The sequence below is a fragment of the Halichoerus grypus genome, chromosome 6 (genome assembly GCF_964656455.1).
Source record: "Halichoerus grypus chromosome 6, mHalGry1.hap1.1, whole genome shotgun sequence".
NCBI lineage: Eukaryota > Metazoa > Chordata > Mammalia > Carnivora > Phocidae > Halichoerus > Halichoerus grypus.
The window spans coordinates 160,737,656-160,809,744 of record NC_135717.1 but is presented as its reverse complement, the minus strand read 5'-3'; the positions used below and the strand labels follow the sequence as shown (position 1 = coordinate 160,809,744).

The 72,089-nt window shown below is 39.6% G+C and overlaps 1 protein-coding gene across 1 annotated transcript; it reads left to right on the top strand.

Annotated features, from left to right (window-relative positions):
- Positions 1 to 21,430: 21,430 nt before the first annotated feature.
- C6H12orf42 (chromosome 6 C12orf42 homolog) lies at positions 21,431 to 40,739 on the top strand. Its single transcript, XM_078074188.1, has 3 exons — positions 21,431 to 21,683; positions 36,381 to 36,752; positions 40,211 to 40,739. The coding sequence occupies exons 1-3, from the start codon at positions 21,431 to 21,433 to the stop codon at positions 40,657 to 40,659; spliced, it is 1,074 nt and encodes a 357-aa protein (XP_077930314.1). The 3' UTR covers positions 40,660 to 40,739.
- Positions 40,740 to 72,089: the final 31,350 nt, after the last annotated feature.

Here is a 72,089-nt window from a genome sequence, read left to right as displayed (position 1 = left end):
CTTTGTCATTGTTCAGTAGTATTGCATTGTAAGGTATACCACAGTTTGTTTATTCATTCACCTGTTGAGAGGCATTGGATTGTTTCCAGTTTGGAGCTATGACAAAGTTAGTGCAAACGTTTGTGTACAAACCTTCATACGGACATATGTTTTCGTTTCTCTTGGATAAATACCTAGGAGGGGGGTGTTTGGATCATCTGGTAGTTGAACTTTTTTCTTCCCTGTTGGTCTGGGTAAAGTCATATCAGCAGTGTTGGGAGTTTCAGTTGCTTCACAATCTCCCCAACAGTTCACTGGTTTTGATTTCCATTCAAACAGGTGTGTAATGGCTTTAATTAGCATGTTAATGACTAATGTTGAGAATCTTGTCACATGCTCATTTGTTATCCACATATCTTCTTGAATGAATTCGCTCTTCACATTTTTTGCCAAGGTTCCCCTGCCCTGTGCCACAGCTTAGGGACTCTTTGAAGGTGTTGAACTGGACAATCTGTGATCACCTCAGTTTCTGCCACCCCTCCAGAGTCCCTGTGCTTTCTGATTTACATGTCAATTTTTTTCTAGCAGCTTTTTAAGAAGTCTTTCTGGCTTTCCAAGAAACACTGTTAAAGGCATTTTATAATGTGACCATAGTTTATTTAAATTCTGATTGAATTATTTGAGTGCAGATGATCCTTTGAATATCACTTGAAGTTCTGAAATAAATGTCCTTGCTAGAGTAGCACACAGCTGAAGTATAAATTCAAATATGTATTTGAATTTACTCAATAAAATATGTATCTCAATATGTCATCCTGCCTTAGAGACCCAAAATGCAAATAATATTTATGTCTTAAATTGTTCTTATTGTGGAAGTTAAGAAAAGAGAAGTCTTCTAACTGTAATCTGTTTGTAGTTTAAAAATCAGTAAAATGATGAAACATGGACATATTTATGTTTAATATGAATGGATATTCCAGATTGCTTTTATAAAAATGTGCTTTTCTATGAATCTTTACCACAAAAGAGAGATGAGCTCATGCCCCGAGGCTAGGTGGCTGTGTCTTAACGGGATTGGATTCAGCTAATGATTTGGTAGAAGGGCTGAAATCAGTCAAAATGTCTCCTGTCGTCCTCCTCTTCTCCTGCTCCCACTCCTGTTGCACTGTTTCCCATTCCAACTCTTTCTGCAAATGTACACATCACCAGCCTTTGTGAACTGAGAATCAGCCAGAGAATCCACAGAGCACCTCTGTTATTAGATGTGCTTCAGGGACCCAAGAACTATAGGCCACAAGGTAAATCTGTGGCCTCAAAACTGAAAGGGGTAAAAGTGTTGGGAAAAAAATAGAAACACTTTAGGAAGTTCTTACCTTGAGAAAGGGCTTTATAAAGAAATACAATCTGGAAGGAAAGGATTATAAAGATTGAATGCGACAGAGCAATTCCAAGTGATCAGGAAACACTTCTTCGGTCCTCATTAGAAGGGCTTGCTGTACAGAAGCCAGATGGCTACTCTGAACCAGGATGACATCAGTTTCAAGTGCATAAGTATAGCAGTAAAACACAGAATCTGAAATGTTGAGTCTCAGGTGTTGGTGAGAGAGTTGTTATAGATTTTCAAAGGGAACCTAGAAATGTGGGTCTATCTCTTTGTCCTATTAGAGAGTTTTGGTTGTCCTCTGCAGAGAGGAGATAGGGCCAGCTAGAAGAGAGGGTAAAGTCTCTAAGAAAGGATGCACAAAAGAAGAGACAGAAATTTATGGCTGTGCTGCTTAATATACTAGGCACTGGCCACATCTAGCAATTTAAATGTAACTTAATTAAAATAAAATAAAATGTAAAATTGAGTTCTTCAGTTATGTTAGCCACATTTCCTATGTTTATTATCCACATCTGACTAGTGACTGCTATATTGGACTGCACAGATATAGAACATTTCCATCTGTGGGCAAAGTTCTTGTACAATGCTTCTTTAGGGGAGGCTTACATTTTAGACAGGTGGATGGTTAGACAGAGATGGAGGGAAAACCAGTAGGCAGAAAATGATAAAATCAGAAATATGAAGGGAGAAGCAGAGAGGACAATGTCTAAAGAGACAGGGAAAGTCACCGAAGTAAGGAGCACATGAAATAGCAAAATGCTGCAAAAAAAAAAAAAAAAAAAAAAAAGTGAAATGCTGCCTGGTGGACAAGAAGGAAGAGGACATAGAAGCTGGGTTGGGTCTCTGTGGTGCAGTGATGACCACTGGAGAGCAGTTTCAGTAGTGTAGGCAGAAATCAAATAGGATTAAGGACTAAATTCGGAGTGAGCAAATAGAGGCATTTGGAGCGGGCCCCCTTCCCCAAAATTTGGTTGTACAGGAAAAGAGAAAGAGAAGATAGCTAAATATCAGATATCAGAGCTAAAAGATCTGAGTTGTTTACAGGTGCAGAAGAAGAGATGGAAATTTCCAACAGAAACAGGGACAGTCAACACAATGAGTTGTTGGGAGAAGGGGCAGGGGATGAAAGGAGGAGGCCAGGTAGAGGTTTACCTGTGTCCTGAGGAAGGAAAGAGAATGAAGAGTGGATGGGAGGGGACAGACAGGCAGCGCATGAAGGGGTTCCTGGTAGAAGGCTTTGTCTTCTCAGTGGTGTTAGGGTCAGGCTGGGAATGAGGTTCTGGACGTGAGGAGCACAGAGGAGGTTTGTATGGCCACCATGGCAAGTCCGCAGAGATGCAGTCATGGGTGTGAAGGAACTCACGCAGCATCCCCTTCCAAATTAAATGTTGGCTTTCTAATGGAGAACTTCTAGAGGCTGTATCTTAACCCAACACCATGACTCCATGTAAGGAAAAGAATTTCAGGGTAACCTAGGAAGCCAAGTAAAGACATACATTGGGCAAGGCAAGGAGACTTGATAGCACGCATCAGCTCACCTCACGTGGGTAGGGGCCCACTCCACCCTCTGTAGAGTTAACCCTGATTGTCACCTCCTGTGTACCCAACCAGTTCACTTGAAGAAGGACAGTTTTTTCCAGGGGGATATTCAGAGGATCATTTTTATACATCAGCTGTTTAACCATTGATGAGGGAGGTTGGGTAGCATGAGCATGAAGAGGGAAGAGGAGAGCACGGGCTTGGACTGGTGGCAGGGTGCCATGGTGTGCGGGGCTTACTACAGGAGACCCAGCTAGACGGACACAGTCCAAGTGAGAAGCCATATCTTATATTAAAATTCCCTGTCCCTCCAGGTCATCTGTCTGCTCCTCCTCATGGTCCCAGACCCTTGTCCCCAGCCCTACACCAGGGACTCATAAGCTGCCGGATAGGAGCAAACTTTTCAGCTGTGCACGGAGGGAAAGGTAACACTGGGACAGACTAGTCCTGCAGGCAGTTCCTTCTCAGTGACATGGGACTTGACACTTTTTGCTTTGGCTTCTCCTTGGATACATTTCTGGGCCATAGGCCAATCAGAACAGGAACTCTGCTTTCATGTCTCCAACTCATTTAACTAACTTTCCATTACAGTGTTTTTGAATATGCAGCCGAAGTACTTCCTTTAAGAGCAGGTTCATTGGTGAAGCATCCCCAACCTTCCCTCAAGGGGCTGAACTTTGAACCAGATTTGATGCTCACTGACAGGATAAAAGTAGGATGCCAGAGACTTGAGAATCCTTCATTTGACCAAGTTATTGCTAATTCTCTTCAGGATGGAAGCAGAAGGGAGCTTGTTTCTAATGCTCTGTGTGAGCCATGAAGAGAGCCACTTCAAGCTGTTTTTTTTTTTTTTTTTTCCCCCAGTGAGGCATTTTTAGTGTCTTATGAGTTGATATGTATGGGGAAAAAAAGGCTTGCTTCAAAGTAAGAGAGTAGACCCATGAAAAACTCCTCTCATGTTCCAAGTTAGCGTTTGTTAATGGTTCCTTCGAATCGGAAACCCTGGGATTAAGCAGATTTGATGTTTTGAGGATAAATTCATTGATCGTGAACTCAAAAATAGCCAAGCTTTGTAATCCGCTGTGTGTTCCATACCATCTGAGGCGGTTTGCGCAACTTATTTTTAATCCACAAAATGCCACAAAAGAAGTATTATTTTATTCCTCTCCTACCACATTTTATCAACAGATAAGGAAACAGACTTGGAGGAATCAAGAGAGAGGTAGTAATGGCGAAGTGTGGAGGGAAGTGTGGGATAAATGACTTTCAAATTATGCTGTGGCCCCTACATTTTCTGGCTGAAAGTATATGGAAAACACTTTGTCAGCTGCTCTTGACCCAAAATAGAGCCTGTTTTCCCTACAATTCAAATTGTAGAGCAGAAATACATAAAGACTATAATTTTAAAGTTTTAAAAAAATTTTAAATATTTATTTATTTATTTATTTTATTAAGACTATAATTATAGGCCAGTGATAGTCGGGGGGGGGCAATGCTATTAAATAGATATAATGTCCAGTAGAAACTTACAGTGTCCACTGGCAGAGATCCTCCAAATGTGATCTAGAAAATGCTCATGGTTCCTAGACTTGTCTTGCGCCATATATTCAAGATTATTTAAAGTATTGAAAGTATTTACTCAACAATTGCTTATTGAAAATTTATCCATTGTAGCCCCAAGCATCTAGCTGCTATTAAGAATACAGCAGTGAGCAAAAAGAAGCAATCCATGTCTTCAGTGAGTTTATAGTCTAGAAGGTGATGCAGGTGTTATTCTAACTGATCATGAATATAAAGAGAAAAATGACAGTCATTCATTGTTTCGGGCACTGATTCACATTTAGCTTGTGAGATTCCTCTCAACTGTCTCATTAAATCAGCACCCCTCTGGAGATTTATTCCGGCAAAGCATTTCTTTTTTACCCACAAATAAGAGGGAGGATCTTTAGGAACTTCTGACATGGTACGGTGGTCTGCAAACTGAAGATATTTGAGAACCACTGACCTATAACCAGACTCTGAGAATTGCATTAGAGAACATGTCAATTGCCCGTCTCTTTTTCTCAGGGTTTGTATGTTTGCATGCAGAGAATGTGAAAGCCAAGGTCAGAAAGCAGTCAGACTTAAAAAAAAAAATCTAAAAAACTTATCAGGAGTAAATCAGTGTTGCCTTGCCCTAGAAAATGCAAAAATGGGTGCAAACTTAGGTATTTTTGTCTTGCAACATATATACTAAATTCATGTTTATTTTCTGGCTGCATGAAGATCTTTTTCTCGTGAGAGAAATTATCTGCCTATTAAGGCTTTTACTCTTGGGATAGTGAACTTGAAATCTTAACTGGGTTCCTAAATCTTCATGCTAAGAGCATCTAGTGCATTTTCTGCTTGAGTAAGGAGGTGAGTGTTTAGTTAGGCCAAAAAGTGCATCCTGCTTGAGACAGCACTAATGGTATTCAACATAAATTTATATCTACCTCTTATGCATCAAGGGCAAATAACATCCTGGTGCTCGGCTTTGACGTCCCAATTTTTATGTGGACTGAATTAGTCATTTTGAGAAAAAAAAAAGAAGATTAAAGCCATTTTATTAAAAGAAAGATATTTGATGGTGAAATCTGGGCATCTCCCATTGGGTTGTAGCCTTTCATGGAAAACAATAACAACAACACAAAATTACAGTTTGCTCCTAAATGCTATGGACTCCAGACTGTCACCTATTTGAAAGGAAGCAAAAGCAAAAGGGACAGAGCTTGAAGCTGGAAAAGAAAACACACACACACACACACACACACACACACACACAACTTTTGTTAATGTATAGGCATTCAACTCCCACTGTTCATTAACACACATATTGCTAACGCTTGGCAATGAAGCGGACATTTTTCTTGAGTGGGGTCGAAAAACTAATTATTCGCCATATGGTGGTTGGCTCAGCAACAATTGCTGAAGCCGTGGAAGCAAAGGGAAGTTGGCCGAGCGATTTCTTTGGGCAGTTTGCACAGCTCTGACTCTCTTGACATATGCCATTCATGTGGCCTCTGGAGAACAGATGGGCCAGGGCTGGGAACAGGGGGAAATCATGGCTGGGATCTCGTGGCAGCCCCTGTCTCTTTATCCTTCAGAATGACTTGGAGTCACATGGCATGTGAAAATAACAAGTAGGGGATTGTACTCAGAGGACTTCCCTGCCTTCTTTTTATAAAGCCACCGCGTAATTTTGACTGCCTTTTCGTATTTTGTTTATTAAAGGGATCAGGGTTTTAGATGAAAGAGATTCCTTGGTTGTGGGTAGGGTCTGGCCTATGCCAATGATTGCTCATTGTCAGCAGGAAAAATGCTGGCAGTTTGATAAGGGATAAGAAAATAGAGGGTTTTTTAAATTAAAATTTAAATTACTCTTTATTTGTTCTCTTCCCGTTTGTAAATCTCACATAGGCAAGTTAAGATAAGAGCTGGTTTAGATTCAGGATACTCAAACCTCCTGAAAAGAGTTAGTGTGGGTTCTTTTTTTTTTTTTTTTCTCCTCTCCTGAGGATCCAATGCAGGAAAGCTAAGAGTAATGTGGACATTGTGCAGGCACAACTTGGGTGCTTTCTGGATTTTACATTGTCCTAAAGAAACAAAATAGGAGAAGAAGATATTGCCAATTAGAGATTAACTGGGCATTTATATGCATAAAAACAGCTTAAGCTAAAATTGTTCACTCAGCAACTTAAATTTTAATTAAGAAGCCCTTGCAGTTAGGGCACCAAAGTTACAGCCCTGGGAAGGTATTTATGCTGTGTTCTTACTTTTCAGTTATAGCCCTGGTACTCCTACTAAATATGAAGCATTGTTCTTGGTCTTAATTCTGGAGATTGACTTCCCAAGCTGACTCCTCACAGGGAGACATCCTGAATGCCAACTGCAGTCGTTTACATTTTGTGAGCTTCTAAAAGCAAAATCACTTGGTGATTTGAAATTGAAGAATTATAGGTCTTTTTTTTTTTTTTTTGACTTTTTACATTTCGAATATCTTTTTTTTTTAATTTTTTTTCATTTTTGAAAGTTTGGTGCTAATACAAGATGGTATTGAAAGAGGACACTGGGAGTTTTTCAGCTCATCTGGGAAGTTGATGTTCTGAGTTTTTATAGCCAGAGCACAGTTTCCCTGCTAGAGCCGAAAAATGAAAAATGAGTTTTGTTCTTCTTTATGTTTCTTTCTTGATTCTGAAATTTATTTTTAACTTAAAAAAAAAAGATGTATTTGTTTTGGGAGGTGGGGAGAGAGAGAGAGAGACAAAGAGAGAGAGAGAAGGGGAGGGGCAGAGGCAGAGGGAGAGGGAGAGAGAGAGAATCCCAAGCAGACTCCCTGCTGAGTGTGGACCCCGACCCAGGCCTGGATCTCATGACTCTGAGATCACAACCTGAGCCAAAATCAGGAGTTGGTTGCTTAACCGAATGAGCCACTCAGGCACCCCTGAAATTTATTTTTAACTTTGGGTAAGTTTTAGGCAGAAGGCCATCACTTTGTTCTCAAATTTGTGTAGTTTTCCTTGCATGCATTTTATATTTTCATTTCTTGCCATCTGAAATTCCTCTCTTTGTGTATCATGTCTTCAGATTACATATTATGCAGTTTGGAGTGGCTTCCTAAATATTTGTTTGATTCTCAAAGCAGAGAGGCAGACTGGTTAATCCAGGGTCAGCAAACTTCTTTTGTAAAGGTCAAGGTAGTAAATAGTTTAGGATTTGCAGGGTATAGGTGGGCCAGATTTGGTCCCTGGACCATAGATTGCAGATTTATGCAGTGTTGCTGAGCAAGTGTTGTAGTTCACTCAGGTATTAACATCTTTCCAGCCAGATCATTTTTCATTTCAGCCTCTCTTGGTCTTGGTGAATACATCCTTCAGAGTCCCTTAAAAACTAATGTTCTCCAGCCCCTCCCTCACTGCTCAAAGTGTGGTCTGAGGACCAGCCGCATGGGCATCATCACTCAGGAGCATGTTTGAAATGCAGAATCACAGGCTCTTCCCCAGACTTCCTGAAACAGAGTCTGCTTTTTAAGAGGAAGCACTGGGTAGACAGCAGAGCCCACTCAGAGATGTCCAATAACTCTCCAAGGTCACACCTCCCATAAGAAACCAACCCCAGACTTTTCTTAAGCCTGTCTCATTAAATGCCTTACTCTTAGTCATTCTGGTAGACTGCCTATATAGATCTAGAACTCTGGAATTTGAGGCCACAACGAGAATCTTCCCAGCTCGGAGTGAATCCTTTCAAGAATGACTTTTCAGCTGCAAGATGGAAACTCAGACTGGGTCCTTCCTAACAAGTCCTGTTGATGCTTCCCATGCACCTGCTTCCTGTTCTTTCCATCCATTCTCACATTCGACACTCACTTCTTTCACCTTGTGTCACCAAACAGTTCATTCATTCAGAGGATATTTGTCAAGTCCTATATGAGTTTCCTGGGGTTGCCATAAAAAGTAGCACAAAGCCTGTGCTCACAGTTCTGGAGGCTGGAGGCTTGAAATCAAGGTGTCACAGGCCGTGCTCTCAGCAGGCTCTAGGGGAGGGTTTGTAGGCACCTTCCTCACTTCTGGGGCTTGCCAGCAGCCCTTGGTGTTTCTTCACTTGCAGCTGCATGGTTCTAACTTCTGCTTCCGTTATCAGCTGACCTTCTCCCTGTGTGTCTCTGAGCCTTTTCTCCTTGTCTTCGAAGGACACTGGTCATTGTAAATTAAGAGCCTTCCTTACTCCAGTATGAGCTCATCTTAATTTACATCTTAATTTCATCTCTAAAGACTCTTTTCAAATAAGGTCACATTCACAGGTTCCAGCAGTTAGGACTTCAGCATCTGCATTCTGGGGACACAATTCAGCCCATGACAAGTGCCAACCATGGGACAGGCATTCCTGGGGATATGGTGGCAAACCAGCTACACAGAGTCCTGCCTTTAAGGAGCCTCTATGGAACAGAAAGAAAAGCACATAAAATATTTTCAGATAGGGGTGAGTGCTATTTAGAACATCGAACAGGATACCCATATAAAAACTCAAGTGGCTTTTTTGGCTGGTGAAATCATTTAAGGCCTCCTTTGTTCTCCTCAGATTTATTGAGGTATGATTGACAAAAATTATATATATTTAAGGTGTCTAAGATGGTGTTTTGAAATATGCATACATTGTGAAATGATTACCAGAATCAAGCTAATTAAAACATTGATCATTTCACACAGTTACTGTGTGTGTGAGTGTGTGTGTATGGTGAGGACCTTTAAACCCTACTCTTGTAGCAAATTTCAAGGATACAATGCAGTATTATTAGCTGTAGTCACCATGCCATATATGAGACTTTTAATCTAATAAAAGAAAGTTGGTACCCTTGGACCAAGGTCTCCCCACTTTCCCCACCCCCCAGCCCCTGGTAACCACTTTTCTATTCTCTGTTTCTATGACTTCAGCTTTTGAGATTCTACATATAAGTGAGATCATGCAATATTTGCCTTTCCATGTCTGGCTTATTTCACCCAGCACATTGTTCTCTGCAACTCCAGCTTCATCCATGTTGTTATAAATGACGTATTTCCTTCTTTCTTAAGGCAGAATTATATTCCATTATCCATACATACCACATTTTCATTATCCATTCATCTGCTGATGAACACTCTGGGTTGTTTCCATATCTTAGCTATTGTGAACAATGCTGTGATGAATGTGGGAATGCAGGTATCTTTTTGAGACATCTTCATCTTGTCTTCATCTTCTTTGGAAATATACCAGAAGTGGGATTGCTAGATCATATGGTATCTTATTTTTAAGTTTTCGAAGAACCTCTATATTGTTTTCCATAATGAGCAAACCAATTTACATTCCCACCAACAGTGTATAAGGGTTCCCTCATCTCTATGTTCTTGCCAACATTTGTTATCATATGACTTTTTGATAATAGACATCCTAACAAGTGTGAAATGATACCTCATTGTGGTTTTGATTTGCATTTCCCTGGAGATTTAATACTGAGCACCTTTTCTTATACCTGTTGGTTATTCATATGTCTTCTTTGGAAAAGTGTTTATTCAGGTCCTGTGCTCATTTTTTAATCAGCTTGGTTTTGTGTTATTGAGTTGTATGGATTCCCTTATATACTTTGAATATTAACTCCTTATCATATATATGGTTTGCAAATATTTTCTATCATTCCATAGGTTGCGTTTTGATTTTGCAGATTGTTTCCTTTGCTGTGCAGACAATTTTAGTTTGATGTAGTCCCATTTGTTTATTTTTGCTCTTGTTTCCTATGCTTCCTGATCCTTTTAGTTTGCTAGTACTTTGTTGGTGGTTTTGCATCTATGTTGGTCAGGGATATTGACTTGTGATTTCATTTTCTTGTTGTATCCTTGTCTGGTTTTGGTATTGGGGTATGTTGGACTTGTAAAATGAGTTTGGAAGTGTTCCCTCCCCTTCAATTTTTTGGAAAGATTTGAGAAAGATTGGTATTAACTCTTCTTTAAATGTTTGATAGAGTTCACCAGTAAAGCCATCTGGTCCTGAGCTTTTTTGGGGGGGAGATTTTTGATAGTTAAGGACTCTTAAGTGTCAGCAACCTCCCTGTACTGTCCTTAATCTCACACTTTAAATTGACTTTGCACTTTGTTGCTTAAGGAATTTGCCCCAAACACTGATTTCACCACTCTGACTTATTTCCTCTGGAGTAAATTGGTATGGTGAGTGAACCAGAGAGGTTACCACTTACTTTATGACCTTAAAGAAAGTAACTCATGAAGAAAGCTTCAGAACTGTTATCAGTGAAGTGGTATTATTATGAAAATTAAATGAGCTAGTTTGCATACAGTGCCAAGCCTAGAGCCTAGCACCCAGGTCCTTGATAAACAATTGCTCCACAGTGTGCGATTTTTCATTTCCTTCTTTTACCTCTCCTTTATATCTCCTTTTGCACAAATTGTTTTCATTGTTATTCTCTTAATTTCTGTATCTCTATGTCTTTCCTAGAGATCGCCCCTCCCAATTTCTATTAATTAAAGTCCTCTCCATTTTCCAGAGCCCATCGCAAATGCTGAACATCTTTTCCTATACTCCCCACTGTGGAGGGTGGAGAGGTTAGAACCCTTCCTTATTCTAACTCTCCATAGGACTTCGTGCCTCATAGCCTGTACTGCTACACTGTATCTTAACCTGCCTCCCCTTGTGGGCAAGAACTAGCTCTACATTCACCTCATTTATTTAACTCTATATGTCTAAGCTAGTGACACATTTGCTAAGGCCCTGTGTGATTTAGCCCTTCTCACCTCCCCAGCATCCTTTTTCTTCATGGTGAACTCCCATGCTGGGCTCCTCTCACTGTCCTTTTTTCCAATCTTACAATATCTCTCCCATATTTCACAATGTAGTTCCTTCTATAATGTGACAGCTTCCACCCCTTTATGTCAGTGAACTGGGCTCCTCCTATGTTCCCCTTTAGCTCCCTGGACTTATCATCATATTTTCTACATTGTATGAGAATTGCTATATTTCCACAAGACATAAGTGAGAAATAGCCTTGTAGAGTCCCCTTCCACATAACAATCACTCAAACATTTTATGAAGAAATGAGTGGACACTTCCTTGCAGTTGAAGTAGTTAATGCTTTCATCAGGGCTAATCACAAACTACTATATCTTTTATGTTTGTTTTATTAAGAAAGATCTACCAGTTAGCAGATGTGAGTCTTCTATATCATTCTAGGTACTTTATGTTTGGCTGTTGTTCATACTTTTTTATAAGATAAATATATTATTTATTTGATAATGGACTTGAACTTCATGAACTTCATCAGGGATTTTCTGAGGGTTAAAACTATTTGAAGAACTATTGGATATATTAGACTGGTTCTCTTTCTGTAAGAAATGTACAGTTGATGGTAGTGGTTCTGCAGGCCAAATCTAGCTATCAGATATGCATGGTTTTCCTTGTAAAGCAGCAAAAGAGAGGAAGAAAGAAAGAAAGGAAGGAAGGAAGGAAGAAAGAAAGGAAGGAAGGAAGGAAGGAAGAAAGAAAGAAAGAAAGAAAGAAAGAAAGAAAGAAAGAAAGAAAGAAAGAAAAGAAAGAAAGAGAAAGAAAAGAAACAACACTGGAAAGAAAGTGTAACTAGGTGGGTATTAAGTTTTTTTAGTTTTTGTTTTCAGAACAAGTAACTGACATGTTTCTGTTTGTGTTATCTGTGTGGATCTATAGATATTTGAATTAGTAACTCCTTGTCTTTAGGTAGGAACAAGATATTTGAACATGAAGCAATATGTAAGAACAAAAGCAATGTGTTCCATGGTTTACCAGAAACTCTCTTACACATCGAACTTGCTTCTCACATCAAGTTCCTGAGATAGATGACAATAGTTATCTTTGTTTTATGGGTGATATTACTAAGGTTCAGAGAATTTTATTTCAGTTCACCTGTCATGAATGAGCTACTATTCATCTCCAGGTCTTCTGTCTCTATGTTTAGTTCCACCCCTACAGTCATTAAAAGAGATAGTGGCATAGTGTTCAAAACATTTGCTGCCCTGAATTGTGGGTGATTTATGCTTCTCTGCCTCATTGACATAGGTTTGGCTATGTGATTGTTCAGGCCAATGAAGTACAAACAGAAGTGTGTCACTTCTTGGCCTCTTTTCCCCCTGCTATGGTTTTGAGCAGTATCCCACATAGAGACTGCTCCTTCTACATGAGGCCCAGAATGAAGCTGATGTGGAGCAGAGCTGAAGCTAACTTGCTAATGAACATGAATTGTGAATTATTGAGAATAATTCTTTTTTTCTGTTAACCACTGAGACTTGGGGATTGTTTGTTATTGCAGCATAACCTAACCTTAAACTGACTGAGAGATATGACTTGAAATCAGATGCTAGGTGATTTCCCATCAGCAGTAAGGTCTAGAAGAGTGATTCAGAGAATCATAATATCTACATGGGCTGGAGCAATCTGGCATAAACCTAAGGCAATAATGGATGACTTCCTTAGCTTCCCTTCCCTTTTAGGATAGATGAGGTCTTATGAGTCCACAGAGATGTTATGCTGTAGTGCAAATGCAATGGACCAGAGCTTTCTCTAACTCTAACTAACTTGTGCCATTTAACCTTGGGGAACTTAGTGTTTCTGAGCCTCAGTTATCTCATCTGTAATATGAGAATATTAATGTCTACTGACTCTATATCCTAGGACTACTATGAGAGGTTCCTATCCCACTGGTGCAGGGTTCCATGACAGCTTTTATCACACTATGTGGTGGTTATCTAGTTATCTTGCTGCCTCTAGGCTGGAGCATCTAGGGGGTAGAGATTGGGCTTCATTTATTTATTGCTCTCAAACCAATGTTTAACATAATGCCTTGCATGTAGTAGATGGCAACAACGACTTATTAGGTGAATTTTGAAAGGTGTAAAATCCTCTTTGAGGGAGAATGATACATGGAGAAAGGCCTTTCCAGGAGTTGGTGTGTGGTGTCTGGTACAGGGAGCTGATTGCACTCACACCGAAGCACACTGAGGCATGTATGCCTTTGTGTACATCCATAGAATGGGAGTGATGGAGGTTTGGAGGGAAGCAGTCACTAATCCTTCCCCCATCCAACTGCCTTTGTGTACATCCATAGAATGGGAGTGATGGAGGTTTGGAGGAAAGAAGTCACTAATCCTGCCCCCATCCAACTGACAATAGACACAAGGAGCCAGAATAGGATCAAAGCCTCAATTTCCTAAATAAATGGTAAAGCTGGGTGGGAGAATGTGGCAGTTTTCCTGGGGTGCTTACAGCATGGGCAATGGAGGCACCAGATGAGCCTTCCATGCACAAGAGCAGGCATATAAGAAAATAGCAATATGACAGAAGGCATAAATCCTTTTTCCTGCTTTGGGGTACAGTGATCCTGTAGCTGATAATCTGTCCATTCCTGCCCTGAGGAAGGAAGTAAGGTAAGGGGTAAGAGAGAGGACTGGTGAGACTTTAATATTGAGTTCCTCCTAAGCTTAAGTTTAGATGCATAGAAACAAAATAGATGAGGAAGACATAAATAATCCTTGCAAACAGAGGAGTCAGGTAAGGACACAGATGACTGTAATTCAAAATAATACAGGTGGTAAGAAATAAAGCCCTCTGGGGAGTTAGAGCAGGAAAAGATAACGGAAAGTCATATAATTGGGAAGCAGAAGGTGAAGATTTAGGAACAGCAGTGACAGTGGACAAATGGCCTTCATCCTTTCCCACAGAGTCATGGTTGTCTTGGCCAACTATCTGCAATAAATTCAGATCCAAATAGTGCTTCTGTGTTGTGGGCCTGAGCAGCCAACCACATCAGTTTAAAGTTAATAGTTACAGATTATCCAGACTTTGACACCAAGGGGTTTATTGAGACTAATGGGTCTAATCCTATTAGAACTCCCTGTGCACTCCTGGGAACAATTCCTTTACCTCCGATAGAACTACCTCATTTTTGAATTTATAAAATAAGATAATCTGAAAATCATTACTGGTATTTAACACAGATGCATGTCTGTGAAATCAAGAGCCACAGTCTCTATATATAGGTCCATCTGGAATAAGATTGACTCATTAAATTATTTTCAATGGGGTATTAAAAGTAACTGATATTCCTCCCAACTCACCACTATAAATATAATAAAAAATGCTTTGATGCTGGTCTGAATGGGAAGGAAGATATTATAAAATCACATGAGAGTTATTTGTTAATTATAACTGCTTCTATACTTGGAGAAAGGTAAATGAGCAAAGGAAGTCCAATGACATTTTTTTTTTTAAGTAGGCTCCATGCTCAGAGTGGAGCCCAAAGCAGAGCTTGAACTCACAACCTTGGGATCAAGATATGAACTGAGATCAAGAGTCTGATGCTTAACTGACTGAACCACCCAGGTGCCCCAAGGAAGTGCAACAACATTTTTATCTCCCTTAAAGTTTATGGCACTTCAATTTTCTTAAATTTTTGGAGTTGTGAATCTCAGTTTTTTTTTCTTTTTAAAAAGATTTTATTTATTTATTTGACACACAGAGAGAGCACAAGCAGGGGGAGTGGCAGGCAGAGGGAGAAGCAGATACCCAACCGAGCAGGGAGCCCGACGCGAGGCCTGATCCCAGGACCCTGGGATCATGACCTCTCAGTTTGTTTTAAAGTTTGACGTCTTGGCCTGCCAAAATGAGTCATTTCACTTGACAATTTCTCTTTATTGCTTCTGTCAAAAAGATTGTCCGGAAGGAACGGTGATATTATCACACAGCCATATTATAGAGTTATAAACAATTCTTCAAGGGATATTTATTGGCATTGCAAATGTCTAATGATGGAGGGTTAAGTTAAAAATAGAATATAAAATCATCTATATTACTATAGGTGTCATATATATCTTCATGGATATACATATACATTATACATTTTACATATATCACATCAATGCATGTATATTACAATGATCCCTTTTTAGACAGAGAAAGGAGGAAGACTGGATAAAAATAGCATAAAAGTGCTAAGAGTGGTTATGTATTTTTTCCTTGTTCCCATGTCTTTTCTTTATTTGCCAAATTTTGTACAATGAATTTGTATGCTTTTATTAGCAAACGAAAAGCCTTTATGTTTTGTAAAAAGCAATGGCTCATCATTCTGTCTCTTTTGGACTATCTTACTAACCACTGAAATAGCAAGGTGACAAACTAAAAGATGTTCGAAACCCTTACACACAAACATACAGCCCCTGCACTTGAAAAGCATGGAGATAAGAGCACTCTGCGTGTCCCCATTGTGTTAAGTACCACCTCCTGTGCTGCCATAGCCCTGAATGCCTATCTGCCTCACTACACTCATCACATCATTTTATAATCTCCTCTATACTTCTTTCTTTCTTCCTCACTAGGTCTGGATATTCCAAAGTGCATTAACCATGCTTTAGTTATATTTGTATTCTTAGTTTTGGGGGCACAGTACCTGGAACGTACTAGGTGCTCAATAATTGTTTTCAATTCAGAAACATCCAAGAAATACAAAGGAGGTCCAACTATCTCTCTCCTTCTGAGTTACTGAATTTACTAGTGTTGGAGCAGTCTGTGGAATTGATCCACCCCCACCTAGAACAGACTGCCTCCCTCAACATTCATTCCATTTTTTCAACCCTATGACTTGCATGAAAACCACTGCTCAAGAGGCAACCCTTTCCAACATTGCCCACCTATATATATTAGAAAGCTTGTCTTTCTAAAGAATTGAGATGTGTCCTGTTCAAGAAATGTTTTCACTCAGTGGAACCTAACAGTGGGCAAGGGATAGAGTTTTGGGAAGGTGGGGAGATGCATCTTCCTAATGTGAAGGAAGAATTCGTTGAAATTGGGGAGGCATAGCTGGAGGAGGATGACTGAAATAAAAGTGTGCTAGCTTGTGCAATACTATTAATATCACTGACATAGACTGAATTTGGAATATAGGACTATCTGGTATTTTTATCTGCCCGGCATCCAATGTCCTTTTTTTTTAGCAACATTACCCTCCTCCCTGACTCTCAGTCCCTATAACTTGGGTGGGCCTGACCTTACTCCCAATTTCATGAGCACATGACCAAATGAGTCTCACCAGAGCATTGATTCTCCTGGGCATTGTAATATTGGTTTGAGGGTTGGCATCTGACCCAAAGCAGGCCATGAGATGCTGTCCTTGAATTTTGCTGAAACTATTGAGAAAAAGAATCTTTTTTTCCTGATGAGACTGCTAACCTGTTAAGATGTTGGCCTGGAACACAGGTGATCATTTTATCACTGTGAAAGAGGAGACTGCCCACAAATGAAGCCAATGCATGGAAAATAATGCTGAGACTTGGATCTGAATCTTGATGACATCATTTCTACATATCTGAATTCAGTCATTCCTGAATCAAGATCCTCCTCGATTTTTCAGTGCAAAATAATAAACTCAATTTTTGCTTAAGCCCATTTGTGTTGGATTTTGGTTACTTTCAATGAATGGAGTCCCATCTAATACAGAGAAGGTCTGTCTGTTCTCACTCCATCTGTGAAACTGAATTCCTAGTGTTGGAACAGTCTTTGGACTTGATCCACCCTCACCCAGAATAGACTCCTTTCATCAACATTCAGTTCTTTCCACAGTGTGGCTTGCATACTCCTAGAGGTGGAAAACCACTGCTGTTGAGCAGCAACCCTTACCACCATTGCCCACCTGTATTTATTGAAAAGATGTTGTCAACATCTGGTCTTAATTCTGTTCTCTAGAGTAACAGAGACTAGAGGTTTTTTCTCTTCAGATATTTGAGTATCACTGTGAATCATGTCTATTTCTCAATCAAACTGATTTTCTCCAGACTGAATATCATCTCTCCCTATAATATAGAGTTTTTCTCTGAGTGTGATCCACAATGTTTTCAGATAGACTATAAGACTCAGTTTACCCTTCAGAATATTTCTTTAGTATAACCATGTCCCATGTAATATAATGTTTCTCTGAAATTCAGGCTTACCGAGGCATCCTATAGGTTATTTGATAAATCTGACAACCTTTTCCACACATCACTTGAGTTAGAGTCACCTAGGAGCTCCCCAGTTTAGAGGTCCCAATGCTAAAGGTACATAGTTGTTCACTGGAGTCTGAGAACTACTTCTTTAACCATTTCGTACACTCCTACCTGTCCTACTTTGGGCATACTTTTGTTGGTTAGTGTTCCAAATTTTTGAAACTTTTGCAGTCTTAAGCAACATCAAGGCTCTGGGATATTTCAGCACTGAGTGTTTTTTATATGGCAGACACTGGTCTAGGTAATAAACAACACTAAGAGTTCTGCCTTATGGAACATACATTCTGGTGGGACAGCCAGACTGTAAACAAGTAAACAAACAAATATGTCATAACATAATTTCAGGCACTGGTGAGTCCTATGGAGAAAAGTAAATCAGGGTAAGGAGACAGCAATGAGATTAAGAGATACTGTTTTAGAGAAGGTGACCCAGGAAGGCCTCTCAGAGGAGGTGAGATTTGCACAGAGCCTGGAGGAGGCAAGGGGCTGAGCCAATGCCAAAGTCCAGAGAAATAACATTCTAAAGTAGAGGCACCAGGAAAGGCATGGAACCTGGGTGGGAACAAGCTTGGAGTGGTCAAGAAGCTGGAGTGGAGTTAAAAAGATGGAGTGTGGGAAGGTATGTAGGCAGAGAGGTTAAGAGGTGGACAGATTGGGTAAGGTCCTGTGACCATCATAAGACATTTTTATTTTTATTTTGTAAGTGCAATGGGAAGCAATTGGAAAGGTTTGAGTGAGGAAATTAACAGGATCTGATTTTAACTTTTATTTTTTATTTTATTTTTATTTTTTTTGAAGATTTTATTTATTTATTTGACAGAGAGAGACAAAGCGAGAGAGGGAACACAAGCAGGGGGAATGGAAGAAGCAGGTTTCCTGCAGAGCAGGGAGCCTGATGCGGGGCTCGATCCCAGGACCCTGGGATCATGACCTGAGCCGAAGGCAGACACTTAACGACTGAGCCAACCAGGCGCCCCTCGATTTAACTTTTAAAAGGACCCTTCTGGTGGCTCTATCGAGAATAAACTGAAGAGCATGAGAATGAACACTAGACTGTGGTTGTGAGGCCATTAACAAAGTTTTGGTTCCTGCCTTTGACAATCTGTTCTTGTCTTGCTGGTCTTTTTCCAGTTTTTTTTTTAAGAGCACCACAGAATAATTGTGAAAGAATATGGGCTCTGAAGCCAAATGGCCTTGGGTTTGAATCCCAACTCTGTCAATTACTATCTGTGGGACTTTGGCCAAGATTCTTAACTACCCTGGGCCTTGTTTTCTTAATTTGAATAGGATGAGGGTCGTAATTATACCTACCTCATCAAGTTGTTGTGGGGCATTAAATTAGTTAATATAAGTAAAATGTTTTGAATGGTTCCTGGCCCATCATGAGCATCCAGTAAATGTTAGATACTATTACTATTGAGCACAACATCCTCTTTCTTGCCTTAGGACACTATGGTCCATTTTCCTCTTCCATCAGGTTAATGTATGCTCATCCTTCGTGCTTTGAGTTGTCACAGGAAGCCTTTTCTATCACTTTCACCACATCCTCCTGGGCAAAATGAGTCACAAGACCAGCCCAGATTAAGGGATGGGAAAACACACTCTATCTTGAGATGGGGCAAAGTCACACTGCAGAGGAAGGGTGGAGAATTAGGGCCATTTTTGCAATCTACAACCAGAGAAACCAAGAGAACTAATGTCAAAAGCTGCCAAAACGCACCCTTTCAGTCACCTCAGTACCCAAAGGACCCTGTCTCAAGACAGTTTCTGCGTCCTATTGCGACCTTCCACCTTGGTGTTGCAAGACTCCACTCTTGTTGTCCAGAGTGCTGACTCTTCTCTTGGCCATATTTGCTGCCTTCTAAATGGAAACGTTGCCAACAGCAGTCTGGGTGCATGAGTGAGTGGGATGGAGGAGGGGGGGAGAACCTATGCTCCAACAGCCACATGCTCCTTGGGCTGCATACTGAGTCCTCAATGGAGAACACTCGGGTTTGATGCCAGATCTGAACGGCTCAGGGCCATGGGCCTTGAGGTCTATAAACATCAGATGCTTTTAATGCTGCCTTTCTTGCTTTGCCACGGGAGCAGTCGCTCAAAGAGGGAGTCCCTCCCTCTGCCCATGAATGAGGCCTGCCTGCCAACACCAATTCCAGCTGTGAACATGTAATCAGCTCTTCTATGGCCCCAAAAGGGGAGTCCCAGAGGCCTAAATTTAATTTTCATGCATATTTGTCTTCTCCCTCCACTTTATGCAAACACTATTTTGTCGCCAACACAGGCGCCAACTGTTTTGTTTGGATAATTGCTCGAAGTCAACCCCAAACTACAGGGAGCTCCCTTTTTCAGAAAGCACATTTTGGTTAATTTTCGGTTAAGCAAATGATATCTTCCTTCAGCTCTTCCTTCAGGGTTTCGGCGATGATTTCTGTAAACATTTTATTCATTCTGAAGCAGTTTGACACCAGCGTCAGGTTTATTCTCCTCTATCCTGGGTCGGTAGGAATGAGCAAAGAAAACAGGAGCTCGGCAGCCCCACGGATCATCTGCTACTGCTGTTTTTCTTTCAAATAATTCGCTATTCATCTTGCCACAATCAGCTGGTCCTAGAGTGGCTGTAATAACCCAAGTGGAGGTTTGTGGCCATAATAGGGAGGAGGGGAGAGAGAAAAATGAACTCTTGTAAAACAAAGATCTTATTTTTATGGAAATGAATAGAAACTCTGAAGTAAGGATGAGACATATGGAAAAGCATAAAATATGAACAGAACGTTTTAAAATAGAAGGTCCTCAGAAATGCTCCATATGGCCCAGCAGTATTTAAGGTAACAGAAAACAGTTCATGTTGCAGCTGCAAGTGTTCATTCCTGGGGTTCAGGACTCAGTTCACAAAACTGTACTCTTCAATTTGTCTTGAAGAATGCTTTCTTTGTCTAGCTCCTGGGGCTAATTCTCTTAGGGTTAGGGGGAGAGTTAAATGAGTAAGTTATTAAGACCGACAATTTTAATTAATTGTATTTCATTCTTAATGAAGGGATAAATTACTCATAAATGATCTCTCCTCCTACCTTACTTAATAATCAATAGTTATGAAATAGTTATGAAAACTTCATGCAGTTTTAGAGCCTCTTTAGAGCTTAGGGGATCTACATATTAGAGCGTAGTAACAACACAGGACTCATAATGGAAACATCATTCTAAAAAGACGACACAGGACATTCAAATGGCATCTCCTAAAAGCACAGTTCATATACACCATTAATGCTAGTCCATGATTACTATCTATCTGAAGAGTCAACCAACAAAAATCACACATTTTACTGAGGATTTTCTGATTTTTGCCATGGTATTAAAAATGACTTGGGAAAATCAGTGTGAACATCAAATGAGTTTTGTTATTTAGAATTCTCCATAGATAATATGCATCTCAATATCCGTTTTGCCCTGCAGAGAGTGAAGGGAAGATTTAATTCACCAAATATGAAACTAAGTCATGTTGAATGCTTGCATCATAATATGTCATATGCCAGCCTTACCGTAGGAAAGCGTTCCTTTTTAATATCCTGGGCTAGGGTGTGACTCAAATCTTTGGATACTGGCTTTGTTTTTTCATGATGTCCATCTTAAATTTGAATGCAGAAAATGAGATAGAAGGAAACCGGAACATAATAAGAAAATGAAGGAATCTATTTTTGTTTGTTCAATAAGACCTTTTTATTTTTCTGACAGCATCAAAAGTCTCATTCTTACTTTTCTTTCCTTTAAGTTTGTAAATTCTGCCAGAACATTTACCATGCCATTGTAGTGCCATTCGTTTCTCATTTTACGTTGTCTGCACAATCCTGATCAACTAATTTCATTTTTCTGCGGCTAAACGATTTTTTTTTTTTGGCTGAATTGACTGGATGTTTGGCTTTGTGTAGACACAGCCTCACTGTAAGTTGGCCCCCTAATTCAATAATTCACCATGAAGACTGGTTTTCATCCTCAGTGTGTTGAACAGGCATCTAATCAACCATTAATTTCCTTTTTGTTGGATGAACATAGTAACTATTTCTTTCCTTCTGATGAGAAACAGAGGCAGAGAGGATTAGGGGTTGCCCTAAGTCAGAAAAGGAGGTTGAAGAATTCAGCCTCAGGAATCCGTACAGTATTCAGGAGTGATGTGGTAGAGAAAGGCCAGAATTTGGGGGGAAAAAGAGATGGAGAAGAACTAATGGGTAGGTGCACCTATGTGGTGCTAGACATGGCACTCAGCACTTTAAATCAAGCCAGAAGGTTCTTTTACTGAAGAGTTGGACAACCTTGGACAAGTCTCTTAGATTCTCTAAACCTATTTTTTTATCGTCCTAGCGTGAAACAAATCGAGTGGAACTGAGCAATATTTTATTTTTTTATAATGCATAATTGTAATATTTCCAATGACAAATGTGAAATTATGCATATCTTTACTTAGTACCTTGTCATTTTCATTCTTGTCTTTTGAACTTATTAAGAGGTGGTAAGAAATTTTACCATATTTATGAGGATGAAAAGTCTTCATTACTTACCTAAGTAACTTTGTTATAAACACTCCATTTATTTAAGAGAAATAACAGATGAGCCTAATAGCGTTCTTACGAATTTAGACACTTGTGGTAGAGACCAATTCAAACTTAAAAAAAAGTGCAGCTACAGTTAACATAATACAATAATATTGACTAGTTTTGGGGTACCTGGGTGGTTCAGTTGGTTAAGTGTCTACTTTTGTTTCAGGGGTCCCCCAAATCCTGGGGTCCTGGGATCGAGCCTTGTGTCAGGCTCCCTGCTTGGCGGGGAGTCTGCTTCTCCCTCTCCCTTTGACCCTCCCTCTGCTCCGGTTCTCATTCTCTCAAATAAATAAATAAAATCTTTAAAAAAATATATTGACCAGTTTTATTAAAGCTATTTGAGTAGACATCATGGATATATGTCTGAATTACATTGATCTTACTTATCTAAAGTAAATGGGATTTGGGCTGAAGCCTCAGGGATGATCTGAACCAGGGACTATGAGAGCTTCTAGGACCCTCCATCTCATGCCCCTCATTCTTCCTGCATGTCACCTTTATTTCTTCAGAGTAGCTTCTTCAATGAGGACTGAAAATATGGTCTCCAATAACTCACAGTTCATATTTCAGAGCATCTCTTTCTGGAAAGGAATAGAGATGTGGTCTCTTAGGTCCTAAGAACAAAAATATATTGAAAGAATCTGATTGTCCAAGCTTGAGTCAGTTGCACAAAACCGTGTAAGGGAGTGTGGTACCATCTTGAGTGATTTTCCCATTGTAACTGAAAGGAAGAATATAATAATAAGGAAACTCTCCTTTAAACTACTTTGAGTCATAGGATCATTAGCCTGAAGAAAGTGTGTGTGTGTGTGTGTGTGTGCACAGACAGAATAAAACATGATTACTAAAGTTTAATAAAGCATTGACAAAAGAAATTCTTTTTTTAGAATTTGCTTAAATACTTAGAATGGTTACTTTTGTATGTTAATGCATTTATTTAGAAAACCTTTCCTGAACTCTCACAGAGTGCTACATGCTAGGCACTGGGCTGGATTCAGAGAAGTATAAAAATGCAGATTCTTTCCTCAATTAATTTACAACTTTTTTGTTAAAAAAAGGGCATACTCACCTAAGACTTTAAATTTTTTTTAATTTTTTATTTATTTGGATTATTTTAGAGAGGGAGAGGTGGGGAAGGGACAGAGGGAGAGAGAGAATCTTAAGCAGGCTCCATGCCTAGTGTGGAGCCTGACCCAGGGCTTAATCTCACAACCCTGAGGTCATGACCGGAACTGAAATCAAGAGTCAAATGCTTAATCAACAGAGTCACCCAGGCGCCGTCTCACCTAAGACTTTTAATTACAATGTGGTTAGTGTCCAGTGAGAATACAGGAAGAACTAGAACCACTTACCCTGAGGGTTGGGCAAGTGTTATGAACATGAGCAGCAGGGGAAGACTTCATAAAAGGAATGGTACTTACCCTGGGCCTTGAAGACTAATAGGATGTAGACGGTAGACAACATTTCACATGGAGGATGTTCTAAGTGGAGTCAATATACAGGGGTGGAAAGAGGACTCAAAGCCAAGGCAAGTGGCTGTTTCAAAACACCTTCCTGATATATTATATACAAAATTATTTTGCCTAGAAAATGCCCTTTTCAAAGATAGTTCAAAAGTTGGCTTCCTTTTATCCCTTATCTGGTTATGCCTTGTTCTGAAATAATAGAATATGAATTTGTGAGGCTGTATTGTAGTTAGTTGGTGTCTTGTCTATAGTATAATAAAAGTAAATTGTTCCAATGTTGAATCCTTCCTTAATATGCGTGAGAATTTCTTTTATTTAACAGAAACTTATTATAGGTCAAGAGGTGATGAATTGAGACTTTGATCCTGTTTTATTATTGAAAGTTACGATTTATGTATAAAAATTTATGGAGTACCTACAATGATGAAATTGACATATCTTGTCTCTCTCCTCACGGAGCTTGGAGTAATTTTGAAGACAGGATAATTCGATAAGCAATTTCAAGTGTTGATTGTTATGATAAAACAAGTCCAAGGAACTATGAGAATATGCAGCAGAAGGAGCTAAGCAGTTCAGAGTTTAGGGAAAAGAACAAGAAACGGAGAGGAGTAGAAATTGTTCAGAGGTACAGGGTCTGTGGAAGATATGCCACATAGAAAGAAAATGTCTGAATGTCAGGAGATAGTATTGAAAGTATGATGTATCCAAGGAACTAAAAAGAACTCTCCTTTCTTTTTTTTTTTAATTTTTATTTTTTTTATTATGTTATGTTAATCACCATACATCATTAGTTTTTGATGTAGTGTTCCATGATTCATTGTTTGCGTATAACACCCAGTGCTCCATGCAGAACGTGCCCTCTTTAATACCCATCCTTTCTCTTTCCATTTCTCGTCTCTCCCTTCTGACCCACACCATGACTATGACTAAGGTCAGAGTGACCCAGCTGAGAGATACATGCTTATTCACTAATCTTTCTCTTGCTTATATTCTTTTCAGATTTCTTAAGTTGAAATAAATTCCAACTCTTTTCAAGATGGTGCTTAATAACCAGAACCCCATATTTCTAATATTGAACATAAAACTGGTTCTGACCAAGATTGTCAAATAAGGAAGCTTGCCGTCTGCTCTTGGGTTTCGTAATAAATGCATGTGATACAATTTAGCTTTGCTCAGTTCTGCCATCACACTTCACTTTGGATAGCCTTTACCCAAAACTCAGAGTTGTCAATAGACCCAGATGTTTGAGTTCTTTTGTACCAACTGTATTAAATCTCACTGATAGAAATTCCATGGGCTTGTTGGTCTCTACTATTAAGAAGACCATTCAAGACTCTGAGATGTTAAAATAAGTGATTTCTCTTTTCAGTGTGGAAGGTTATTCCTGTCAAGAGGAGATGCCATTTGGTCTAATGATTACATGTTATTAAATTAATATTTTAATTGGGTTGCCTGGTTATTCTAACCCCCTATGGCCTCGAGGTATATTCCTTCAAGATGATCTCTCACCATAATGTCTGCAGCTGATTCAAAGAAGTGAAAGGATATTTGTTAAAAGAGGAGATCATCACTCAAGATCATTTGCCTCCTTGGTGTCAGCCATCAGGCTAATACATTTATTTGGACAACAGTAGGTTCTGACAGAACTTAAAAAGTTCTCTTTCTCGGTTGTGAAATATGATGGATGTGCCATACTGGTGACCTTTACACAAGGCCACATGTTAATATTCAGGACCTCCCTTTTGTTGGCCTCAAACAATGGCTGTCATTAAGAAAGCTTGGTTTGCCAATATGCCCTCTGTTAGGATGCTGAACCGCTCCTGATTGGTCACCAGGAAGTATCATGTGCCTTTGATGGAAATGACATGGAAGATGTATGGTCAAAGTGCTGTGCTCAGCACCACTGCTGTGCAGGGGAGAAAACCACTATGACCCAAATAGCCCTGCGCTCAAACAATGTCGCACCAACCAAAGACAACATATTGGGAAGAAAAATGCTTGTAAACTGCGTGTGTTGGAAGATGTATTGGCCAGACGGCCATAGGGCAATCTTTGAACTATTGAAATCTTTAGAAATATTGTTTGGTTCTGAAACAATACTTACAAACCTAATTAATCAAGCATAGATGGTTTATTTTCAGGCTTTCCACAGTGTGTTGCTTTAATGCAAGAATAGGGTCTGTCGGGTTCTTTTTGCTGTTTCACAGAGGCACGCAGAAACTCAGCATGGGCATTCATGTTCATACAAGTTGAAGCTCTAAATTTCAAAATAATATCTACATAGATCTCTGGTGATCCCTTCAACAAAGGCCGGGGTTGGGGGTAGCCTGGATTCCTTTTTCAATTGTTCCTGATTCTATGTGTGACTTTTTTTTCACCCTTCTCCTTCATTTTATTTGTCAGAATCAGAATCACTTATTCACAGAATCGTTGAAGAAAGATAATTTCTGTTGCAATCTCTAGTTTGAGGGGAAAACACTTTTGTGTTTTTGTTTTTTTTTAACAGAATACCTACCATGAAGTGTTGCTTTCCTGAACATGTATTACTGAATGGTATGATTTAAAATATTTTCCAGTCATAGTATCACATTTTAAAAAGGTCATTGAGAAACTGCACATCCTCCAGGGGAAGGTTGGGAGATGTGAAAAACATTTCATATAAAAAGCTAAGGTGCCATCTGGAGTGATAGCACAGGCAGGTAGCACAAGCCTTTGTGTCTCAAGCAAGTCGTGGCTGAAATAAACTAATCACTCAGATGAAAGAATTGTCCAAGTCCTTAGTTGCATGCAAAATAGTGCTGGGCCAGAGTTTTAGCAAGACATGAAATATTACACTGGGTCATGGCAGTTGAATGGCATGAGTACAATCCCCGAGGGTCAACTCCTGGTTATTTATTTAGAGGCAGGTTATCAACTTGGTAGATTATCCAAGTGCTCCCCACTGCGTCCTTCAGGGCTAATGTCACTATTCACCAGCTGGTTAGACTACGAAGGGCAGGAGAAGGAAAAGGGGCTGAAACTCAACCCATGATTATAAAGCTTGTAAGCAAAGCAGATGAAAGATTTGGTGGGAAGAGAGATGCTCAAGCTCATTATTTATCAGGAAAATATACAGATTAAAACTGCAGTAGCAGTACTGTTTTATACCTGCCAGAATGGCCAAATTGAAAAACATAATCAAGTAATAATAGCAAGTGTTGGCAATGCTGTGGGACAATAAGAAGCTTTATACACTGCTAGTGGGAATGTAAATTGGTAAAAACACTTGGAAAACAGTGGGTATTGTATATTAAGGTGGAAGATGTGCTTACCTTATGACTTGGCTATCCCACTTCTAGAGAAACTAGTGTACATGGAACAGGAGTTGTGTGCAAAAATGTTTGCAGCAGCCTTGTTTGTAATATTAAAAAACAAAACAAAACTGGACTTCACTCACACACCCATCAATAAGAAAATGGATGAATAAGTACTGGATATTTATATAATGAAATTGCGTTGGTCTTTGGCTACTTGTTTTCTTTAAACTATGTGTATATGTCATGCATACTCTTGTAGGCATATTAAGTTGTAAAATATGAAATTGCCTATATTTGACCATTTTTGTCCTACAATATAGCAATTTCATATGGTAACATAATGTTTCAAAAACAAATATAGAAAAAAATGTTCAGTGTAGTTAAAAAATACTCAGAGACTCATAGGACTGGAGGCCTGAGAATAGGGCTAGAGAATAATTAGGAGATCATGTTATTTCATCTATAGATGAGGAAACCAGGGTCTGGAAATGTTCATTCAATGAATCCACTAGAAACCGAGTGTGCTGGTTCTTAAATTATACTCTGTTTGAAAGAATCTACAGTCTAACTATAGATCCAATCCACTTCTATGTCCCTAGGCTGGAAAGTTTCTGCGATTCTGTGTACTTAAAACTGAGTAAGGCTGTTGTATCATGGGGAAGAAGTAGTGTTATGGGAGGATGGTGAGGTATGTTTGAATGCTCTTCAGTTACCTTCTGATGCATAGTGAGAGGCTGACTCTGTGTGTCCTTTTACTAGTGTGATATCAGGAGAAGAAACAACACTCTCATAGAAGGCAGGGACAGGCACCCTCACACTTCGCAGAGTACCTGAGCTATTACAGGTACTTGCATCTCTATTGGCCACTTAATTCTCCCACACCTATGGTAGACATCAGCAACTTCCCTATGAACCAAGACACAGCCATGGAACTCCTCTTTAAAAATCGATGCCGCTTCCAATTTGGGCTCTTGGTGTTTGAGATGAAACTTGTTTGCCCTTTTTGGTAGGGGACAAGGCACTAGAGTTGGGATGGTGATTGTGGTGAACTGAGCAATGTGGACCAATCCCAAAGGAAAGAGAAGGGAAGTGGTTACTCTCAGACAAGTCTGCAGAAAGGGAGGATGGAGGGTGTTGTGCACATGGAGAAAGGTAATGTTATAACGCTGACGAGCGTCCATCGGAGGGGTGAGAGATTCATTCATTCGTTTTTTCCAAAAGAAGTTTCTGAGCATGAACTTCTTGCTTAGTGTTTGAGATAATGTGGAGAATGATTCAGAGATGGTACTTGCCCTCATAGAGCTTACATTCTAGTCAGGAAGATTGGAATAATCTTGTAAACAATTATATATATAAAATGTTATTGTAATATATTGAATAAAAATAGAGACATGATGGAGGTCAGGAAGCCATTTGGGAATGAAATGGAGGAGTAAGCTTCTTTTAGAAGCAGTTACCTTTTAGATTAAAAATAAAAAAATAAAGATTTTACTTATTCTTCTCTGAGTCCTTTCTTTCTTTATGTAGATCTGAATTTATGACCTCTATTATTTTCCTTCTCCTTGAGAACTTGTTTTAACATTTCTTGTAAGGCAGGTCTGTAGACAATAAATTTTCTCCACTTTTTTAAAAAAGATTTTATTTATTTATTTGAGAGAGAGAGAGAGAGAGAGAGAACAAGTGGGGGGAGGGAAGAAGCAGGGAGAAGCAGACTCCTCACTGAGCAGGGAGCTCAACTCAGGACTTGATCCCAGGACCCCTGATCATGACCTGAGATGGAGGCAGATGCTTAACTGACTGACCCACCCAGCCACTCCACATTTTTATTATTGTTTGAGAAAGTATTTCTCCTTAAGTGTTGAAATGTAATTTTGCTGGATATAGAACTCTAGGTTGGTGTTTTGGTTTTTTTTTTCTTCCAATACTTTGTAAATATTTCATTCCACTCTCTTCTTGCTTGTAGTTTCTGATGAGAAATCCACTTTAATTCTTATCCTTATTCTTCTAAAAGGTGCTCCCTGCCTCTTCCCACCACTGATTCTTTCAAGATCTTCTCTTTGTGTTTGGATTTCTGCAGTTTGAACATGATATGCCTAGGTGTAATTTTTTTTCTTTTTGGCATTTATCTTGCTTAATGTTCTTTGAGCAGCCTGGATCTATGGTTTGGTGTCTGTCATTAATTTTAGAAAGTTCTCAGCCATTATTACTTCAAATATTTCTTTTGCCCCATTCTCTCTCTTTTCTTCTTCCAAAAAGGATGGGTATCTTGTATCTTATAAAATTGCCCCACAGTTCTTGTATGTTCTGTTCTTTTTTTTAATTTTTAATTTTTATTTTTTCCCCAATCCTTTCTCTCTGTATTTTAGTTCAGAAGTCCTTACTGACCTATCTTCATGCTCACTCTTTCCTTGACCATGTTCAGTGTACTGATGAGCCCATTGAAGGCATTCTTCATTTCTGTTACAGTGTATTATATTTATAGCATTTCTTTTTTGTTGTATTTTTATTGTATTTCATTTTTTAATAAAAACTGTATATATTTAAACTGTACAACATGATGATTTGATACACATATAGTGAAATGATTACTACTATAAAGCTAATTAACATGTCATCTCCTTACATAATTACCATTTTTTTGGTGTGTGATGAGAGCACCTGAAATCTACTCTCAGCAAATTTCCAGGATTCAGTACAGTATTATTAACTATAGTTACCATGCTGCACATTAGATCTCTAGATTTATTCATCCTATATAACTGTAACTTTGTACCCTTTGACTAACATCTCATTTCCCCCACCTTCCTGTCCCTACTAACTAGTGTTCTGCTCTCTGCTTCTATGTGTTCAGCTTTGTTGGATTCCACATATAAGTGAAATCAAGTAGCGTTTCTTTTTGATTCTTTGAGTTTCCATCTTTCTGCTTACCTTACTTATGTGCTCTTTCTTGTTGTGTGCTTTCTCTATTACAGCCTTTAGCATATTAATCATAGTTATTTTAAATTCCTTCTCTGATAATTCCAACATCAGTGTAATATCTGAGTCTGGTTCTTAGGCTTTGTTTTGTCTCTTCAGCTGTGTTTCTTCTTGCCTTTTGGCATGCCTCACAATGTTTTGTTGAAGGCCAATCTTGATATATGAGGAAATAGGAATTGAGATAAAGAGATCCTTGGTGGTGATGGGTATTTATGTGAATCTGGCTAGGTGTTGCGTTGTGTTTAATGTTTATTGTAGCTGTAGGTGTCAGAGGCTTCATATTTCCTCCATTTTCATGCTTTTGTCTACTGTCTGGACTTTGGCTTTCCCTAACTATTCTTCCTCAAAGAGAGTCTTCATCTTCAGCTTTTTCAGCTATAATACGCTAGAGACCTAGTTGTGTGATGATAAGGTGTGGGTGGGGAGAAACAATTTATGATCTTATGATTAAATCTCAGTCTTTTAATGAGTCTATGTTTCTGGGCTCTGACCTTAACAAGTATTTCTTGGTTTTTCTTTTATCTCCCTATGTGAGAAAAGATGGCTAAATGGGGCTGTAGTGGGAAAAATGCCTTTCCCTGGGCTGGGATAAGGCTCTGGTATGCCTTTGCTATGGAAAGTGCTCTGGGAATATTTGGCAATGACTGTTCTTCCCTTTTCTGTGTCAGAATTGTGAAAGAATCTTTCTCAGATCCTCAGCTTGAGAAACTGGGGTGGAGGACTGTGAGCAGGATTCTTCTAAGGCAAAACCCACTGAAGTATAGAGACCCTCTAAAACTGCATCCCGCAGGAGTTTCTCGCTTTCAAGCTACTCTACACTTAGCCTCCAACAATTCATCAAAATTACCATTTAAATGATCCTACCAGTTTATGGCTTCAGAGGCTTTTACTCTAGGTAAACAGACCTTGGTTTGAGTCTTTGGATTCACCTGTCTCTAGATTGTGGGGTGCCAGTTTGTCCTGCAAACTCAGTTCTCTGATGGGTCCAAGTAAAGTTGTTGATTTTTAGTTTGTTTAGCTCTTTCTTGTTGCAAGGATAGGAATGTCAATTTCCAAGCTGTTTCCATGTTGGAGCTGAAACTGGAAGTCCATTTCTTATATTTTCCCCCATTTTTGTTATCATTATCCCCATTTTACAGATGAGACAGATCCAACATAGACTCTTTAGCTTGTAACTGCTATACAAAACTACCATGCACATCCAAGTTGTGATCACTTCTCACTTGGCTGACTGCCAACTGCCTTCTGACCGGCTTCCATTCTTGTCCCCTTCTGCCCACTTTCCCTTAGAGAGCTTTCCAAAGGTATGTGCTGCTGTCATCACTCATCTATGTGAAACCTTCAGTAGCTTTCCATTGCACATTGTGCAGTTCCCAGACCTCGCCTGCCCCTTCGCTCCTGCTCTCTTCCATTCAGCCACTGGGACTAGCAGTCTTGGGAACACAACGCAGTCCTTGTCAGGCTGGAATGCTCTTTTCCCTACTCCTGAACAACTAAGTCCTTTTCGGCCTTTGAGTCAGTCTCAGAGTCAATGTTACCGTCATGGATCTCTACCCATGTTTCTCTGTCTCAGCCCCTTGAATTTTCCCTGCCTTCACTCACCATAGTTTGTAACTCTGCTTAGTTGTGACCTATTTTTGGCATCTTCCCCAGGAGCTTGCAAGCTCCATGAAGGCAGGGGCCACATTTGCTTTAGTCTGTTGCACCCCCAGGGCCAAATACAGGGCAAAACACACAAGTAGGCATTTGATAAATATTTTTGAATAAATAAAATGAGGCAAACTCAAGATGGGTGGAGAAGATACTATTTTCCACTTGAGTCCTTATTACTGAAAGAGGCCATTCAGGAGCTATAGAGGGAGAGGAGAAGGAACATTTTCAACAACAACAACAATAATAATAACAGCTAAGGCTTGCTGAGTACTTCCTGTGTGCCAGGTACTGCTTTGAGCCCTTGTTTATTAATTTACTTACGCTGCATTTGAACCCTGTCTAGTAGGTATTATGATTATTGCCATTTTATGAGTGAGGAAACTAAGAGGGCAATTGAGCAACTTGGTCCTAGTAACACAGCCAGGAAGGGGTAAGAGAGATTTGGCCCAAGGAGTCTGGGTGCAGAACTTGCACACTTGGTCTTTAAGCTCTACCACTGTTCAGGGCTTGTTGCACTGCAACCTCTTTCTGTAGACTCAAACCCATTGGCTTACAAAGGACTCTCACTCCACAGCTAGGAGAAATGGTGAGAAGTGGCAGATTCCATTAAACTCCACGGTGTGGTTAAGAATCCTTTTAAAGAGTATATTGGAGTTTTCAATATTAATCAAAGACCTATTAAAGGGTTGTGTTTGATTTTATATGCAGGAGGTGACATCAATTAGCTTTAGCTCCTATTTGTGCTGACAGTCAAGGGCAAAATGAGCTTTGGGGAATTAATTGTCTCTGGGTTTTAGTTCTTCTTCCAGGATAGTTGCCTCTGGTCCTCCCATAACATGAACATGCTAGTTAGAAGCCCAAGAAAGTGAAGAGACAGAGTGGGGATACAAACATAGGAGTCATATATTGAGGGATAGCTGCCAGGCATGGGCGCAAAGGGGTGCTGCACCATGCCTGCTGGTATCATAGAGGGGCAGAAAGTGCAGGAGTTAAATGACTAGAAAATGAATAAAATGAATAAATCAGAATCTGTCATGACTTATCATGAACTATTTTGCTGCTCAAGAGAAAGATAAATTGCTTCTGTGGAAGACATTCAGCTCTGAGTCTTATTTTATTGTACCTTGAAATCTCCTGTCTGCCACAATATTACTTTCAATGAAATTAGCAACAGATGGAAGACCCGAGCTGCAAGATGACAGGCAGAGTCGCCTACACATGAAAAGAACTTGCAAAACTGGGATAATGGGAAGTTTTTTTTTTTAAGCAAACAACACACCCACAAAACAAGGGCCTCAACTAGTGAGAAAAGTTGGAGGGGTGGCTGGGGGAGCCTCGAGAATGTGGGCTTTCCTGGGGGTGAATTCCAGTTATTGGGCCATAGGCAGATGCCCTGTCTTCTTTGGCACATTGGAAGCCCTGCTGCGAGCATTGACTACAGCCCAAAGCATGGACACCAGGACAGTGTCAGACCTGTGGTCAGGTGCCACAGCTTGTTAGCTGTTTCTGTGCGCACTTCTATCCCTCCCGTCATCAAACCCAGTTCCCGTAGTTTGCTCTGGCAACCTGGCATTGATTGTGGAGTAGAAAAACAAAATCCCCTTAAAATCTAAGACATGGGTCCCCACCCCAGCTTTTTGATGCTTGGTTAGTGGTATGGACAAGGTGCTTACTCGCTGACGTCAGTTTTCTCCTCAGAAAAATGAGGAAGCAAAAGGGTTGTTGTTAGGCTCAAGGGGGATTACTGATGGGAAAAGAAATAAGATGTAAAGGAGATACAAGCTGTAAAGTGATACAGAGTGCTGGTTTCTGAAATGAAGACTTGTCCATAGAGAGATAATACTCTGAGGAGAAAGACACCATTGATTTCATGCTTCAGCATGTTTGTGATTGCTTAGACTAACTTATAGTTATAACAGTACCTGAAATTTCCTATGAGTGAATTAGACAAGTGTTTCCCTGAACACTCATTATAATCCCCATGGGGCTTACAAACCACAGGTCCTGGGGTCCTGGGACCATGTATCTGTATTTTTCAAAGCGTGCTGGGTATTGGCTAATGCACAGCCAGGATTGGAAAATACTGCATTAGATTTAAGAGATGTGTGACCTAATAAAGAAATCATGAGCAGGGGATTTTGGCTAAAATTCTGTCACTATCTTGGTGGGGAAATTTGAAAACTTTTTAAAAAAGACTGGAAACCATTGGAGATTGCAAAATGCCCTTCCATTTGCCACAGTCTCTGGTTGTTTAATGCTAAAACAACTGGTTGTTCTATTCAATTCAGGCAACCTGGTAATTGTATCATAAAGGAAACTTGAAATTCACTCCGGTGTCCCTGAGACTGAGAGGCTCTGGATTGCCGTGCTGAAGTCCATTTTGCTATAAATCAGCTGGTCAATTTAGTCTTAAAATGATCCATTCTGTTGGCCTGGGTAACATTTTGTCATTGGAGAAGTACCTAGTATCTGATAGGAGCTCAGTAAATATTGGTTGAATAACTAAATAAGCATAGTCACCATCTGTCCCAACACCATACAAGGAGGCTTTAATAATTATTTCCCATATATAGTATTACATATATCCATGTATATAATATATTTATTTTATTGCAAATACAATGTTACTTATTTGCTCTTCTAATAAGCAAGGAAATCTCTGTTGCACAGGTAGTGAGATTCAGGCTCCTAGAGGTGTTTTTTAAAAAATATTTTATTTATTTGAGAGAAAGAGAGAGAGCACGAACGGGGGAGGGGCAGAGGGAGAGGGAGAGTAGGCAGAGTAGGGAGCCCAATGCAGGACTCAATCCCAGGACTCCGGGATCATGAACTGAGCTGAAGGCAGACGTTTAACCGACTGAGCCACCCAAGCGCCCCATAGGCTCCTAGAGGTATTTAAGCAGAGATGCATGATGAGGGTGGTGGGGGCCAGCCTCAGATGATTTATAAGACCTCTTTCAACTCCTAACTTTTAGGATGTGAAGGTGCGTAAAGTGCCTTTGAAACTTCCATCCTGTTCTTGATGTTTGAACAATAGAACAAGGGCAGATCAAATGCTGCTGGTTCTAGTGCTGTAAATTTTCCTTTGGGATCAAGAGTCCCAGAGCTACCGTTATGAAAGATTCTAGATACTGCTTTGCATTTGGGAAAGCCTGATGTATTTGTGTGCCATTTCGAATTCTGGGCTTTTAAGATGAAATGAAGCAATCAATTAAAATGAAAATAAAAGCTCAATCTTCCTAAAGTGTTGGAGGTAGGCAAGGCTTCTAGAACTCTAAAATTTGCTTATGCACAAAGCTTGCACATGCATTCCCATGGTGCCCAGCTGAATATTTATAAAATCATATTCTGAGATGAAGATGGTATGGAGGGAAGCAAATGATACTGTGACTTTTATAGGGCTGGCCATAGGCCAAAGATGCAAACTGATGGCCTGTGGTGATTCAGAGAGCAGATGTGTTTTGTGGAGCCCACGGTATGTTTTTTAAAAAATTGAGTGAGTTACCAACATTGAAAAATTATAAGTTTTTACATATATAAAAATATATTTCTGCTTCTCCTGAAAATCCAGAAAAATCTGTCTACACTGGGCCTACCTGCCCTCATGGCAACGTAAGGCATGGTCTGAGAAGTGGCTGGACGTATACTCCCAGCATACCCCTCCTTGGCCCTTTCTCTCATTTCTGTTATCTGCAAGCCCCCCAGAGGCATTTGCTTTGATTCTTCCTTTTGCAGATGAGGCTGTGGTTTAGGAAGAGTGTGTCCTGGTACCTAACATGGCCAGCATCCTCTTTGCCCCTTGCCCACAGCTTGAGCACAAGGAATAGGAATCTTGCTAAGACTTGTTACGCCCTGGCACCGTTTCTGCCACACAGTAGAACTCATGCAATAGACCCCCTTCCCCTTCCCATTCCACACTTCCCACCTCCTGGTTTTTCCTCTTTTCTACCTTCTAATAAGATAGAAATCTAGGAAATCTCTGTTGCACAGGTAGTGAGATTCAGGCTCCTAGAGGTGTTTTTTAAAAAATATTTTTTTATTTTCCGAACTCCCCAAATCTGAACATCTTCCCCCCCCCCCCCCAGCATGAAAAGGGCTGTTGTTAACTGCTCTGGGACAATTGGAAGTATTGTGGATACCTGTTTCCTAGCACTGCTATAATAAAGAATCATAAATGGGATGGCTTAAAACCAAATTGTTTTCTCCCAGTTCTGGCAGCCAGAAGTCAGAAATCCAGGTGTCAGCAAGATTGGCGCCTTCTGGAGGTTCTGAAGGAGAATTCCTTTCATGTCCTTCTTTGAGCTGCTGCTGGTTGCTGTAATCCTTGGCATAGCTTGGCTTGGAAAGCCCCCCACTGCTGTCCCTGCCTCCATCATCACGTGGTGTTCTTCCTGTGCACCCATGTCTGTTTCTCCTTCCGATCAGGACGCTCGTCATATTGGATTATGGCCTCACTCTAACAACCTCAACGTGATTGCACCTGCAAAGACCCCATTTCCAAATAAGGTCACATTCACAGAATTCACAGACAGTTGGGACTTCAACATATCTTCTTGGGGGACACAACTCAACCCATTAGCCTCAAACTAGCTTTCTGACTTATAAAATGGAGGTAATAATAGCATCTGTTAGATGCTATTATTACAGTTTGTGTGAGGACTGATTGACCAACATATCTAGGCCTTCACACAGTGCTTCCAACAGAAGCATGTTCAGCCTTTTACCTCTCTTGCCATATCTTTTCCCTCCTCTACTTCTCCCACTTAGGCACTCAGGTCCTTGGCTTCTTTGTCATTTCTGTTTGTTCAGTATAGAAATGTGAAACAAACAAATAATCCATATATTACCCGATTTCATTCTTTCTACCATTAATTTTGAAGGTAATATTGAAGTGCATTCTTTTAAACTAATATGTTTACCTTTTGCATTGTCTCCAGGAAAGATTCAGACTCCAGTGGCATGTAAAAGCCTGCTTTATGCCCACCCACACACCGTCCCCAGGTCTCCTGTTGTGAGTGCAGCTTCAGAAGAAGAGAGTCATGGAGAAGCCAGTTCCTCCCAGACACCATCCAAACAATTTGATGAGACCCTACTGATCCTCACTGTCAGACGAGAAATTAAGAGAGCCAGAGGAGCACCCCGTGAGGCCTGGAGCAGTCCAATTTTGGCGAAGCATGTGACAAAAAAACTTATTAGATCCCACTCAGTCACTCCTTTGCACCTGGAGGCTGCAGGCACACACATCAATAGGCACGTGAGACTTCAGAACCAGCCCTCCTGCAATTCCAGGGGAGATTCTGCCCCACTTGGTAAGGGACCACTTTGTGGTTCTTGTGTGTGTGTGTGTGTTTTTAATTAATTAATTTATTTTAGAGAGAAAGAGAGAAAGAGCACAAGTGGGAGGAGCAGAGGGAGAGAATCTCAAGCAGACTCCACACTGAGCGCAGAACCTGGTATGACCCTGAGATCATGACCCAAGCTGAAACCAAGAGTCAGATGTTTAACCGACAGCACCACCCAGGGGCCCTGACTTTGTGGTTCTTAATTCCTTGTTTCTCTCTTCAGTTGGTCACATTTTGTTTTTAAATTAATATAAACAGTAAAATTACTGACTCAATGGCAGATCCTATTCTAGAAGGTTCTATAAGAGCTGTATCAGTCAGTCTTGAATGGAAGTCTACTTGTTGTCAAGTATTGTTTTGGAGGAGAGAACAAGTGTGATTTGATGACAAGTAATGTGATGATTCAGGTATTGCACCAAATAATAATGATGATGACAATTATTGCTATCATGATCATTCCAGCCCTCATTTAATTAGCTCTCACCATGTGCCATACAATGTACTGAGCATTTCATATTATTTTATGAAACCCTCCCATAACACCATTAGGCAGGTAATGTCATTATCCCCATTTTACAGGTAAGGAAACTGTGAAATCATAGCACAGAATAATGTATATGACGACAAAGTGTCTCAAAATTGCTCCTAGGAGGAATGAGTAAAAATAAGGAAATGGACCAGAAGGAATGAGCTTTGAAACCAGGGACACCAGGGCTCAAATCTCTACCTTCTCCCGTTTCTGTTCAGTAGCCATGATCAGTCTTATACATGTTCTTTGAGCTCAATATTTTCATCTGCAAACTAACAACAATTAACTGCCTTGAAAAGATGTTGTAATTAGAGGATTGATATAAATGAAGTTCACTGAACACAGCAGGGACCAAACAGCAGTGGGGAAAATGGTGGTGGTGTTTATGGTGCTGTTGTTCAGATTGGAGGTAAGAATATGTGAGGAAACAATGTATATTCCAGATGCTCTAGAACTGTCATGTAGAAGGATTAGATTAATTTTACATAACTTTTTTTTGGAAAATTTTGGTAGATTTCACTTCATATGTTTATGCAGTTTGTTGGAATTGACCAATAGAATAAAGAGACAGATTTTTACTCAATACAAAGGAGAATTTTCTTTGAACTAGAGGAGAATGTCCTGCTTGGACTAGAAGTGGCAAAGGAGGGGCTGGTAGACCTGCTACCAAAGATGCTCATTCAGAGATTGCTTCATTTCTGGGAAGCCAGGCTTGAGGATGGGATGCTGAGGATGCTGGTTGGTTAACTTTTTTTTTTTTTTTGTCTTACTATGTATAAGACAATGTGCTAAAATCTGAACATACATCTTCAGTTTTGATCCATATGGCCATTCTCTTAGACAGGAACTGCTATTTTCCCATGCTTTAGATGCAGAATCCGAAGCCCAGGGGGATTCTGTAACTTTAGGGCTGGAGCCAGGATTCAAGCCTTCTGTTTTGACTCCAGGTCAGAGTATACCTATACTGATTTTAAACATGATGATAACAGCTCTTGGGTATTGAGCACTTACTATTTACTAGATGCTTTACTTTTAGCATGTTCTTCTCTCAGATACTTAACTAGTTTGCTTTTTCTCTTCAAGTCTTTATTGAAATTGTCACCTATGTGTGCATTATTTTTCTACTTTGGATTTATTACCAGCTGATGCTCACTCAGTTCTTCATTTGCTTCTTTAGTCATCTACTTTCCCATCCCCACCCCCTTTCTCCACAACTAGAATTAAGCTCTGTAAGTGCAGGGACATTACTTGCTTTATGCTTCTCTGGATCTCCAGTGTCTAGAATACTGGCAGACATATAACAGACAAATCTTAATGAACGAATAAATGAATGAACAAACTTAATCCTATTAGTGACCTTGTGAAGTAAGTAATACAATCCTCATGGTTCAGGTAAGGACAAAGAGGCTTAGGCCAGGTGATGTGCCAGGATTTGAATCTACGATGGTCTGACACCAAAGCCTTGTTGATTCCATTACACCACACTCCCTAAGAGAGTGTTACAAAATGCATCATTACCGAATTGCATTCAGGGAAGGAATTCCTATTCTTTGCTTATGACAGAGCCTTGACCTGTCTTGACCTGTCTAGGTTACATTCTGTTGCTCCAAATTCCAGAACCGCATCCATGTTCTCTTATGGAATTCCCTTGCACTGATTATTGATAGCAATGAATTGGTCATCTGCCATGGCTGCAAATCCAAATCAACAAATATCTATTAAGCATCTAGTTTTCAGAAAGTTAGTGTGTTTGGCATTCTGAAAGGTTTTACTTACTTGGAGATATTGAAATGCCATTCCACCTTTATTTCCAGGAAATAATTCTTATACTGAAAAATGAAAGTCACTAAGAGTTTTCAGTGTTTGATTTGGGTATGTTGAGTATGTTGGGTATGTTGAGTGTGTAGTGGGAGATGCCCGATACATACCAGGACAGTATGTAATGAGCTAATTGAATTGCCTGGATATAGACTGGCTGTTTGACACCCGCCATAAGGAAGGTACCGTGCATTTTTAACCTCGTGCATAGTTTTTGAAATGTGAATGCCCTTGTAGATTGCTCCAAATATTCTATATATCTACATGCTATTCAAAGCCCTTTAAAACTTGTGGAAAGTGATTTAAAGCACATAAATTTTCTTAATTTACTACTGAAGAATTAGACTTTATGTAGGTCAATGGGTATAATTTCTCAGGGAAAAACTATACATAAGGAGATAAATATATATATATATATATACATATATATATTCTTTTACAGTATTGACCATATTGTAAAAAATCTCAACTTTTACATAAAAATTATTTGACTGGGCAAATAAAGAAAAACATCAAATTGATTATTAGTATTAGTGTGTATGTATGTATTGGGTAGATCTGGATCAGATTAATTCCCTGATTGTTTTAATTTTCAGCTGGTTGAAATTTGTAATAAAAACTTGGGTGTTTAAATTATCAGTTGGAAGTCTACATGGGCTGTGGATCCGTTTGCTTTGCCCACTCTCTAATTCCACTTTATTTTCCACTCAAATTTTTCCCTGGTTTAGAATCTGTGGCCCTATTTTCGTCACCAATTCTTCTGTTTCCCTCTCTTGAGCCGTTTTGAACAGCTTTCCTTGACATGAAAAGTATTATGAGGGTCTGTAAAAATGATTTTTTGGAGAGGGTGCTTTTAAACAACAGGAAGGGAATAGATAGCTTTTTATTTTCTTAAGGCAATGCCAGGGAAGCAGGCAAGGGGAATGTCCGGGGCTTCTCTCTCTCTCTCTTTCTCTCAGCACATTGCAAATGTTGATTTCTCACACATCCAGTTATCAGCAGAGATTTTCTGAAAGTCGCGGCAGGGCGGGTGAATTCCGCACACTTCAGGGCCCCTCCTCCCTTGTCTGCCTTCCAGGTCCCGCTGCGAGGCCTTCCACCGCCATCGGCCTCTGCAGGAAAAGCCAGACCCCTTTGGCCTCGTCGGAGGTCCCCCGGAGTTCCTCGGAGCCAGAGCTGGAGGACAGGAAGGCAGCCCCAGTAGGCGCTCAGGCGGACCCCCATCGCCAAAGCCGGCCCCGGGGCGCGCCCCTAAGTCCGGCTGGAGGAGGCGCAGTTGCCATGGCACGGGAGATGCTCCCCAAGCATCCTCATCCCCCGGGGAAAAGGGGGCCCAGGGTGGACGCCTCCCTCCACGGCAATCTGGCAGGAGCGTCCCTTCCTCTGCTCGCCGGTGCTCCCACCCATCTCCCCTCAAAGAAGTTAATCAAGGTTTGCTCTTCTCCCCCCGCCCGCCCACCCCAGCGTTTCCATAGGGTTTGTTCACAGGCCCCTCCTAGGCCGGGGGTGAATGCTCACTTACACTGACCGCTGCGAGGGAATTGTCTGCGGGTGCTGCCCATCTTCAAATCAATGCCTGCCCAGAACAACAGAAAAGGCCTCAGATGTACTGGTTTCCACAGAACCATTGTTAGGCTTTTGTGAAGCAGTTTTGAACCTAATAAATAATGTCAAAAGTCTCTATCGCAGCCAAAAATGTTCCTTTTGAAGCATTTCTAATAGTATTTTTGTTCTGCGGTGTCTCCCAGTGTCACAAAGAATTTGTGTCTCACAATGGGGATGGGGTACATCGCGTGCCACTTCGCAATGTGCCTGAGGGGATTGGACCCCTTTTTGTTTTGCTCTCACAGGTAAACGGTTTCATTTGCCAACTTGAGCTTTGGTTTAAGGATGTTTTCTAAGGGCCTTTTGAATCTCTAAACAGAGTTTAGGAAAACATAATTGAATGTCTGTAATTTAATAGTTAACATGAAATTTGATTACTCCTGATGTGCCTAGGGGAATTCTTCAGACTATATTAGGGTTTTTATGTCAGAAACCTGAAGCTGGATCCTCCTTTGAGGTCCTGAAACACTTGGAACTCATTTTAATGCAAAAGAGATACTGAGTTTTCTTATTTTGGAATAAAAAAAAAAAAAAAACCACTGGAGAACCTTAGGTAACATTCTATCAAATTGGTCATTTTAGGCAATATTTTTTACTTCAGTTAATGTAGGTTCAACAGCAGCTTTTTACCATGATTTAATGCAGAGACTAATTTTAACAAATGATCTTATGTGTTTTTAGTGTAGTATTCTTTTTTTCAGCTTTGAAAGAGAAACACAAATCAACGAAACCAATACATCCATGTGTAATTTTTCATTCAAGTTCCTTGCAATTTTTTCCCCAGGCTTGGATCCAGAAAGTCTGATAAAGGGTGTTTATAAATCCTACTGCATTTTTCCCCATTCAGTTCAAATTAATATATACAGTATGCCCATATTCAAGACTTACCAGCAAGTCTACAAGTCCAAATTTAAGTCTCAAAGTTTTAATAGGAATGAAATGTTTTAACTAGTAACTGCTTAACATTTACAAGTCTATTTAGTCCTTTGAGGATGATTTGATTTCTTAGCATTCCCTAGGGGGTAATGCACTTTAAAGAACAACAACAACAAAAGATCCCCAAGCTTTAGAGCATTCCTTCCTCCAGACTATGATTTTATAATAAATATGTTTTTATTATTTATTTATTAACATGATTTTATTGTAAGAGAACAAACAGATTATCAGGGGTGGTTCTATAGTTCCCTGAGGGGATAGTGGCATCTGAACACTGGTGTGCACATGACAATCCTAAGTTCAACTTCATGCCATTTGGTTGGAGAGAAATGTGTGGGTAAACTCATGGCTTTATGTGAAATTTTGATGCCAGGATATTTTAATTTGCTATAATTATGAGTTAGTACGACTGATATTTTTTCAGTTACCGAACCTATTGCTTTGCTTGAAGTGATTCTAAAACAACTAACCAGAAATCTGTAGTGGTCAATTGCAGGAGGAGGAAATGTTTTTAATATAGTAAATAGATTCTCTCATCTGTAGAAGTGCAAAATCCTGAATTTACTAAAAATACAATAGAGAAGAAGTAATTCTATTCATAATTGAGAAAGGGGATGCAAGCAAAAGATGTGAAATATGTGGCATACCATATTTTATCTTTTTTAAAAATTTATGTTTTAGAGAGAAAGCGTGTGGCGGGGGGTGGGGTGGGCAGGGTCAGAGGAAGAGAGAATCTTAAGCAGGCTCCAGCACAGCGTGGAGCCCATCCTGGACCCTGAGATCATGACATGAGCCAAAATCAAGAGTCAGATGCTTAACCCACACAGGCACCCTGATATACCGTATTTTAAAGCAGGTTCCCAAAGTGTGTTCCTTGGAACATTGGAATTAAAAGATACTTTGTGAGATGGAGAGTCTATAGATAGATATGTCTGAGGGATGTGGTCTGGCAAACTCCCTCTTAGAGAGTCACAGTAACATATTAAGAATCCCCAGAAATTACATGATAAAAAATCTGATAAACTCTGTTTAGCTTAGTGTTTTTCAATTTTATTTGATCGGGAAATCTTGATTTATTTATCTTTATCTATAATCTTGATTTATTTATGTGTTTGTCTGTGTGTGTGTGTGTAAAGACACACACAGACACACACATATTTTAAAAAATAGCACCTGTCTCTAGCACTAGTGTCCTATGGAACACATGTGAGAAAACTTCGCTCCAGCTCTATTCTAAATATACCAGAATTCATGTAAACTGGTAGGGTTCAAAGGAAGGATTACTTTTCAAAGGTAGTGAAGAAATAATCAGAGCTAAAGAAAGCAACCCTTAATAAATACCTCCAGGACCCCATTCTTCCTTGGAGGAATGTAACTAGCTGTTCTGGTTATTTTTTCTCATTTTGAGTGCACCTGGTTGGGAGAAGGTTAGTCAGTCCAGCCATGACCATGTTTTTTTTTTTTTTAAAGATTTTATTTATTTATTTGACAGAGAGAGACACAGCGAGAGAGGGAACACAAGCAGGGGGAGTGGGAGAGGGAGAAGCAGGCTTCCTGCAGAGAAGGGAGCCCGATGTGGGGCTTGATCCCAGGACCCTGGGATCATGACCTGAGCCGAAGGCAGACGCTTAATGACTGAGCCACCCAGGCACCCCGCAACCATGACCATGTTTTGATAGTGATGGATGAGGAGCATTTCCAATGTGACTGTTAGAGTCATGGGCTATGGACATTCAAGTTCTTCTGAATGACGACTACTTTTGTATTAGAACTTAGACACAAATGCACCAATGTAAATGTAGTTGAATCTTTCCCAATGCCATTATTTCTGAAAACAATGCTGAATTAAACAGCCATAATTGAGGATGAATCAATTTTAGGATATAAATTACATGTATTTATTTATAGTACTGTCACTGAAGAATAGAATAAGGTCCTATGGTATAAAATAATTGTTACTAAGATTCTGAATTAACAGCTTGCTTATATTTCTTCAGGGGTATCTGATTCGACTTATGGTACATTTATTACACATACTGTAAGTGTCTTCTAAGGAAGATAATGCACCACTTCCACAAAAAAAAAAAAAAAATGTTTTTCTGAAAGTCTCATTGGAAAATAGATATTGATAATTTTCTAAAATTGATGCATTGGAGAAATTAAGTATTTAACACACTCGTTAGTGAATGATGTTTACAAATGAGGAATCCTTTTATAATATATAAAATAAATAATAATTGCAATGACAGATAACATTTGTTGAGTGCGTATTATGTATTAGGGACTGTTCTAAGTGTTTAGTAAATATTAATTCATTTAGTCCTCACGATGGCTTTATGATATACTCACTATTACTATTGTCTATTTCACTGATGGAGGAAGCTTTACTTTTAGCAGGTGTAAGACACATATGTATGTATATAGACACCTATATATACACACATATATAAACTTTAAAAACTTATTTTATGTCAGTTTTATTTCATATGTAAAGCTATATTATTATATACTATATTATTAAAGCTGACATATGTGTACGTATATCTATGTGTGTGTATTCCACTTACACAGATAACGTCTATAAATCTATAAATATACCATGCTATTGGTGCCTAAGTGAGGGAGGTATAGAAACTCTATTTATATCCCTCTCCTCCTGAAAACAAGGTGCAGAGTGGGAGTTGGTAACTGTGGGTTGATGTCATATAATATGTTTAAACTCTTTGAACAGCAAAGTTGGGTCAGAGACTTGTCAAATAGTTCTTTTTGTCTGACACTTCATCTCTGTGAACGAAGGTTTAGAAAATAAGGGAAGGGAGGATGGTTTTGCGGTTCATTAAAGATGGCAACACTTTTTTAAGGCAGCGCTGGAGCTCACAGACATCAGACTTGTGGAAGGGATGGGATGTCGCAGAGTGGGGAGTTAAGGAAGAGCAAAGGTGTTGGGGTCCATCTAGATCCAAAGAACCAAGAATGCATGCTGGTAAATGTGACCTGAACTTAGCGTCCCTCCATCATTTGGCTGGAGTTTCTTCACTGTGAAATTGTGATGACATCTTTTGTTCACTGCAAAGGTGAATTTGGGAATTAAGTTTTGTATAAAATCAAAGCATTTTGAAAAGTAAGAGAACATGCAAATGCAAGTCATTCTTTTGTGACTAACATCAACAATAACTGCCATAAACATTATCGTTGGCTATGCAGGGCTAAGTTAAGGACTTATCCAATGGCTGCTCACACTGACAGTAAGTATTCTTTCTGGTGACCGTGTGATCCATCATGTCCCTCTCTGAGAAGCTTTTATATGTTATATTCTTTACCTTCATCACAGCTCTGTGGGGTAAGTCATAGTATCCCATTTACTGATGAGGAAATCGAAACAGAGAAACAAAGCAATTTGCCGCAATGATGGTTGCCTCCAGCACAGATGCTTGCAGACATTCCATGTTAAAAAAAAATGTTCATAGCTGAGAAATTAATAAATCATTCCATTTAGAACCTCCAATTTAGAAAAGTTCAGTTGAGAGCACAGAAGGCCAGTCTATCATCACATGCCATCTTTTGGTCCAACTTTCTATAAAAGTCTCAAACTACCCAAATAAGGGGCAGAATAAGGTAACGTTTTTGTAAACTACAGATGTGATGTCACACAGGGACCCAGGAAAGAGCTTGTTGTCAGAAGACTTGACATTAAGAAAGATGCTCTAGCGTTCCGAAGGTGGGTGGCATCCCTCCCGCACCGGCCGAGGTCGTTGTGAAATGCAAGCCCTTGCATCAGGACTTCCATATAAGTTTGTCCCTATGTTTGGGCTTTTTCTCCTACTGCTTCCTCCATACTCACTACCCCGTGTTTTCCCCGCCCCTATGGGAATCAATCTGATTTTTAAGTCGGTGATATTGGGATCAGTAATTGTAAGGTGTTTATTGGGTGCTTACTGTCCTAGGTAGTCCTTGTGAGAGATTTGAGAAGTGTGACTTCATTCAACTGCATTTATTGGGCATTTCCCAGGTGCCAGGCATTGGCCTTCGTGTTCGGGATAATTGACTGAAAAGGACACAATCCTTTTCCTTGACAAGCTCCACCTGGTCTAAGACTCAGGTCTTTCACTCATTCATTCTATCAAATTTATTGAATACCCATGATATTCTTTATAACGTAGTGGTGAAGAGCCATTTTGGTAAAGTAAAACCTAAAGAGTGAGACATGAAATAATGACATGATGGTGTTAAGGTCTATAGTCCTTTAATCATCATTCAGAAATCCAGAATCTCAGAAGATTGAAAATTCTTTTATAACTCATTTGGCATCGGCTATGACCCGAACTGGAGTAAGGCAATTTATAGCTTTGTCTCACTTAGTGTGAATAGTCATGTATTTTGATAAAGATGCATTAATACATTTGATTATGGGGTGTTACTCTGGACCCTAATGGATAGTGTTACATGAAACAATTTATGCACCATTACATAATACATAGTGTATGCACTATCATATACAAAAACATTTAAATTCCCAAACTCAACCTGGAGGGTTTTGGAAAAAGGATTTTGAAGTTGTCTAATGGATAAATACAGTGGAAGCTTACAGAAGGGAGAAGTCAATCCAAGTTGGAGCTGTCACAGAAGGCTTCCTGTGGCAGGATTTGAACTTGATTTTGAAGAGTGGAGGATTTGAAAGAACAAAGTAGTGAACGCAGTGGGAAGTAACAACAAGGAACAGATCCACTTCTATGGGGCCTGAAGCTTACACATTTTGAGGGGGCCTTTTTAAGGAAAAGAATACAAAATTATGGATATTGTTAAAAGGACTGGGAAAGACCTTTGCAGATGAAAGGCCCTGAAGCTTAAGTTTTATTTGTTTTTTAGTAAATCCATCTTTGAGCAAGGCCAAAAGCACAGATTATTTATTTTACAAAGTGAAATATACCTGTAGATCTATGAATAAATATATGTGTTGGTATGTGGGGAGAAAAAACTTGAGTTCTTGTAGGAGAAAGGAGTGAATCTGACTGTTTTCATCTTTTTGAATTGTTGGAGATTTTGAAAATTGATAATCACAACAAACTGTCTTTTAAAAAAAAAATCTAGGCATAATATATATGGCCTTTGAAAAATGGTCCAAAGAGCTTTTTTTTTTAAGAATGAATCCAATTATGAGTGTATTTCAGAATGAATGGCCTTTCTCAGTTTTCTCATGTTTGATTCTTTAGCTAGTCAACTTCTAAAGTGATGAGAAGATTTGACAATCAGAAATAATTTAATATACTTAAGTGGCAAACTCTTTAAAGGAGAGAAAAAGCCATATTTCGTTGAAAATTTCTTTTTAAATAGACTATTTAGTCATAGATTGTCTTTAGATTTCAGGGGCTACACTTGAATTTAAAAAAATCTTTAGAGATGAATAATTTAAGATTAAAATGGAAATTTCAATTAGACTACCTAACAATACTCTTTTACAAAACTATGCACATTGATTTCTATTTATTCATAAAAGTAATACTGATAGTCAATGTTTTGTGAGTACTTACTATGGGCCAAGTACTGTTCTGATTCCCTTTTAACAGTGTATCTTCACCCTCCTTTCTTTTTTGTATCTTTTGTTTTTTATGAAGATCTGTCATTCTTGCTTGGCTTCTTTTATTTATTTTTAATAGCTTTATTAAGACATAATTCACATATCATACAGGTCCTCTGTTTACAGTGTACCCTTTGCTGGTTTTTTAGTATTTTCACGGATCTGCGCAACCATTTTCACAACTAGTTTTGCATTTTCTTTTTTTTTTTTTTTTTTTTTTAAAGATTTTATTTATTTATTCATGAGAGACAGACAGAGAGAGAGAGAGAGAGAGGCAGAGGGAGAAGCAGGCTCCCAAGGAGCAGGGAGCCCGATGCGGGACTCGATCCCAGGACCCTGAGATCATGACCTGAGCTGAAGGCAGACGCTTAACCATCTGAGCCACCCAGGTGTCCCATAGTTTTGCATTTTCATCAGCTCATGTAGAAACTCTATACCCTTAGCTATTATTCTTCCCCCTCCTGGCTCTAAATGATCACTAATCTCCTTTCTGCCCCTATACATTTCCCTATTCTGAGAATTCAATATGAATGGGATTATATAATATGTGGCATTTTGTGGCTGGCTTTTTCCATTTCACAAAATTTGTCAAGATCCATCCATGTGGTAGCGTGTTGCTATTCATTCCTGTTTGTGGCCAAACAATATTCCATCATGTGCCTAGACCACATTTTGTTTATGCGTTCATTAGTTGATGGACATTGGGGTTGTTCCCACTTTTTGGTTATCGTGAATAATGCTGCTATAAACACTTATGTGCAGGGGGAGACGAACCATGAGAGACTATGGACTCTGAGAAAGAAACTGAGGGTTCTAGAGGGGAGGGGGTGGGGGGATGGGTCAGCCTGGTGATGGGTATTAAAGAGGGCACGTACTGCATGGAGCACGGGGTGTTATACGCAAACAATCATTACATCAAAAACTAGTGATGTAATGTATGGTGATTAACATAACATAATAAAAAAAACAAAAAACAAAAAACAAAACACTTCTGTGCAAGTTTTTGAGTCGGCATATATTTCATTCCTCCAGGAGACAGTGTCTGTATCCGTCTTCTCCGTACTCCCTTGGCCTGTTCTTACTCCCTTTCCCACAGGTGGAAACAGAGTTGGGAGGTTAGGGCACTTGTCCAAAGTCACTTGACCTGTGCAAGACGGAGCGAGGCCATAAACCTCGTGCTTCTCTCTAGACCAGCTCCTCTCAGAAGGGTATCCAGGCTCTCCTTTTAAGGACATTTAAAAAACTGTACAAAATTAATAACTGCCATTTAAATATACCCACCCCCAGCTACTTACCTGTCACCTGACGAAATGCTACACCTATTTCCTAAAGTGCATCCAGAAAATACCATTCTTACAAACGTTATAGCCTGCAGAGAATTAGCACCCCTTGCACATTCTACATCATTTTTTTTAAAAAATCACATTTTTCTCACTTTGCCCCAAATTACTTATGTTTCTAATAGTCAGTGTGGGTAGAGGTTCGGAATGGCAAAGGCCATCCAGAAATGGTCTATTAACGAGTCCCCCCCCCCCCCCCGAATTTTTCTTTGGGATGAAATCAGTATTGCATGTTAGTTCCTTCCTTCCCACACCTCCTCTAGGTTAAAGTTGAATTCTTTGAGATCCCGATTTTTTTTGTGTGCGACTTGAACAATATTCTCTTCACATGTCCTTGCATAAGCCCAACAATTGCTTGTTGACCCATTTTAACCTCTTTTGAGCGTCATCTTCAAAGTGTAACTGTCCTTGACAATGAAAGAGACCTTCCTATTGTCTGGTCCTTCCAGGCAATCTTTAGCACGGAGCTAAATGGCTTTCAGATGGAGGAGTTGGCCAGAGGAAGGAGACAAAGTAAGCTGTTGTTCCTGAGTGACTTTGCTAAAGTTTCCCTTTTCTCTCTTAGAATGGTGCCTTTCTATAGAAGATGACAGACGTTTTGACAGGTGCAATATGCTTTGAACTGTTGTGTCCGATAATTCTTTTGTCTTGGGTTTTCCCAGCAGAGTGGTACATCTTAGGATCCTGATATGCATATTGTTTGCTTTTCATTTAGTGTGGTGAAGCCTTCCTTCTCACTTTCCCTCCTCTTCACTCTTGAGGCCCTTTGCACGCATGTCACTAACCCAGATGGGAAGACAGGCACTGGTGCAGGAACCTCTCCCCGAACCTCCCCCCACCCCCTTTTTTTTCTCAAAATGGAAATCACTTCTAGCATAGTTTTCTCATTATTGTTTAAAAAGAAAGAAAGAAAAGAAAAAGAAATTACTTAGAGAAGGACAAAACACAGTGGCACATCAGAAGCAATGGCCGACAGAGCTAAAACCCTAATAATAATAATACCTAACACACATTGAGACCCTCCATGTGTCAGATATTATGCTAAGACCTTGACATGCCTTGTCTATTGTGAAAAAAGTGGAAATTATCTATGACCTAATAACCCAGTGACACCCATTGTTTACATTTTGGAGCATATCCTTTCATACATTTTTCTTAGCATATTACATTTTGCACTTTTTTGGGAAAAATGAGCCCACACTGAACACACTGTTCTTTATGCTGATTTTTTCCCCTATCACAATGAATGTGGATATTTTTGCCAAATCAACAAATAGTTTATATCATACCAGTTTAAATACCTACATAGAATTTTGTTGTACCATCATAATTTAATTAACCAATTTATTATGTGAGCACATTTTCGGGACTTCCAAATTTCACTATTGCAAATATTTTTTTTGTGATAAATATGATGAATATATCTTACATATCCTTATATGTACTTTTCTGTTTATTTTTATAATGTAAAGTCCTAAAAGTGGGATCACAGGTCAAAATGTGTGCAAGATTTAGCTTTTGATTATCTTTTGCCCCTGTTCAGAAAGATTGTTAAGTATTTCATCTGACATGCTCTCTGACTTCCAGAATTTAAAAAAGAGGTGATGTCACAAAAGAGTTAGCCTAAACAAAAATAGACACCAGAGATCCTAAATCAAATCATTTTGCCTCTTCACCTTTTGTCATGGTGAATTCGATCTACATAGATTTTTCTGCTTTGGTTTAACAGGGGAAAGTTTTTATTTGACAAAATAGAGGACTTCTTTTACTTTAGGAGCTAAAACTGGGAGCTTCCACATATATAATGAAATAGCACTAATTGTCCCATATCTAAACTGTTATGGAAACAGAAACTTAACATTGTCCAATTTGTTTCTCTGGATGTCCTTTTGTGTATTTCCATTAATTGTGGTCATTGCCTAGCACCTTGTCCCAAGTATGACTAAAAAGAACAGGCTGAACCAAGGTAGGAGGGAATCATCTATAAAATAAAATAAAATAAAATAAAATAAAAATTACCCTGTTCCTTGTAATAAGTGATTTTACTTTTTGTTTTAATTCATATTTTTCATTTTATTTTTTCCACATTTTTCGTATTAAGAAAATTTTAGAATTGGAGGAAGAATGAACCAACAGGGAATTTGGATTTGGGGTATTGCTAACATTAGAAATAGAGAGATGTTGAAATGTTTATGTATCTACTTTCAGAACCATTTAAAGATACTTACAAATAAAGTGCTTCCCTACAAGCCAGTACCAAACAGAAGTCAATGAAAAGCAAGATCGGTCACAAGTCTGACATAATGGCATCTGTTTTAGAAAATGCCTGAAAAATCAAAATACTGTGCTCTGTGGAAAATGATGAGGTATGGCATCTGTGGTTTGGATTGAAAAAAAAAACCTAGATTAAATGTAAATGTTTATTGACAATAATGAGAAAAAGTACTTATAATTTTCAAATAAGGACACTTAAATAGTGTGCTATATGTAATTTTTATTTCCAATTTGTTTTTCTTTTAAACTGTATGGCCAACTTACCCTTCTTACTTGGTGACTCCCCAGCCCCCACCCTTTGGCCCCCACCTCTAGCTTTCTACTTTGTCTTACGCTGTGACTCGCTACAATCTGAACTGAACGGGGGATATGAGAAATCGGTGTAGGTTGTGAATTCTGCTAAGCGGGAAGAGTTACAAAGTCACTTCTGCTTTAGTTGAAGCAGCAGGACACTGGCAGTTTGGCAGGCCATGGGTCATGTGATCCGCTGACCTCTATCTGGGCTCCGTGACTCTGCCTAGTAACAATTGATTAATGGTGTATGGTAACTCTGGAGAGCAGGTCTCATCCGTTCCCCTGAGTTGAAGACTTCCTCATTATCTTAGGCCTTTCACTGCTGCCCTTAGGAAATTTTACTCACAAATTAGGTTGAACAAAGTCTTCTCAAAGAAAATTATTTTCGGTGTTTGGTCATCAGGGAGCAGAAGGCTTGATGGTCATTTACTGCATTGACAAAGGGTATGGGAGGCAAGTGGCCATTATAGGGCCCGGACACCGTTCGGGCCTCCTCCCTCTGTGCTCTGGGGCTGGGTTTTCAGAAGAGGCAATGTAATGAAAACTATCACTTGAGTGACAAGTTGGCCTCAAACATTTTTGGGGTGGAGACAGAATATCTGATTTTCGTGCTGGTGTAGAGGTTATGTACACATTTATTTATTGAGCTTTAGTATCCAATAGCCATCTGGATTTGTGACAGGCACAGCTAATTGTCTACCCAATACTCATTCTCTGCTTCTTAGTAACCGAACCCTGGTTTTATTTAAGGCAACAATATGCTAGGTTAAAAAATACGCTCATCTCCATACTTCCTGGTAGCTAGAGTCATGGCATTAACCTATTCTGGTCAACAGAGTTGTTGACCAGAGTTATAAGCATTTATAAGTTATAAGTTATAAGCAGAATTCTACTGAAAAAGCTACCATTTTCCTGATACAAGGAACACAGCTGGTCTGTCCTTTGTCCCTTACTTTTCTCCTTCCTGCTTTATGACAAATGCAATACCCGGAGAGGGAGCAGCCATCTCCTGACCCTCAGGACAACAGCCACAGGCTAAGGATGGTACGGCCGGGAGCTAGAAGGCAACTGAGCTGAGGGATGAGCCCTGAATTCTCTACCCTTGGATTTCGTCTTATGTAAAAAAGATTAAACTCATTTGGTTAAGGCACTGAAGTCTGGTGTCTATCATATACAACTGAATATGTTCAAATCCTGGCCTATCATTTTCCACTTGGGCGATGCTCTCTGGACCTCAGTTTCCTTCATCTACCAGGTGGGGTGGGCAATAGCTGTCCTTACCTCAGAGGGTCATTGTCGTGAGGATTCAGTGCAGCAGACAACACATGCCAAAGTCTTAGCATCTGACATGTGGAAGGTGTTGATTATGTATTAGCGATTATTATTATTACTAAGGATTTAGTGCTGGCTGCCATTGTCTCTGATGTGCCACTGTGTTTTGTCTCTCTCTGATATTCAAGTTTATCTCATCTTTTTAGAATCCAAAAGATGACCAGATATTTACATTATTTATGCTGAGCTAGCATTTGACACATCATTTACTTCTCATCTATCTCATATGTACCCAGTCCATGGACAAATTGCTGAATCACAAAACCAAGTCAAATATAAACTATTAGATATAATTGGATTATGATTTTTTAAATTTAAAATCTATTAACATCCAACATTTTATTAGTTTCAGAGGTAGAGTTTAGTGATTCTTCAGTTGCATATAACACCCAATGCTCATTACATCACTTGCCCTCCTTAATGCCCATCACCCAGCTATGCCATCCCCCCAACTACCTCCCCTCCAGCAACCCTCAGTTTGTTTCCTACAGGTAAGAGTCTCTTATGGTTTGCCTCCCTCTCTGTTTTCATCTTATTTTGTTTTTCCTTCCCTTCCCCTATGTTCTTCTGTTTTGTTTCTTAAATTCCACATATGAGTGAAATCATATATTTGTCTTTCTCTGACTGATTTATTTTGCTTAGCATAATACCTCTAGTTCCATCCATGTCATTGCAAATGGCAAGATTTCATTCTTTTTGATGGCTGAGTAATATTCCATTGTATGTATATACCACCTCTTCTTTATCCATTCTCAGTCGATGGACATGATTTGAGTGGCTGTTTCTATTTCCAGAGGGACAAAGAAACTGGTCTTTTTTAAGGGAAAACAAGCCATGATTTAAACCCAGATCACCTATTTGAATACTAAATTAGAGATTTCTCTTTGTTACCAGGAGCAAGGAATCAGAAGTTTGGCTTTTGATTCAGAAGTCTTTTGCAAGCAAGTTATGTTCACTGGGCTTTTGTGCCATTCAACTAATCAAAGAAATTTTAGAATTCTCTGTTGTCAACAATCAGAAAGCTTTTTTTTAGTAACACCTTTTATGCCAGGGTAGAGGGATAAAAATATGTCAGCTTGACTGCAATCCATTCCACAAATAATTTGAGTCTATTTTGGGTATTTTTTCTCTATTACCCTTGAAGTGTATTTGTGTAACTTTTTTTTTTTTTAAAGCATAAGCGTCAGGAGACCTGATTTCTAATTTAAATTCTGTATTACCTCAAATAAATTATTTCACTTCTCTGGGCCCTGGTTTCCTCATTTGGATAATGAGAAGAACTTTCAGAGCTGATGGTCTATGATTCTGTGCTTTCTCCAACTTTGCCAACCTCCCTTTCCTGTACCTATCACATCTTAGTTTACCTACTTTCAACACTGACCTTCCTTTTTGCTATCCCATAGAATACCTTAAATTATTCCAATTCACTCCCATACTCTATGATCCATTCTTTTTTCTCTTTATGTCAGACCTTAGAAAAGAGGGACAAACAGATCTAAAAGCTGAGAGATGTCTCAATTATAAGAAGAAACTACACATGTTTTGCCTCTTTACTGCAAAGTAATAGAAATAATAATACTGATGATGATGATGGGGCCACTTGGGTGACTCAGTCGGTTAAGTGTCTGACTCTTGGTTTTGGCTCAGGTCATGATCTCAGGGTGCCAGGATCGAACCCCAAGTCGGGCTCCGCACTCAGTGGGGAGACTGCTTGTCCCTCTGCCCCTACCCCCACTCTCATTCTCTCTCTCAGATAAATAAATAAATCTTTTATTTTGTTTATTTATCTGAGAGAGAGAGAGAGAATGTGCGGGTGGGAGGGGCAATGGGAGAGAGAGTATCCGATTCCCCACAAAGCAGGGCGCCCAACACAGGGCTTGATCCCAGGACCCTGAGATCATGACCTGAGCCAAAGGCAGACGCTTAACCAGCTGAGCCACCCAGGTGCCCCAAATAAATAAATCTTAAAAAAAAATACCGATGATGATGATGATGATTGCTAAAGTGTATTGATTACTTAGTATGTGCTAGCCTGTGCTAAGCATTTTATACATACTTCTGTCCAGTGAAGCATCAAAGAAATCTGTTGGGCTTCTCAAGAAAGACCTACTTATCATTGCTAAAGGAGAGGCACATGAGAAGTCCCAGTTCAGAGCAGCGGCAGCTATTTTTACACAGGGAAGGCAGGTCAAGAGAGTTCCAGAGATGCTGGATAATATCTCTGTTATTGATAAACGGTCAATGGACAGCCCACTTACAGACTTCTTGTCAACAGAATAACAAACATATACATGATTTGAGCCGGGTTTTCTGCCCCTTGTAAGCACAAGCTTTCCAACTGATAGAAATGATTATGTGCCAGGCAGTGCTAAGCCTTTTATACCTTATTTAATCTCACAGCAATTCTAAGAGGTAGGTACTGTCACTTCCCTAAATTTTGCAGGTGAGGAAACAGGTTGAGAGAGCTCATGCACCAGACCCAAATCACAGACGGTTAGTGACTCTGTGGTGATGTCTGCATTCCCCATAAGGCCCTGAGCCACCTGTGGTCTGAGACCATCAGTCACTCCTCGTACCTCTAGGTGGCAGGTGGATCTCCAGAAAGCCAGTGGAATGCTTACTGAATGAATGCTCTATTTTTCATGTCCAGTTCACTCTACCCCCACCCCTTTTTTTCATATTTGTCTCAAGCCAATATAAGGTCATGGTCAAGGGATGATGCTTGTAAACAAAATCTTCTGTATCCTTATGTTTCCAAACAGGCATGATGGAATAAAAAATAAAAACTCCAAGTAGTTGTTTATATCTATAGCAGTTTTGAAATTTTGGAAATGTGAGAAGCCCTTGCCATGTCATTTAATGTTCTCGGGGGACAGTTTTGATTAGGAACACTCAGGTGTCAAGACTCAGGAGAGATTCATAAAGTCCGTCACAAGTCTTTGACGATACTCTGTCGCGCAAAAGCTCTCCTTATCCCCAAATTTACCTAAATGGTGTCTTAGATGAAGCTGGCACAAAGTTTTCAGGCTAACTTTTTTCCCCTCCTAATAATTAAAATGGACTTTTAACGAAATATATATTGCATTTGAAAATACTTGCGAGTTACTTATTCTCTCTCCATCTTGGTTTTCTGGACCTGAAAGAAGACAAACTTTCACAAGCTCATTCATTCATTCTGTCATTCACAAAACATTTACTGAGCAGCTACTATATGTCAAGGAAGGTGATAAGCACCAGAAACAGACTGGTGCAGAGAGACAACATTACCTTTCTCTTTAAATGTGGATAGAACCAAGTAATAGCACATAGAACTAAGAAATAGCATAGATGGCCCACGTGGATGTCTGGCTGATATGGGATAATCAGCACCTGACCTGATGGCTTTCAAACTCAAATCTGTAAAAATGAAAAGTAAAATGAAAATGGTTTGGCCTAACTTTCTTTTCTTTCCTAGTAAATATAAAAGACAACAATTATAGTTATGAGCTTTATTAGTGTAATTAAAAGTAGTGGTTTGCTCTTGAAAAGTGATCTTGCGTAGAAATATATTTGGTTTTTCAATGAATATGACCTTAAGTATGTTACATAAATTAGTTGATGCAGTGTTGATACACTTTAAGACTTCTGGTGAAAGGTAACACTGAATTCAAGTCAATTCTTGGGCAAGTGGTGATGTTCATCAAAGCCAGGGGGAGTCTTGAAAGTGGGAGTTGGCCCTGGTGGTGAGGAGGAAAGCCATCTCCTCATTTGCTGATACCAAATCTGAAGAGGAATGGAACCAGGTTTCCGGAAAGACTATTTTCCCCATGTGTCCAAAGGGTGGGGACATTTTGGAAGGATCCATGGCACAGCTAAAGAAGGGTCTTGAAAGTGAACAGTGCTGATCCAGTGCAAGCCTTTTAGAATTCTGGTGAGAATTCCCCGTTCATCTGGTCGTATGGTTGATGGAGTGCTTGCTTGAGCTATGTGGGGCCTCTGCAGCATCTACTGGGTGGAGCCAAGCCCTCAACTGAGGGATGTGACTAGACTTCACAGCTTTGTTTGAGTCAGAAGTCCGAGGAGATTAGAGTCATGTCCTGATGGCCTCTCTCTAATATTAGATGACCTTTTCAAAGGAAAAAAAATGTCTAAACTGGAAAACCATTTCGTCTTACCCATCCCACTGGTACTGCCCTAAGGAGTTCAAGCTCCCACTCTTCAATTTTCTGTCTTTGGAGATCAGGGCTGGGGAATTGACACTGTAATTTAATACAGTTGCTCTATAGCAACACTTCAGCCAATGTTTCTATAATTTACCCTTAGTTTACAGACACATAGACCAATGGAACAGAAGAGAGAGCCCAGATATGGACCCTCAACTCTATGGTCAAATAATCTTCGACAAAGCAGGAAAAAATATGCAATGGAAAAAAGACAGTCTCTTCAATAAATGGTGCTGGGAAAATTGGACAGCCACATGCAGAAGAATGAAACTCGACCATTCTCTAACACCATTCACAAAGATAAACTCAAAGTGGATGAAAGACCTCAGTGTGAGACAGGAATCCATCCAAATCCTAGAGGAGAACATAGGCAGTAACCTCTTTGACATCGGCCACAGCAACTTCTTTCAAGATACATCTCCAAAAGCTAGTGAAACAAAAGCAAAAATGAACTTTTGGGACTTCATCAAGATAAAAAGCTTCTGCACAGCAAAGGAAACAGTCAACAAAACAAAGAGGCAACCCACAGAATGGGAGAAGATATTTGCAAATGACAATACAGATGAAGGGCTGGTATCCAAGATCTATAAAGAACTTCTCAAACTCAACACCCAAAAAACAAATAATCAAGTCAAAAAATGGGCAGAAGACATCAACAGACACTTCTCTGAAGAAGACATACAAATGGCTAACAGACACATGAAAAAATGTTCATCATCATTAGCCATCAGGGAAATTCAAATCAAAACCACATTGAGATAACACCTTAAACAGTTAGAATGGCAAAAATGGACAGGGCGAGAACAAATGTTGGAGAGGTTGTGGAGAAAGGGGAGCCCTCTTACACTGTTGGTGGGGATGCAAGTTGGTACAGCCACTTTGGAAAACAGTGTGGAGGTGCCTCAAAAAATTAAAAATAGAGCTACCTTATGACCCAGCAATTGCACTCCTGGGTATTTACCCCAAAGACACAGATGTAGTGAAAAGAAGGGCCATATGCTCCCCAATGTTCATAGCAGCAATGTCCGCAATAGCCAAACTGTGGAAAGAGCCAAGATGCCCTTTAACAGATGAATGGATAAAGAAGATGTGGTCCATATATACAATGGAATATTACTCAGCCATCAGAAAGGATGAATACCCAACTTTTACAACAACATGGAGGGGACTGGAGGAGATTATGCTAAGTGAAATAAGTCAAGCAGAGAAAGTCAATTATTATATGGTTTCACTTATTTGTGGAACATAAGGAATAGCATGGAGGACATTAGGAGAAGGAAGGGAAAAATGAAGGGGGGGGGATCGGAGGGAGAGATGAACCATGAGAGACTATAGACTCTGAGAAACAAACTGAGGGTTTTAGAGGGGAGGGGGGTGGGGAGATGGATTAGCCCAGTGATGGGTATTAAGGAGGGCACGTATTGCATAGAGCACTGGGTGTTATAAGAAAACAGTGAATCGTGGATCACCACATCAAAAACTAATGATGTATTGTATGGTGACTAACATAACATAATAAAATAAAATAAAATAAATTGTTATTTATATTTTAACATTTTCATTTTTGAATGAATTTGTTAAATTCCCTCACCCCTCTCCCCAAGAAAAAAATCTTGCTGGAATTTAATTGCAACTTTTTTTGCATACTTTGAGCAATTTTGAGAAAGAAATTTACTTTAAAAAATGTTGTCAAAGGGGCGCCTGGGTGGCTCAGTCGTTAAGCGTCTGCCTTCGGCTCAGGTCATGATCCCAGGGTCCTGGGATCGAGCCCCACATCAGGCTCTCTGTTCAGCGGGGAGTCTGCTTCTCCCTATCCCACTCCTCCTGCTTGTGTTCCCTTTCTCACTGTCTCTCTCTCTCTGTCAAAAAATAAATAAAATCTTTAAAAAAATAAAAAATTTTAAAAATGTTGTCAACCTATCCATGAAAACGATTTATTTTCCAATTTATTCAGGTCTTTGTTGTGTCCCTTAATAGAGTTAAAAATTGTTCTGTTCAGGGTCAGATGTGTTTATTTATCAGTGGTTCTCAAGTGTGGTCCAGAAGCTCCTAAGGGGTCCCTGATACCCTTTCAAGGAGTCTGCAAGATCAAAATGATTTTCATAATTATATTAAGAAGTTATATATTTTTTTAGTCTCATTTTCCAGAAGCTAAATGACATGCGATATAATAGATTGAATGCAGAAGCAGATATGACAATTAGCCAAACATTAGAGAGTTCCAAAAATGTAAAACCATGCCATTCTCATTAATTTTTTTGGAAACACAGCTATTTTTCATTTAATAATATTATGTTATATATAATAACTTTATTATAATTCTTAATATAATTTTAATTTATCATTCTTAATATTAGGGTCCTCAATAATTGTCCAGTGTGTAAACGGGTCCTAAAATTTAAAACTTGGAAAACCTCTGTCCTAGATTATAGTTTGTTGCTGTTGCAAGTAGTATTCTATTTTCTATTACCTTCACTAGTTGGTTATTGCCATTGGTATCTTTCTTTCTTTCTTTTTTTTTTTTTAAGATTTTTATTTATTTGCGAGAGAGAGAATGAGAGACAGAGAGCATGAGAGGGAGGAGGGTCAGAGGGAGAAGCAGACTCCCCCCTGAGCAGGGAGCCCGATGTGGGACTCGATCCCGGGACTCCAGGATCATGACCTGAGCCGAAGGCAGTCGCTTAACCAACTGAGCCACCCAGGCGCCCCGCCATTGGTATCTTTCAAATAAACTTTATATTTTAGAATAGTTATAGATTTCCAGAAAAGTTGAGAAGATAGTACAGATACACCCGGTTTTTCTTATTATTGGCATCTTACATTAGTCTGGTATATTTCATACAACCAGGATACTGATATTAATATATCATTATTAGCTAAAGTCTGTACTTTATTCAAATCCCCTTAGTTTTTACCCAGTGCCATTTTTCTCTTCTGGGATTCTATCCAGGATACCAACTACATTTAGCAGTGATGCCTCCTTAGGGTTTCTCTTGGCTGTGACAATTTCTTTGACTTTATTTTTGATGACATCAACCAATTAGTCAGGCATTTCAAAGAAATTCCCTCAATTAGGATTTGAATGATGTTTTCCTCATGATTAGGCTGGGGTTGTGGGTTTTGCAAAGAAGACCACAGAAGTTAAGTCCCATCATGACTTAGTGTTGATGTTAACCTTGATCACTCAGCTGAGGTGGTGTTTGTCAGGTCCCACCCCTGTAAAGTCACTCTTTTTAATCCCCCTTTTGTATGGTCCTCTTTCGAAGGAAGTCACTATGGGCAGACCAAACACAAGAGATAGGGAATTACGGTCCTCTCTCTGAGAGATGGGTATGGTTTGTAAGTTTTTGCTGGTCTAAGTTATTGATGCTTTGGCTGATTTTGTATCCAGCAACCTCCTTGAACTTTATTGGTTTTAATAGTTTTTTGCATTTCTTGGGTTTTTATTTTAAATCATTATGAAAATTTTGCCTTTTCTCGTTCAGTCCTTATATCTAATTTAGAAAATGTTTCGTGTTGGAACACTCTTTCAGGATTGTATCGGTCAGCTTTACTTAGGTTATGACATGATAAGAAACATTCCCAAATCTTGAGGTTTACAAAATAAAGATTTATCTCTTGATCATATTTACCCATCAGTAGCAAGTTGGTTGCAGTTGGCTGCAACTCTGTCTCCTTTCTTTAGTGACTCAAGTGGAAGACGCAGCTCCTATCAGAAATAGCCTTCTAGGGGTTCCTGGGTGGCTCAGTCAGTTAAGCGTCTGCCTTTGGCTCAGGTCATGATCTCAGGGTCCTGGGATCGAGCCCCGCATCAGGCTCCCTGCTCGGCAGGGAGTCTGCTTCTCCTTCGCCCTCTGCCCTGCTTGTGCTCTTTCCTATCAAATAAATAAATAAAATCTTAAAAAAAGAGAGAGAGAAAGAAAGAAATAGCCTCCCAATGGCAAAGGGAAAGGAGCAATGGCCGAACCACGTGGTAACTCTTCAAGCTTCTTGTTGGATGTGGCCTGGCCAAACTTGGTAGCAATGGAGTGGGAAGTCCACTCCACTAAGGGGAGGATCCCAGGGAATAGCTCTCTAGAAATGAGCCTGGTAGAGAGGACAGGGAATAATTAGAAAGGGTATTATGATATTCCAAAAACACTATGAGTAATAATAATGAAGAGAATAGTCATGCTTGTCTTTTTCTAACATTAAAGGAAAAGTGTGAAAAGTTTTTTTTTTTTTTTTTTAATTACGTATAATGCTTGCTTTAGGTCTTTGGTTGGTAAGTAGCTGGTTACCAGGTTACAGAAGTTCTTTCCTATTTGTAGTTTTAACTTTTTAAAAAAACTTATGTTGATATTGACATTCATTAAATTTTTTCCCAATATCTTTGAGGTGAACATGTAATTTTTCTCCTTCAGTTCATTAACATGAATTAAATGACATTTAAAAAATGTCTATTTTGCTTTTTGGAAAAAAATGCTACTTGACCATGATACATTTTTAAACATTCTATTGGATTTAGCTAGCCAATATATTATTTGGGATTTTTACATCTATTCTATGAAATGAAATTAGTTTATAAGTTTTCTTATGTCCTTACTGCATTTTGGTGTAAACTCATAGCCTCATAAAATGAATTGGGCTGCCTTCCTTATTTTCCTGTGCTCTAGAACAATTTATCTGAGATCAAGATTACTCATTCTTTTAAAGTTTAAGAGGGAATTGAGAGGTACAAACTTCCAGATATAAAATAACTAAGTCACAGGGATGAAAAGTACAGCAAAGTATGGTGACAGATGGTGACTATACTTACCATGGTAAGCATTTTGTAATGTATATAATGGCCAAATTCTATGTTGTACACCTAAAACTAATATAATATTGTGTGTCAACTATACTTCAATAAAAAAAATAAAGTTTGGCATAAAGTTATCTGAGCTAGGGCTTTATTTTGGAAGGAAGAGTAAGGATCTTCTGCATATAATTTCATTATTTTTAATAGATTGGTGCATTCAAGGTTTCTGTTTCTTCTTGTGTCAATATTGACTTTTTACATTTTTGCCAAAAACTGATGTGTTTAATATAGGTTTCAAAATTATTAATGTATGGTTATTCATGATATTCTTTTATGGCGTAAAAGATAACTGTTATATCCCCTTTTCCTAATTCTATCAACTTGTTTTCTTTCATCTTTTCAATTTCAAAAATTTATTTTCAATAAAATTATTATCCCTAATGCTTCTAGATGAATTATCCCCAGAAATAAGTTTCTTCTTTTCAAGTGGTCAGCCATAGGAGAATGGAAATAGAGGATATGCCAATAAAAATACAGAGGTGGTATTTAAGGATTAAAATTCAACTGAACTTAGATAAGGCATTTACTATAAGTCTTTTAAATTAACTATAGATGGGAAAAAGAGAGTGTTTTTTTCCCCTCCAAAACTTGTCTCTTTTCCCACAAAAGAAAACTCTAAAATGTGCTATATATGGATAGAACCAAGTAGTTAAGATATCAGGAGGAAAGAGAGTTCAATTCTGGCATATTGGTCAGGGCTCTGGAAACTAAAGGAAACTAATTTCAAATTGAGCATAGTGTTTGGCTAGATCGAAAGACTAACAGCTGGAAACTTCTGCTTATTAAATTTGAAAAAGCTGTATTTCTGTTTTATTTTTCAGGCAGCAAATGTTAAAACTTGAGAAGGATTCATTTATTCAGTACATGTGAAAATATCGTTTCCCACAGTGTGTGCGTGCATGCACACCCACACACCCACATGCACACACACACTCACAAACCCCAGGAAAAACAAGTACCTATTTCTATGCCCAGATGAACCAATGTATGATAAATCAGGTTCCCAGATCAGCCACAATGAGAGGAGAACGAACAAGGGATTACCCCATAAGAAGAGTTAGAGGTCTGTAGGCCGCAAAGTGGAGAGACCTAATTTGAGACTTCCAAGGGAAAGAGAAAAAAATTAAGCCTTTCATATATACTGAATATCATACATACTTAATACCCACTGTAACCCAGAGAAATAGGTTTCATTGTTCTCAGTTTAAAGATGAGGTTTGGTTTATTTATTTATTTATTTATTTGAAAGGGAGAGAGAATTAACACCTTTTTTATTGTGACAAATACATATAGCATGAAATTTATTATTTTTACCATTTTAAAGTGTACAATTCAGTGTCATTTAGTACATTCCCAATGGCTTGGTTGGTTTAAATATGTACCCAAGGTCAACCATCTCATACGTGGAGACGTAGGCACATCTGATTCCAGACAGCCAAGGAGATGTTTGGAGCACAGACATTGCAGCTGCACTGAGTTTGAATCCTGCTCTGCCACCTGATGGCTGTGTGGCCTTGGGTATCCTACTTAACCTCTCTGTGTCTCAAATTCCCGATCTGTAAAATAGAATTACTAACAGGACCTATGTCCTTGGGTTATTGCAAGGATTAAATGAATGGGTGCATAGTAAAGCACGGAGAATGGTTTCTATCCCTGAGTATGTCCTTGATAATACCTTATCGTGAACCTGGAAAGGAGAGAAAATGGGGAAGCAGGGGAGGGCATAGGAATGCTCTTGGGAGGACTTTTCTGGACCCTGGACAGCACATTGAATACTTACAATTCTGCTTTCCCTTCTTGGACTAGAACTTTCTAGCTAAAAGAGCCAGTATCCGGAGACATTCCACAAGTGTATCATTTTGAAACTGCAGATAGGTCAATGCTGCCTCACACCTATTAAATAATCCAGTAAGAGGCTGGGGCTTCTCTTCTTCCCCTTCCTACCCCCTCCCATCAGCCTCTCCCTCCTCCCCCTTCTCCTCTTTTTCCTTTCCCCAGTTTCTGGTTTTTTAATTTGCTTGTCCTATTCCCATACCACCTCCTTATTCTTACTCCTTAGACCTTTAGACATAGCATCCTGCATTTTAATAAACCTGACAGATTTTCAGGCATGGAATTAGGAATTAAAGGGTCCAGACCTTTCATTTCCTCAATGAGAAAATGTGCCAGGAGAGTTCAATGATGTGCTCAAGGTGACAGAGGTGGTGGAGGGAAATGACGAAACCAGGGAGTGTCCTGAAGCAGTTAGAGAGGCCTGCTCTCCTTTACAGCGGTGGGGGAGGGGCACTATTCAATGATGTGTTTATTTTTAAAATAATTTTTACAAGCAATCATTATGGCCATCAACATTTTATGTATCGTTTCAATTAGTAAATTATGTACATGCAACACATTCTTATTCTTTGGTTATTACCTTTTTTTTTTTTAACCTTAGTGACCCTAAGTGGAAAAAGAAGGCCATGATGCTCTTTTCCTTATCAAGCTGAACCCTAGCCGAAGCCTTCACCCCATGGGTCACTCTGGTGGATCCAGCCTGGAAATGTGAATCTGAGCTCCCAGATGGTCCGATACTGAGTCACACCAGCACAGAAAGAGTGACTAATATCCTGACAGCTAAATATCAGCAGGTGTTAAGATGTAAGGAGGAAAACAACCTGTATTAAAAATATTCTTCTACTTAGTGTCTAACAGGGAACACACTTGCTTAAAACGTAGCATAAAAATAAGCTGGAACAAAAGAGCAAACTAGACTTTATGTGAGAAGATAATGAACTTGTGATTTATTGAAGCAGAGAGCCTGACGAAGGACTGAGCAGAAAACACACTTGAATGACAGTCAAGCAGGTCACACGCTGGTCAGGAGGCCTGAGTGGTCCCGCCATGGCCTCTAGCCAGCTGTGTGGCCCACCAACGCAGGCCTGTTTTCTCCTGGGCGAAAGGAAGCATTCAGATGGACCGGTCTCTAAATTCTCTCTAAAGAAAGAGACTTTCAATGATTCAAAGTCTACAGCTCTATCTCATTTTGATCTTACACTGCTTTCTACAAAGCCTACCTTCTGTAGGAAAAAGAAACCCCTGCAGTCCCAGTGGCAGGTGTCAGAGGTCATAGGTTAAAAAACAAGGGTGCTCTTTATTGGAAATGTAGGAAACGAAATCCAGTTTTCAAACCAGTTTCCCATGGGGGGCAATTTGACCTAATGACTAGATGCCTAGGCGTCGGATGCAGATGCCTGGTGCCATTACTGATGAGCTGCGTGCCCTTGATCAAGATGCGAAGTCATCATCAGCCTCCGTCCGCTCAGGGGGGCCATGGTGAGTGTGCAGTGATTTCACAGAGTGCTTGGCACGTAGTAGGCACTCAGTGTTCTTGTCATTCCCTTACCAACTCAGCAGACTGCCTGAGTGTCTCTTTAAGGTCAACACTGTTGAGTCAATGCTAAAGAACTAGAAATAACACAGTCACGGTCATTGTAATGGCCTAGGACACTGTGTTCTTCTCCCTGCCCGTGGTTATTCCATGACGCAGTCTAATGTCATGCTTCATTTAGTCATCCTAGTTCACACCACCTCTTTATTCTCACCTCTTGGGTTTTTCATCACCACCTTCTGTATATTAGTAAACTTGACAGATGTACACTCATGGAAGTAGAGAGTCCACACGTTTAATTTCATAGATGAGAAAATGTGCCAGGAGAGTTCAGGGATGTGCCCAACATTACAGAGTTGGTGGTGGAGCTAAAATTCTGTTGTGAGGGTGGCCGTCAGTCATAGCAGTGTGGCCAATATTGGGGTTGTGTTTGTTTGTGAAATAATGATCAAAAGCTGTCAACATGATGGAAACAAGTCAGACCATTTAAGTGAACCCCCTGGAAGTAAGTGTCAGTTGCCACCTGTTCGTGGAGTAGATCAGGCTCCGAGTGATTGACTCCTCCAATGGCTGGTGTCCTTGTTCTTACTCATCCCTGTTTTAACAATCCAGCCTCACTGTCATCCTCTCCGAGTTTGCATTTACTCCACAGTCTGGAAGTTCTCCTTGTTGTTCTGAGCGTGCTCTTTACCCTGTCTTGTTTATTTCCCCATAAAAATTTAAAAAAAGGCATTGTTGTCTCCATTGTACAGATGAGTAAACTAAGGCTCAAAAAGGGTGTCTTACTGAGTCATACAAATGGCACGGAGGCAGACTCAGGATCACAGCAGATGGGTCTTTGTTCCTCTGCAATGCACTTTCCTGCTCTCCTTCTGACTCAGAGCCATTCTCTAGGCCCACCTGTTTAACACAGTCACAGAGGGGCATGCGAAGAGTGGGTTTAGTCTCACCTCTCTGTGAAAATAGCATCTTAGTATTGTATCTTCTCAAGGACAACTATTTCAAAGTGACTTGTTTGTCTAGTTGTTGCGGTTAAGCTCTTGTACTCAATCTGGTAACAAGTGATTTCCAACTTGGAGTACAAACAGGACTCATAGGTGCTAAACCCTCAGACGAAGAGGAGCGCTCCCAACACCCCCGGTCTACAGGGGAAGCCACTGCGAAATTCACAAGCTCTTCGTGACACGCAGCAAGGTGCTGTCTGGCTATTTTAGAGCTGAGAAAAAACAAACAGTTCCAGAATTATTGATTTGTCCCTAGCAGAGAAAAGAATACAATTCACATTTCTGGGTTCTTGGTTTTGTCCTCTATTTCGTCATTCTTTCCTACCCTGCTCTGGGAAACTGTCAAAATTATCTCACTTTGCTATTGCTGTAATTAAAGAATAGCAATCGGTTCGATTTTAATAAAGTGAGTACTGGTTATCGCTCCTTTTATGTGTCAATCTGACATGTTTGCCATTTTTTTCATTTTTAAGATCCAAATATTGTAAAACTATTAAAAACAAAACCAATAATCAAAATCTAATCTGAGGTTTCTTTAGTTTTTCAGAGCTCTGTGGAAATTTTTTCTCTTTTTTCCTCCCTTCCTTCCTCCCTTCCTTTCTTCCCTCCCTCCCTCCCTCCTTCCTTCCTTCCTTCCTTCCTTCCTTCCTTCCTTCCTTCCTTCCTTCCTTCCTTCCTTCTCTCTCTTTCTCTCTCTCTCAATCTTTCCCCACCCCCCCGCCCCAGCCCAATCTAGTAGAAATGTTTTCCATTCCTTGTGTTTGGTGTACTCCTACTGATACTCTAAAACCTCTATCTTAAGTGTGACTTTTTCACTTTCCTTCTCTCCATCCCAAGTGAAGAGCTGTTTTCTGTACCTGCATGGTACCTAGATCCTGTTTCTATCAGAGCGCCTGCCACGCTGTATTATAAATATTTGCTGCCAAACGTTTATGGATCACATGGTTCCTCTACTCAAATCCTTTAGGGACTTCTTGTTAATTTCAGCATAAATTCCAAACTCCTTAGACTGAAATCCAGAATCCTTTGTTGTTAAACCCTGAGAACCTCTCATTCATATCTTACCATCCACACTTTTATCCTCAGCTCCAGACAAAGCTGAGATGCCAAAAAGGGTTATGCTATTCACGTCTACATCTCTGGCCCATTCTTTCCCCAGTGCCTGGAGGACCTCCTTTCCTCCACCCTTTGCCAGGGGACATCTGAATATCACCACTCTTAGGAGCTCTTCCTGAGCCCACCTGGCTCCCAAGGTGCAACTTCCATGCTCTCCCAGGACACTCCTGGTACCATTACCACTGTGCTGAGCATTCTGCATTGAATTTGTCTCTCCCCCAGCAGACCAGAACTTTGGGGGAGAGTCTGGGTCTTCTGCCTATCTCCAACACCCAGCTGAGTGCCAGGCATTTTTTGGGTGCTCCATAAATCCTTGTTGAATTCAATAAATTAAGAGCAGCCATGGCCAGTGGTGATTCCAATAGCCATTGCATGAAAAATAAAAGCTGATTTATAAACTTGTCATAGGATAACCTGTGGGCAGATAGATATTAATAGAACAGACTGACTCGCAAAACCATGATCACGATGGCTACCATTGCTATTTTTTTCTTCTGAGTTTAGGAGAATGAAACACAAGATGAGTATGGCCCTATTCAATGTGGTTGGCTTGGGCAGCCAGGCCAGAGTGATTCCCCAGAAGTCCAGCCCAGGTGCTTCCTCTCAAACGAAGCTCCAGCCGCACTTCACCCTTGCTTTACCTTGTCATTTGTCTACTTAGGCCATTTATTTGCTTTCACTGGCCAGTTCTCTCTCAACTCTGATTTTTTATTTGACTTCGGCAGGTGTAACATAATATTTTGAGGTAGTGCATGATTGTTTTAAAACAGCACTTCATTTTGCAGGTTACAAAACTAACAGAGACCCTTGAAATACCACAAAGATAATGAAGACAAAAAGTAAACACCTCTGAAGTTGTAGTCAGAAGTCATTTCCCTTCTAGTTTCTGGTTACTTTCCCTCTTAATTCCTGGCAGCCTGCAATCACAGGGCTCTGGTCTCAGGCACCAAATGGTAATTTATCATCTTTCTTGGCAGGCTTCCTGCTTCATCCTGCACCTGCCTTCTTGAAAGAAAACAAGACATCAGATACTTATTCAAATAATGGAATAGCTGATCAACTAGGTCTCCACACAATAGTGAGTTATCCATGATAAAAGAACAACTTTTTCATGCATTATATGTGACATATGCATCCTTTCTCTTAAGATTTATGAACCCATGACTATTAGTATTGTTAATATAATCAAACCTTTTACAGCCTCACTCCAAAGCCTAAACTTATTATCAATTGGCTGCTGGAGGGGAGTCAATCAATTTCATAAATGCTTAAACACCTGCACTCTCTTTGGATCAGGGGGAAAAAATCAATACTAAGTCTTCATTTTTCTCCAAGTACAATGCAACCAAATCTTGCTTACAAGTTTAGGAGGACTTATAATTCAGACAGCCACACTTAAAAGATATGGTGGGCTTGGTCCTGAGTGGTGGTTTGTGTGTGTGTGTGTGTGTGTGTGTGTGTTTTAATCACTCTTCCCCTTTTTTATTCCTGAATCCTAATGAAAGAGCAGGCCACTAAGGAAAAAAAATAAATGAAACAGGCTCTGCTAATACCATTTAGAATTAAGTTCCCTGTTTGTGGGGTGTGTATTTTGCAACAAACATTTATTATATCCCTGTTAACGAGGCAGGGTGCCAGTCCCTGAATATACCACGGTGCCCGAGACGGGGCGCTGCCTTCAGGATGCTCCTGTAGGTGAATGGACAAAGACCTGTAATCAACTTGTTCTAATGGTTATGTAAGTCAGAATCATGTAATTGCTGAAGGTAGGGAAAAAGAAAAGAAGGACAAGAGCAAAGGGAAGGAAATGAAAAAGAAAATAAAAACAAAGCACAGCTTCTTAGATGCTAATTGCTGACACTAAGGCACCTAGGACCTCCACTTCTGGAGGACATTTAATGTCTGCAATATACGGTGAAAATACGGAGGGAGGTGTAAGCATTCTTAAAATGCTATTAATTCCTTTTTGGTCATAGCTTTTTCCTTCTTTGATATTTTGAAAAGATGTTTTTCGAAATGCAGAAGGGCTGTGTCACATGGAGGAAATGCTTACTCATCACAAAGAATTAACTGATGTTCACTTTTGCCCCTTCTGCTTTAGATCTTATCTAAACAAAATAAATGAATGTTGCCCACAAACTTGAAGTCACTTTGGTTCCTTTTCCCCACCCCATGCCTCGTCGTTCCTCCCTCTCTAGAGGCAGCTCCTTGCTGAATTTGCTGTACTCTCCCAGTTCATGTGTTTATAAGTATAGGCCACTGGCTTACCCTTTGCTTTGTCATCCGTAAAAAGAAGTCATTGAGGCTAGCTGTCCTTCCAAAGGGGCTTGTTTGAGCATCAAATCCAATCCTGATGTGAAAGTGCTTTGTAAACTGTAAATTATGATGGAAAGGTTATGTATTATTTTTTAATGATGTTAATCCGATTTATGAATAATTGTGATACTGCTTTTGTGCTTATAACTTTCATAAATTCTCTCTCACACACACAGACACGCACACACACACTACAGCTACCTTTTCTCCCCCCTCTCAATCCTAGGCTCTGATATCTACCATGTTAATGTGTGTTACTGGAATAATGCCTGGCCCACAGTAGGCACTCAGTGAGTATCTGTTGACTGTGTGGTGTATCTCTTTCCATTAGATGCTCAGCAATATGAGGCCAATGTCTATTTTCATTGCTGCTGGCTCCTCACTACCTGGAACGGTCTTGCTGAATTGACTGGAACCAGAGGAAGTTTCCGGAAGTGACAGCATTCTGAGACAGGAAGGATTTACAGGATTTCCACAGGTGAGTGAATGATGGATGGACACTGCCACTGGAAATACGTGAGAAAAAGCTGGTGACTCTGGAAACAGGCACCCTGTGCTTCTACTCTGCTCTTTGTATGCTTCTCCCTGGATTTGGATTAGAAGGTGTTCCTAATTAGCATATATCTTTTTAATAGTCATATTTTCTTTGTAGTTAAGTTGCAAAGCAAAATGGCTGCCAGGGGTTAGGATAATTACTGTCTGGCCTTTCTTGGAATTTTCCCCAGATACCCTAGAAGGTTATTTTTCCACTTTTTACACCTGGTGTGCTGTTTGATAGTGTGACACCTGGTGACTGGAATTTTCTAGCTCCCCACCTGCTCACAAAATATGTTATTTCTTTAATCTAAAAATACTCTACTTTTTTTTAAAGATGTAGAACAGAAAAGAACGAAACTAAAAAGTTTAAACAGTCAAATTAAGTAAGAAACATTCGAGACTAACCTGAGTTCCATCTGACTAATGTTTTTACACCCAAAATCTATAGAGAAATGGAAGAGATAGCCCCCACTTTTGTACATGCTTATCTTGACCAAGCTGACATTCCCTTGCTTTGCTTTTTATTATTTTTAAAATTTCTTTAGAATTTAAAGACCACAGAGGGATACAAATACAGCTACTTTAACAATAGAGGAAAAGAACTTTGCAAAAGGGGCTGCTCAGACTAGCTAATCTAATAGAAATTTCCCATCCTGGACTTTTCTGGTAACACAGTATGTGCACATTCTCCTCAATAATAGCAGTCAGCTGGACTGGCCAGGGCTAGGCCATCTGCCTTATAACATAAAGGATGCAGACATAAATACAACCAGTCCTGCAGATTTTGTTCTATAAGATTTCTTCCTTCTATTTTAGATATCTAGTTTTCAGAGCTCTGGTATCATTTCCAAATAAAAATAGACTTTTGTATTCAATTATGGTGATTTGATCTTAAAGAGACCTCTCAATAATACACCTATTTTGTGCCTTTAGAAGCTTTTTGTGGGAGGTAATCCAAGGAAGACACAGTGCCTTGTCCTCTAAGAGTGCAAACTGCACCACAAATGATGTTGGCTAACTTGTCTGGACAAACGTCATGTTCTCTGCTTGTAAGGCTGGTAGGTTACACCCTGAGAGGAGTCTTCCCACCAAATGCTAATGAGAGGCTATCTGTCTAAGATGGTCAAAGGTAGCCTTGGACGACCTACCAAGACAAGATGTTCAGGCATGGAGGTAGATAGAGTTGTGGAGGTGGTATGTGTCCTGTGAAAGTCAAACCAACCCGCCAACACACAAACCAGTCTAAGAAATTTCAAAGGGTGGTGGCAAGCAGTGTGTATGGACTGTATTTTCTCTGACAGATGCTAGCTCCCATCTTCTCCCTTTCCCATTTGTCATGTCTCCTACCCAAAGTGTGTCTCAGTTTCTACATACCCTTGGAATGACTCCAGCTATGGTCATTATGTTCAATGCATTGACTTTGTCATCTGTAAAATGACATCAGTAATAGAGGGGAGGAGGGTGGGGGGATGGGTTAGCAAAGAGGAGACGTTCTGCATGGAGCACTGGGTATTATACGCAAACAATGAATCATGGAACACTACACCAAAAACTAATGATGTAATGTATGGTGATTAACATAACATAATAATAATAAAAAAAATGACGTCAGTAAAACCAGTCCCCTGTCCGACGCCTTGGGGCTTTTTTGAGCATCAAAAAGATACTGGGTGTAAAACCCCAGTCTCTTTGTTAATTTTAAATTACTATTGAAACAGTATTTATCATTTTATGATACAATTCTAAGTCTATTAAAATAGAACAAGATGAAATAGTATCAAAATATGGGAAGCATTTGTCTATCACTTTGGTAAAATGTAAACAGGTCAGGGACATAATCAGTTTTGTTTGTTGTTGCATCCCCGATACCTGGCGTAGCCCCTGAGACATGGAAGTCAAGGATAAGTATCTGCTGATTGAAAGCAAGTATTGTAGAGAATAAGCAGCGATGTTGGGCCCATTTACCTAGGTAGCCAGGTCAATGAAAGAGAGGAGGAGAAACCATCAGAGATGAAAATAATCATCTCATCAAATGAAAGCAGCATATGATCAGAGTGTGCTGTAGCTTTAGCTTTAGACTATAATTTTGGAGTTATAAATAAACAATTATTTTTTAGCCCTGAAATCCATCTGTTTCTTCTTTGGGACAAACCCTACAAATTCCAGTCTTTTTTTTTTTTTTTTTTAAAGATTTTATTTATTTGACAGAGAGAGCACAA

Bases quoted from the DNA above. Each gene is read 5' to 3' on its own strand.
- C6H12orf42 (XM_078074188.1), top strand. From the start codon at position 21,431: ATGAAGACTGGTTTTCATCCTCAGTGTGTTGAACAGGCATCTAATCAA. The intron at 21,684-36,380 runs GTAGGTGCACCT...CATTGTCTCCAG, and splicing joins AGATGGAGAAGAACTAATGG to GAAAGATTCAGACTCCAGTG. The intron at 36,753-40,210 runs GTAAGGGACCAC...TCTGCCTTCCAG, and splicing joins GGGAGATTCTGCCCCACTTG to GTCCCGCTGCGAGGCCTTCC.